Consider the following 72,089-nt stretch of genomic DNA (forward strand, 5'->3'; position numbering starts at 1 on the left):
ATATCTTGGGGTATCAACCAAATATCGAAAGATTCTTTTGAGAGCCATCATGTGGCTCTCCTTAGGAGAAGCTTGATACCTTGCACACACACCAACACTCAACACTATGTCCGGTCTAGATGCACAAAGGTAAAGCAAGGATCCAATCATGGAGCGATATACCTTTTGATCCACCTCTTTACCATTGGGATCAAGTGCAAGATGACATTTGGTAACCATAGGAGTGGCCACACCCTTCATCTCGGTCATCTTGAACCTCTTGAGCATGTCTTGGAGATATTTTGCTTGGTTGATGAAGGTTTCTTCCCTCAATTGGTTGATCTCAAAACCAAGGAAGAACTTCATCTCTCCCATCATAGACATCTCAAACCTATCGGTCATAAGCTTTGAGAATTCATCATTGAAAGCTTTGTTAGTAGAGCCAAATATAATATCATCAACATATAATTGGCAAACGAAAAGCTCCCCATTGACCCTCTTAGTAAAAAGAGTGGGATAGATTAGCCCAACATCAAACCCACGGTCTACCAACAATTCCTTAAGGTGCTCGTACCAAGCTCTAGGAGCTTGTTTGAGACCATAAAGTGCTTTATCAAGCTTGTAGACATGGTTAGGAAAGTTGAGATCCTCGAACCCCGGGGGTTGCTTAACATAAACCTCTTTATGCAAAGGACCATGAAGAAAAGCACATTTCACATCCATTTGTTGTAACTTAAAGTTATGATGTCTGATGGCGTGTAACTCACACGTTCGTTGGGAACCCCAAGAGGAAGGTATGATGCGCACAGCAGCAAGTTTTCCCTCAGAAAGAAACCAAGGTTTATCGAACCAGGAGGAGCCAAGAAGCACGTTGAAGGTTGATGGCGGCGGGATGTAGTGCGGCGCAACACCGGAGATTCCGGCGCCAACGTGGAACCCGCACAACACAACCAAAGTACTTTGCCCCAACGAAACGAGTGAGGTTGTCAATCTCACCGGCTTGCTCGTAACAAAGGATTAACCGTATTGTGTGGAAGATGATTGTTTGCGAGAGAAAACAGTAAAAACAAGTATTGCAGCAGATTTGTATTTAAGTATTAAAGAATGGACCGGGGTCCACAGTTCACTAGAGGTGTCTCTCCCATAAGATAAAATCATGTTGGGTGAACAAATTACAGTCGGGCAATTGACAAATAGAGAGGGCATAACAATGCACATACATGTCATGATAAGTACAGTGAGATTTAATTGGGCATTACGACAAAGTACATAGACCGCCATCCAACTGCATCTATGCCTAAAAAGTCCACCTTCAGGTTATCGTCCGAACCCCCTCCAGTATTAAGTTGCTAACAACAGACAATTGCATTAAGTATGGTGCGTAATGTAATCAACAACTACATCCTCGGACATAGCATCAATGTTTAATCCCTAGTGGCAACAGCACAACACAACCTTAGGGGTTTCTGTCACTCCCCCAGGTGTCAATGCAGGCATAAACCCACTATCGAGCATAAATACTCGGAGTTACTAGCATCAACTTGGCCAGAGCCTCTACTAATAACGGAGAGCATGCAAGATCATAAACAACACATATGTAATAACTTGATAATTAACATAACATGGTATTCTCTATCCATCGGATCCCGACAAACACAACATATAGAATTACAGATAGATGATCTTGATCATGTTAGGCAGCTCACAAGATCCAACAATGAAGCACAATGAGGAGAAGACAACCATCTAGCTACCGCTATGGACCCATAGTCCAGGGGTGAACTACTCACTCATCACTCCGGAGGCGACCATGGCGGTGAAGAGTCCTCCGGGAGATGAATCCCCTCTCCGGCAGGGTGCCGGAGGAGATCTCCAGAATCCCCCGAGATGGGATTGGCGGCGGCGGCGTCTCTGGAAGGTTTTCCGTATCGTGGCTTTTCGCATCAGGGGTTTCGCGACGGAGGCTATAAGTAGGCGGAAGGGCAACGTGGGGGGCCACACGAGGGCCCCACACCACAGGTCGGCGCGGCCAAGGCCTGGGCCGCGCCGCCCTATGGTGGCGGCCCCTCGTGGCCCCACTCCGACTCCACTTCGGTCTTCTGGAAGCTTCGTGGCAAAATAGGACCCTGGGTCTTGATTTCGTCCAATTCCGAGAATATTTCGTTACTAGGATTTCTGAAACCAAAAACAGCAAAAAATAGCAACTGGCTCTTCGGCATCTTGTTAATAGGTTAGTTCCAGAAAATGCACGAATATGACATAAAGTGTGCATAAAACATGTAGGTATCATCAATAATATGGCATGGAACATAAGAAATTATCGATACGTCGGAGACGTATCAGCATCCCCAAGCTTAGTTCTCGCTCGTCCCGAGCGGGTAAAACGATAACAAAGATAATTTCTGAAGTGACATGCCATCATAACCTTGATCATACTATTTGTAAACATATGTAATGAATGCAGCGATCAAAACAATGGTAATGACATGAGTAAACAAGTGAATCATAAAGCAAAGACTTTTCATGAATAGTACTTCAAGACAAGCATCAATAAGTCTTGCATAAGAGTTAACTCATAAAGCAATAAATCAAAGTAAAGGTATTGAAGCAACACAAAGGAAGATTAAGTTTCAGCAGATTGCTTTCAACTTGTAACATGTATATCTCATAGATAATTGTCAACATAGAGTAATATAACAAGTGCAATATGCAAGTATGTAGGAATCAATGCACAGTTCGGACAAGTGTTTGCTTCTTGAGGTGGAGAGAGATAGGTGAACCGACTCAACATAAAAGTAAAAAGAATGGTCCTTCAAAGAGGAAAGCATCGATTGCTATATTTGTGCTAGAGCTTTTATTTTGAAAACATGAAACAATTTTGTCAACGGTAGTAATAAAGCATATGAGTTATGTAAATTATATCTTACAAGTTGCAAGCCTCATGCATAGTATACTAATAGTGCCCGCACCTTGTCCTAATTAGCTTGGACTACCGGATATTTGCAATACACATGTTTTAACCAAGTGTCACAATGGGGTACCTCCATGCCGCTCGTACAAAGGTCTAAGGAGAAAGCTCGCATTTTGGATTTCTCGCTTTTGATTATTCTCAACTTAGACATCCATACCGGGACAACATGGACAACAGATAATGGACTCCTCTTTAATGCATAAGCATGTGGCAACAATTATTACTCTCATATGAGATTGAGGATATATGTCCAAAACTCGAAACTTCCACCATGAATCATGGCTTTAGTTAGCGGCCCAATGTTCTTCTCTAACAATATGCATGCTCCAACCATTAAGGTGGTAGATCTCTCTTACTTCAGACAAGACGGACATGCATAGCAACTCACATGATATTCAACAAAGGGTAGTTGATGGCATCCCCAGAAGCATGGTTATCGCACAACAAGCAACTTAATAAGAGATAAAGTGCATAAGTACATATTCAATACCACAATAGTTTTTAAGCTATTTGTCCCATGAGCTATATATTGTAAAGGTGAATGATGGAATTTTAAAGGTAGCACTCAAGCAATTTACTTTGGAATGGCGGATAAATACCATGTAGTAGGTAGGTATGGTGGACACAAATGGCATAGTGGTTGGCTCAAGTATTTTGGATGCATGAGAAGTATTCCCTCTCGATACAAGGTTTGGGCTAGCAAGGTTATTTGAAACAAACACAAGGATGAACGGTACAGCAAAACTCACATAAAAGGCATATTGTAAACATTATAAGACTCTACACCGTCTTTCTTGTTGTTCAAAACTCAATACTAGATGTTATCTAGACTCTAGAGAAACCAAATATGCAAACCAAATTAGCAAGCTCTAAGTGTTTCTTCATTAATGGGTGCAAAGTATATGATGCAAGAGCTTAAACATGAGCACAACAATTGCCAAGTATCAAATTATCCAAGACATTTTAGAGTTACTACATGTAGTATTTTCCAATTCCAACCATATAACAATTTAACGAAGAAGAAACTTCGCCATGAATACTATGAGTAGAGCCTAAGGACATACTTGTCCATATGCTACAGCGGAGCGTGTCTCTCTCCCACAAAGTGAATGCTAGGATCCATTTTATTCAAACAAAACAAAAACAAAAACAAACCGACGCTCCAAGCAAAGTGCATAAGATGTGACGGAATAAAAATATAGTTTCGGGGGAGGAACCTGATAATGTTGTCGATGAAGAAGGGGATGCCTTGGGCATCCCCAAGCTTAGACGCTTGAGTCTTCTTAGAATATGCAGGGGTGAACCACCGGGGCATCCCCAAGCTTAGAGCTTTCACTCTCCTTGATCATATTGTATCATACTCCTCTCTTGATCCTTGAAAACTTCCTCCACACCAAACTCGAAACAACTCATTAGAGGGTTAGTGCACAATAAAAATTAACATGTTCAGAGGTGACACAATCATTCTTAACACTTCTGGACATTGCATAAAGCTACTCGACATTAATGGATCAAAGAAATTCATCCAACATAGCAAAAGAGGCAATGCGAAATAAAAGGCAGACTCTGTCAAAACAGAACAGTCCGTAAAGATGGATTTTATTAGGGCACCAGACTTGCTCAAATGAAAATGCCCAAATTGAATGAAAGTTGCGTACATATCCGAGGATCACTCACGTAAATTGGCTTAATTTTCTTAGTTACCTACAGAGAACTAGACCCAGATTCGTGACAGCAAAGAAATCTGTTTCTGCGCAGTAATCCAAATCTAGTATTTACTTTACTATCAAAGACTTTACTTGGCACAACAAAACTCAAAACTAAGATAAGGAGAGGTTGCTACAGTAGTAAACAACTTCCAAGACTCAAATATAAAACAAAAATACTGTAGTAAAAACATGGGTTGTCTCCCATAAGCGCTTTTCTTTAACGCCTTTCAGCTAGGCGCAGAAAGTGTAACTCAAGTATTATCAAAGGGTGGTGCATCTACAGCGGGGTTTGGAGTTTTCTCAACCATGCATAGTATATTGGATACATAAGTTTCAGCGTCTCCCTTTTCATTAGTCTTGGGCTTGCTACTCTCATCGAACAAATTTTCAGGAATAAGCCAAGCATAGTTGTTTTCTAGTGCATCATTCATAGCTAGGAGTTTACATGGTATTGGTTCTTTGATCTCCCCACCATCATTAGCATTATCAGTATATTTCATTCTATACATATCCATTTTTTCAAGTGTTCTTTTAAAGTCGGTATAAAAGCCAAGCCTCTTATGCTTAATAAAAACTTTTCTAGCTTCTATAGCTATATCTTCAAATTCTCGCACTAAGACTTTTAGAACAAAATCTCTCTTTTCTCCCCGCTCCATATCAGAAAGTGTAAGAAACATGTGTTGTATCATGGGGTTGAGACTAATAAATCTAGCTTCCATCATGCGCACCAAACAAACAGAGGCATCTTCATAAGTAGGGACAGCTTTTGCAAGTGGTATATCTTTAAGATCTTCATGCATACTAACATGGGTGAAAAATTCTTCTATATTATCTCTTCCAATTATAGACCCTTGTCCCACAGGTATATCTTTTACAGTAAAATTAAGAGGAAACATATTGAAATAATTAAAGTAAATGCAAGTAACTAAATTTTTTTTGTGTTTTTGATATAGAGTGCAAGACAATAAATAGAGTAAAGCTAGCAACTAATTTTTTTTGTGTTTTGATATAATGCAGCAAACAAAGTAGTAAACAAAATAAAGCAAGACAAAAACAAAGTAAAGAGATTGAGAAGTGGAGACTCCCCTTGCAGCGTGTCTTGATCTCCCCGGCAACGGCGCCAGAAAAAGAGCTTGATGGCGTGTAACTCACACGTTCGTTGGGAACCCCAAGAGGAAGGTATGATGCGCACAGCAGAAAGTTTTCCCTCAGAAAGAAACCAAGGTTTATCGAACCAGGAGGAGCCAAGAAGCACGTTGAAGGTTGATGGCGGCGGGATGTAGTGCGGCGCAACACCAGAGATTCCGGCGCCAACGTGGAACCTGCACAACACAACCAAAGTACTTTGCCCCAACGAAACAGTGAGGTTGTCAATCTCACCGGCTTGCTGTAACAAAGGATTAACCGTATTATGTGGAAGATGATTGTTTGCAGAGAAAACAAGTATTGCAGCAGATTTGTATTTCAGTATTAAAGAATGGACCGGGGTCCACAGTTCACTAGAGGTGTCTCTCCCATAAGATAAAAGCATGTTGGGTGAACAAATTACAGTCGGGCAATTGACAAATAGAGAGGGCATAACAATGCACATACATGTCATGATAAGTACAGTGAGATTTAATTGGGCATTACGACAAAGTACATAGACCGCCATCCAACCGCATCTATGCCTAAAAAGTCCACCTTCATGTTATCGTCCGAACCCCTCCGAGTATTAAGTTGCTAACAACGAGACAATTGCATTAAGTATGGTGCGTAATGTAATCAACAACTACATCCTCGGACATAGCATCAATGTTTTATCCCTAGTGGCAACAGCACAACACAACCTTAGGGGTTTCTGTCACTCCCCCGGGTGTCAATGCAGACATGAACCCACTATCGAGCATAAATACTCCCTCTTGGAGTTACTAGCATCAACTTGGCCAGAGCCTCTACTAATAACGGAGAGCATGCAAGATCATAAACAACACATATGTAATAACTTGATAATTAACATAACATGGTATTCTCTATCCATCGGATCCCGACAAACACAACATATAGAATTACAGATAGATGATCTTGATCATGTTAGGCAGCTCACAAGATCCAACAATGAAGCACAATGAGGAGAAGACAACCATCTAGCTACTGCTATGGACCCATAGTCCAGGGGTGAACTACTCACTCATCACTCTGGAGGCGACCATGGCGGTGAAGAGTCCTCCGGGAGATGAATCCCCTCTCCGGCATGGTGCCGGAGGAGATCTCCAGAATCCCCCGAGATGGGATTGGCGGCGGCGGCGTCTCAGTAAGGTTTTACGTATCGTGGTTTTTTGCATCAGGGGTTTCGCGACGGAGGCTATAAGTAGGCGGAAGGGCAACGTGGGGGGCCACACGAGGGCCCCACACCACAGGTCGGCGCGGCCAAGGCCTGGGCCGCGCCGCCCTATGGTGGCGGCCCCTCGTGGCCCCACTTCGACTCCACTTCGGTCTTCTGGAAGCTTCGTGGCGAAATAGGACCCTGGGTCTTGATTTCGTCCAATTCCGAGAATATTTCGTTACTAGGATTTCTGAAACCAAAAACAGCAGAAAACAAGAATCGGCTCTTCGGCATCTTGTTAATAGGTTAGTTCCAGAAAATGCACGAATATGACATAAAGTGTGCATAAAACATGTAGGTATCATCAATAATATGGCATGGAACATAAGAAATTATCGATACGTCGGAGACGTATCAGATGCGAAGCATAAGCAAGAAGGATACGGATGGACTCAAGGCGAGCCACGGGAGCATATGTTTCTCCAAAGTCAATTCCCTCAACTTGAGAGAACCCTTGAGCCACCAATCTTGCCTTGTTCCTCACAACATTTCCAAACTCATCTTGCTTGTTCTTAAAAATCCATTTAGTGTCTATAACATTGCGGCACTCCTTTGGCTTCTTTACTAAGGTCCATACTTTGTTGCGCTTGAAGTTGTTGAGTTCTTCATGCATAGCTTCCAACCAATCCGAATCTTCAAGGGCTTCATATACTTTCTTGGGTTCCACTAAGGAGATATAAGCATGATGATGGCTAAAGTTAGCCAATTGCCTTCTTGTGGAAACCTTTGCCCTTACATCACCAAGAACCTTGTCATGAGTGTGTCCACGAAGTTCGAGGTTCCTTTCTCTTCTTGCTAGACGACGGGCCTCGATCTCCTCCTTGGTATTTCTTGGCCTTGGAGGTGTCACTTGATCAACTTGATCATTTGGGTCCCCGTCTTGACCTTCAACTTGAGCTTCCTCAATTGCTTGGGGTTGCTCATTCTCATGTGCTTGATCTTGGACAATATTTGGTGAGGCGCAAATATCAAATGGATACTCATTGGAGCCATCATGAATTCTTGGTTGATCTTGTCCTTGATCTTGTTCATGAGAGGGAGGGTTTTCTTCTTGTTCTTGGGTTGGTGTATCATTAGCTTCAAGAGATGGGGTTTGTTGATGTTGAGAGGATGAGGGCTCCACCGTGGTAGAGCATAGTTCTTCCCGAGACGTCACACCGTGTCCCTCAATGGGGCGGAAAAATCCCACACCCATTCTTACTATGGCATCTTGAGGTATTTCATCACCTGCACAAACATCAACTTGCCCCACTTGGGAGCCATCATTTTCTTCGAACTTCACACTACAAGATTCAATGATAATCCCGGAGGATACATCAAAGATTCTATAAGTGTGAGATTCGGCACCGTAACCAACAAATATACCCTCCAATGCTTTAGGAGCAAATTTAGACAAACGAACTCCTTTGATTTTGTAGAAACACTTACACCCGAACACCTTGAAGTATGAGATATTAGGCTTGTTCCCGGTGAGTATTTCATATGGAGTCTTGTTCAAGCCCTTGCGGAGATAGAGACGGTTAGAAGAGTGGCAAGCGGTGGAGATGGCTTCCGCCCAAAAGTTATAGCGGGATTTATACTCCGCCATCATAGATCTTGCCATATCCATAAGAGTCCGGTTCTTCCGCTCCGCAACACCATTTTGTTGAGGGGTGTAAGCAGCGGAATATTGATGTCGAATCCCCTCATCACTAAGAAATCATTGAGTGTATAGTTCTTGAACTCGGAGCCATTGTCACTTCTTATTGCCATAATGAGGAGGTTGTGTTGTCGTTGCACCTCGGTAGCAAAGTCAATGAATATTTGTTGAGTCTCATCCTTCGTCTTGAGGAAGTAGACCCAAGTGTATCTTGAGTAGTCATCAACAATCACCAAGCAATGTTTCTTCGCACCAAGACTTGCATGAGTGACGGGACCAAAGAGATCCACATGAAGGAGCTCCAAGATCCTCTTGGAAGAGATGATAGTCTTGCTTGGATGCGGAGAGTCATGCATTTTGCCTTCAACACAAGCCCTACAAACACGATCTTTGGCAAAAGACACATTTTCCATTAGTCCCATGATACGTCCCCGACGTATCCATAATTTCTGTCGTTCCATGCTTGTTTTATGACAATACTTACATGTTTTGCTTGCACTTTATGATGATTTCATGCATTTTCCGGAACTAACCTATTAACAAGATGCCACAGTGCCGGTCTCTGTTTTCTCGCTGTTTTTGGTTCCGGAAAGGCTGTTCGGGCAATATTCTCGGAATTCGACGAAACGAAGACCAAACCTCCTATTTTTCCCGAAGCGTCCGAACACCGAAGAAGAGTCGGAGAGGGGCCGAGAGGGCCACCACACCATAGGGCGGCGCGGCCTGGCCTGGGCCCGCGCCGGCCTGTGGTGTGGCGCCCCCAGGTGCCCCCCTGCGCCGCCTCTTCGTCTATAAAACCCCTTTCGACCTAAAAACACCGTAACTTTTTACGAAAGTCCAGAAAGACTCCAGGGGCGCCGCCGCCATCGCGAAACTCCAATTCAGGGGACAGAAGTCTCTGTCCCGGCACCCTGCCGGGACGGGGAAGTGCCCCCGGAAGCCATCTCCATCAACGCCATCGCCTCCATCATGCTCCGTGAGTAGTTCACCCATGGACTACGGGTTCTAGCTGTAGCTAGTTGGTATCATCTCTCCCATGTACTTCAATACAATGATCTCATGAGCTGCCTTACATGATTGAGATTCATCTGATGTAATCGGTGTTGTGTTTGTCGGGATCCGATAGATTGTTACATTACGATTGTCTATCTACAAAGTTTATGAAGTTATTGTTGCTGCAATCTTGTTGTGTTTAATGCTTGTCACTACGGCCCGAGTGGCATGATCTTAGATTTGAGCTCTATACTTATTGCTTAGATTGTATCTACAAGTTGTATGCACATGTCAATGTCCGGAACCAAAGGCCCCGAAGTGACAGAAATCGGGACAACCGGAGGGGATGGCGGTGATGTGAGGGACACATGTTTTCACGGAGTGTTAATGCTTTGCTCCGGTACTCTATTAAAAGGAGTACCTTAATATCCGATAGTTTCCCTTGAGGCCCGGCTGCCACCGACTGGTAGGACAAAATATGTTGTGCAAGTTTCTCATTGCGAGCACGTACGACTATTATTGGAAAACATGCCTACATGATTAATGATCTTGATATTCTGTCTTAATGCTATTTCAATCCTATCAATTGCCCGACTGTAATTTGTTCACCCAACACTTGTTATTGGAGAGTTACCACTAGTGTAGATAGCTGGGAACCCCGGTCCATCTTTCATCATCATATACTTGTTCTACATGTCAACTGTTTTCTGGTGCTATTGCTCTCATATCACTATTACTGCTGCTGTGTTACTATTACTATTGCTCTCATACCACTGCTACTTTCACATCACCCCCGTTGCTAGTGCTTTTCAGTGCAGCTGAATTGACAACTCAGTTGTTAAGGCTTATAAGTATTCTTTACCTCCCCTTGTGTCGAATCAATAAATTTGGGTTTTACTTCCCTCGAAGACTGTTGCGATCCCCTATACTTGTGGGTCATCATCCCACAATATGGTTCCCCTTGTGAAGACTTTGCAAAGTTCTCATGTTGACATGGGCTAGGCGGCGATGCCACAACCAACCCACGTCCGCCTTTCCGAATAGGCACATCGCACTTGTCGTGGTGGTCCCCGAAAAGTCCACCACATACAAGTTGTGTTCGCGATACCCAACGAAAGCGACTTTTAGAGTCTTGCTCCACAAGAGGACCACAATATCATTATCAATAAAGACGGCGAAACTCATCTTGCCAAGGGCGGAAACGGAAAGCAAATTGTAACCAAGGGTTTTGACAAGCATGACATCCACAAGAGTAATGTTGTGTGCAACCACAACCTTGCCCAAACCCAATACCTCGGATGTAGAATTATCGCCAAAGGAGACGGTGATATCATTTATGTTAGGCCTCAACTCCTTGACGAGGTTCTTGCCGCCGGTCATATGACTTGTACATCCACTATCAAGTACCCATTTTGAACCTCCGGCGGCATAGTCCTACATGAGATCAATTCTTGGATTTAGGTACCCATTTCGCAATGGGTCCTCTTTTGTTAGCAACAAGGGTCTTTGGGACCCAAATAGACCAAGCAACATAACCATCATATGGGCCAACATATTTAGCATAAACATCACCATAATAATCTTTAAATAAAACATAGTGAGGGTTAGCAATTCCCGCATCATCATCATTCATGGTTTTGCCCTTGTAGGCTTCACCATTAGTGACGACTTTCTTCTTCTCTTGTGCGGGATTGGCCTTTTGCTTGTTTGCCTTCTTTGCCTTGGCATTATAACCAAGACCCTCCTTCCCATTGTTTGATCTTTGCTTACTCAAAAGATCATCCAAAGAAAGTTTACTTTGGGGAGAGGAGGCCTTAGCAAGTTCATCCTTCAACCTAGCATTTTCCTCAACAATATTTGCATGATCACATAGAGGAGTAGAGGAACTAGGCACATCATATGTAGCAAGCCTAATTTGAAGTTGCTCATAAGACTTGGATAGGAGAGTGAATTCACTCTTCAAAGCTTTGTGAGCTTTGTCTAGTTCATCTAGATCCTTCACAAGTTTCTCATGATCAACCTCAAATTGGGCCTTTTCCTTTTTAAGCACTTTAGTCTTAGCCCTAGCAAGATCTCTAGCTTTTGTGAGCTTGTTAATTTTATCTTGAGGCTCTTCAAGAGTTTCTAGCCTCTCCTCAAGAGAAGCTATAGTTTCTTGACTTTCCTCAAGAGCATTTTTAAGAGCATGGATTTCAAGAGAGTCTTCTCTCTCTATTTGACCCTTTTTCTCAATAATATCACTTTGTTGAGCTATACGAACCATGAGATTTGAAACATGCTTTTTAGTGTTACCTTGTAGGTTGAGAATGAAATCATCAAAATCTAGCATTTCTTGTTTCACTTTTAGACTAGCATCATCAACCCCTAGATCACTAGATATGTTAGGCATAGAGGGGCTAGGGGATGATACCTCGGAGGATTTAGCCATGAGGCAACTTTCTTCCTCCACATGAATGACCTCATTGGGGGATTCACTTGGTGATGAAGAGTTAGTGGAGAGGGAGGCAAGAGCGACCAACCGATTAGAGGTTGCATCTTCTTCATCATCAACATCATCATCTCCGGAGGTATACTCTGTTGATAGCACAATAGATGTGTCCAAGGAGGACCTTGCCATGAAGCAATGTGCATTCTTGATATGAGAATTCTCATTGGGGGAGTCAAAGAGAGATGAAGAGGGAATGTTGGTGGTGACGATGGCGGCCAATTCCTTTGAGCTTTCTTCATCTTCCTCACTACTAGAGCTTCCCACTTCATCGGTAGAATATTCTTCCCTTGTTACTAGCACAACCCTTGAGGGTCTCTTGCCCTTCTTGGTCTTGTTGTTGTAGAATTTCTTGTTGGGGGCTTTTGAATACTTGCCCTTTGTGTCTTTGCTCTTGTCCTTGGGAATGAGCCTCCCATTATGAAGCTCTCTATTCTCATAGGGGCATTCGGCAATGAAGTGGCGCTTGTCATCACAATTGTAGCATGATCTAGTCTTTGGACCAAAGCTAGTGAACCCACTTTTGTTGTTTCTATTGATGTTGTCTTCCTTGGCCTTGGCGGGATCAACCCAAAAGGACTTTGCATGGAAGGCCATGTGATCATGGTAGTGGCATTGCAAATCTTCCGGATAGGACATACTCCAAGATGCCCTATAAGATTCTTGAGGAATCACTTCTTCAACGGAGTTGACCGCCAAGGCAAGGTTGGACCCTTTTGTCATCCCAAGAGCTCGGTTGCGAGAGTCATGAGAGTTTTCTTCAAGCACCTTGAGAGCTTGCATCTCGTGCACCACTTGTTGAGAAGTGAGAGAGGAATAGCATTCCCTCCCTACAAGAGTCTTGACATCAATGGGTACAAATGGCATCATGCATTCAATGTACTTCTCCTTGATCCAAGAGTCATTGATGTGAGTGGCACCAATCAACCGGAAGGCATCGGCAACGGTGAGAAGTCTTCCATACATGAGTTCATGATCTTCATCCGGTAGCCTCAAGAAACCTTCGGCTTTATTCTTAAGAGCATTGTACTTGTTCCTCCTTGTGCTCTCACTTCCAATGCAACTAGCGGAAAAACCGTCCCAAGCTTCCTTGGCGGTGGTGTAGTTCCGAACACGATGCAATTCCTTTGTCCCCACACTAGTTTGAATCATGTGCAAGGCGGTGTTGTTGAGTTGACTATCAACCGCTTCTCTTCTAGTCAACTTGTCGGGGTTGTATGGCTTGAAGCCTTCCAAGATGATTCTCCAAAGTTCATTGGAGGCACTGCAAACATGAGAGCGAAACTCAAATTGCCAAGTATCGAAATTCTCAATGGAAAACTTAGGTGGGTCGCCCCGAATGTTCATATGGGGATGGGGAACCGGTATATCGGGAGATATGAAAGGTGGAGCTACTCGATTGTAGCTATCACCTCCACTAGTTGTCCTAGGAGATGCAATGAGATTTTTTAAGGTGTTTAAGTTATCACCTTCCACGGGTTTGGTAGAGGAGGGTAATTCCGAAGCCTCACCCTCTTCTAACGCACCCGTGTCCTTTACCTCTACACTAGGAGCCTTGGGAAGGGCCGGAGCCAAAAGCTCGGCAATCATCTTTTTCATGCTTTCCATTTGGGCTTCCATGGAGGACTTCAACGAATTGAAGTCTTCCATGGAGACCGTCTTGGTGGCCTCTTCCGTGGGATCCTCGTTCGGCATACTCTTAGGCGGTTAAGCTCGAAATAAGAGCCGAGGCTCTGATACCAATTGAAAGGATCGTATGCCGCACCTAGAGGGGGGGTGAATAGGTGCTACCCAATTTTTAGTTCTTTTTCGGTTTAGGCTTGACACAAAGGTAAATTCTCTAGATATGCAACTAAGTGAATTTACCTATATGACAAGGTTATCAACTAAGCAAGATATAGCTACGCAATATATAGGAGATAGAATGAGATAGAAGTAACCGAGAGTGGAGCACGCGTTGACACGGAGATGATTCCCGTAGTTCCCTTCCTTTGCAAGAAGGTACGTCTACGTTTGGAGGAGTGTGGTTGCTACGCAAGCCAAACCAACAGCCACGAAGGCTTCACTCGGATCTCCTGTGAGCAACGCCACGAAGGCCTAGCCCACTTCCACTAAGGGATTTCCTCGAGGCGGAAACCGGGCCTTTACAAGGTTCTTGGGGCACACATCCACAACCGAATTGGAGGCTCCCAAATCTGTAACAATACAACAATCAACAACAACACATCAACAACAAATCAACTAGAGAACCAAATAGGAACACTAGCATGAGATCCCTCAAACAAATGAGGGGGAAATGAAAAACGCTTCGGTGAGGATGTAGATCGGTGGCTTCTCCTTCGAATCTCCAAAGATCAAGAGATTTGGTTGGGGGAGGAAGGAGATCTTGCAAATCTTGTGTTTCTTGAGGTGGCTCTAATGGAGGTGAAGCTTGGAAAATTTCTTGTGCAATGATTGAGCAAAGGGGTAAGGAAGAAGAAGAGGGGTATAAATACCCCTCCCCAAAATCCAGCCGTTGAGCATTTCGGGGGGCCGGATAATCCGGCCTAAGTAAGGGCCGGATAATCCGGCCTCCAGGTACAAAACCATGACAATGTCCGGGCAAATGTCCGGCCCTTATCCAGAGAAGCAAATCTTCAGGTCCTTAGCCATTTTCGAGGGGGCCGGATATTCTTGAAATATCCGGCCCGGATAATCCGGCCCTGGTACAAAACCGGGACAATATCTGGGCAAATGTCCGGCCCCTATACTGAGCTGCATTTCCTCAAGTCCTTAGCCGAAATTCAGGGGGCCGAATATTTTGGAAATATCCGGCCCGGATTATCCGGCCTGGTGAGTTTTCTGCTGATGCTTTTTGACAGCACTGACCACATCCAACACACATACAAATGTATATATGTAATCCCTATACCACTTAAACAAACATTAGTGTATCACATACATTGACATCAAACACATAAAACATAATATGAGAGATGTTCTTTCACTCGGCCCCTAGGACCCGCCATGGAGCGCGTGGGGAGAAGGTGGATGGTGGCGCTGGGTTGGTGATTGGGGAGGTAGCTAGGGTTGTGTGAGGGGTGGGCCAACGACCCATTTGTATGCTAGAGCCAGCTAAGGGGCGGTGGCGTGCATTTTATACTTGGCAAGATGCGGAAGCGACATCGCCCCGCCTGTACTGCCGCGTAACGAGAAAACGAAGCAGACGAGGTCGTTGCCAGTCGGGCCAGGGGGTGATCACGCCCTTTGTCGGTGCAGTGTCCATGCAGACGCATTCGCAACCTAAATTGCGCCGTGTTTGTGTCTTGATGGACCACCCAGTCACTATGCGGCCACTGGGTTAGGAGCAGACCCAAATTACGGCTACTTTAGTTTCGTTTGCGTTGGAGATACCGTTATGTCTCAATATATTGACTTGTTTAGAGCATGTCTAACAGACCCCTTAAAAGGGCCAAACCCGTATAATAACCGCCAAAATAAGGGGTTGGGCGCTACCCGGCCGTCTAGCAGACCCCGTAAAACAGGCCCCCGCATCGATTTTTTACAGTTTTGGCTACGGGGCGGCTCTTCGCCCCTTACTTGTACGGGGCGGGAGGCTGAATACAGGGCCAACCCCTCATGCCATTTCACTAGGGCGCGCGGATATTTCAGAATTCCCAACCGTTTTCCCCGCGCCGCCGCCGTAGCCACCCGCGCGCCGCCGCTGAAAACAGAATATTCCGTAGGATTCTGTTTTACAGGGTGGGGATGCGGGGTCTGCTAGCTCGGACGAGTTTTCGGCCAGCAAAAGGTGAATACAGGGCCCTCTACTCGTGTTTTAAGGGGTAGAAAAATAAGGGATCTGTTAGACATGCTCTTAGTAGTACGCACCAGTTGTTCGTAGGATTACCTCAGGAATTTTGTAGGTCCTGATGATGTTTGATTCACAGGCTGTGGTTTTCTTTCAAGGCAATCAAACATCAATTTGTGATCGAAAATGCTAGACTTACGGGATGCAGGTTACGGACTGGTCTTACAGACTGACGTGTAAGTAGTGGACTGGTGCAAATTTGCTTATAAGGCTCCCCACGTCAACCTGTAGGAGGAGGATTCCGTAATACCAGCCCGTAGACGTAGCATTATTGATTTGTGATACTTCCAATGCCTATAGGATTCCACCGGAGAGGGCAAGCCAATCCTACCTTTTTTTTTGCGAAAACAAGCCAATCCTACCTATTTGGCTATTTGGCATTCCTTTATTTTTCCTAACCTATGAATTAAAGGAGGCATCAGATTATAAGAAAATGTTGGCTGATCCTTTTTTATGTTTTTGTTCTACACAGGACAATTCTTTTTTTTTTTTAATGTACACAGGACAATTCTGGAAGAAGAAGCCGAGTAAACTCGGAGCCTCGGAGGCAGTCACATCGTGGGCCGAAAATCTGTGGCTGTTCATAGATCGGGACCGTCACGGAAAGAATGCAACGGCCCGCGTAAACCCGGAGGCAGTCACACCCGCACCGCCGCCGCCGCCGCCGCCGGAAATTCGCGAGCATTCCAAGCCATGCTGGACACGCCGGCGATGCCCGCCGGAGATTGCGAAAAGGAAACCGCTCACAAGCGCATCTTCAAGGAATTCATGGCCGGGTAACGCCTCGCTCCCCCCTCCCGCATCGCCTCTACCGGTCTACCCGCATGCCTCTGTCCTCCTGTCCCCTTTTCTTGTGCCCGACCGACATTCTCTCCTGGAGGCCGGAGTTTAGTTCGCTCCACGCTTGATGCTAGCCTCTGTGACCGCAGGGTGGCACGGTCCGAGGAGCTCGTGGATGGAGGGAGGCAATTCCTCGCAAGATTCCAGCAGGAGCTAGGTCAGCTTATTTGATTATTGTATTTCCCTTCCGTTTTTTTTTCAGGAGATAAACTGGGTTAGCATTGTTCTGTATGGTTTACAGTTCCGATACCTTTCTTCTGTCGGGACGCCCCTCCTATATGAACTGAATTTCTAGAGTGTTTGTTATGAAGTTATTTGTGTTTTGTTTTCAGACTATTTTTGGAGGCCGCGGGTTCCGGTTGAATCGGATGTTATAGGTGAGATAGTTAGATCTGACTGCACCGATAGGATGAAGTCGTATCTGGAATCAGGCTGCAGCCTTCACTGCCAGAGCATCTCCAACTTGAGCCAGTGTGAGTTATATTCAAGTGCTACAGGTTTATCCCATATGCTTTATATTCAGCCAATCAGAAACAAATTTCCAATGTGTTTTTTAAAACAATGCACATTTTTCCCCCGTAGCTTCTTTGAGGAGTAATTATCATACTATGTTGGAATAATTAAAACTAATTTAATAAATATGTTTCTCAAGTCCTCTTTAATTGGATATAAATGTAAAACCTGCTTATTGCAGGGAATCATATGTTCTAATTTTTTAAAACTTGGCCAAATAGCCTTCCACAAGCTTACTGATATATAGAATGTGGCTTTCGCTGTACCCGTGCAAAGCTGCCTGTAGCTTTCCCTGGCCCCTCGGATCAACGGCCACACATGTGATGCCCCACCGATATGATTTTGTGCATGGCCGCTCCGTGTTCGTGTGCTGCATGTCCTTGCTGGGCGTTTCCTCTGACATGAACAATGGCATTTTGCTCTCTCGCAAATGAGCCAGTTGATGTACACGAATTTTTAGTACATAGATGCTATGCACCCTATAAAGCCCAAGATTCATGGTAATTTTAAATATCGAGAAAAAATACGAATCCTCCTGGAAACAAAAGATGATTAAGTATTGTACTCGTATAAAAATGTTTGCATTCCAAATGATTCCCATGATATCCTAGGCAAAAAAGACAAGTTTATGACGAATACAGCGTGAATAGTACATGGACATGGGGCTTGTTCTATTTTGTCTTTTTTACCCAGGATACAATAATAGTAATTTCCTCGCGAAATATTTTTTATACAAGTACAATATTTGATCATCTTTGGTTCCCAAAAGGATTCAAAAAAATTTAACCTTTTTTTTGAATTACCACAAATTGTTTTAGATGTACAGGGTGCTTGGCCCCGATGATCATTTATGTATTTTCCGCCAGTTGCTGCCTTACAGACCCATCAAGTCCTTTATTTGGAGATAGCAAGCCAACCAAGGCTCACCACCTGTGCAACACTGTCCTGCAAGATGTGTGAGAATGGTGACAGGATGGCTGCAATAATGCAGGTGGCTGAGGCACGTAACACGGTCCTTTGCGTGATTTAAATATGAATAATACTTTGAATAATTGCTTCAATGCAACAACTTAATCTCCACTAAATAGAGCAATTGGCCAAATACCCTATATGTTTGTCAAAACTACCAAAAAAAAAAGGTGGGACTTGAAAACTCTGGTATTGCATGCCCACTACTTGCAATACTGCTGGATATTGTGGTCTCAGAAATACTTTCATGTGAGGAAGAGCTTATATAAGTGAAAGTATAGAGATGGTAAACCTAGAGGGGGGTGAATAGGTTTCTACAAGTTTTAATTCTTTCTTTGCAATATTAGGCTTTGCGGAATATAAAGGTGAGCCTAATGCAAACTAGGTGAAGCAACCTATATGAGGATACAACTAACTCGAGCACGAAGGCTCTCACGAGCGATTAAATCACACGTAAGGAGTTCGGTTAGAGATAACCAGATAGCACGCGGAGACGAGGATGTATTCCCGTGTTCCCTTCCTTTGCAAAAAGGTACGTCACGTTTGGAGGGTGGAGGTCCCACGAAGGATTCCCCACGCCACGAAGGCTCACCCTATTCTCCGGAGCCTATCCCACGAAGGAATAGCTCACTCACTTGTGGTAGACTTTGAGGTAGCCTCCAAACCTTCACAATCTTACCCGGAGCAAATCCACAGCCCGGATGCTTTCGGACTCCTCTTGCCCACCTAGGGTTTCCAAGGAACCCTAGGAAGCAAGCTTCTCGATGAATACAAGGGGGAATGAGATTTGGCTTGGTAGAACAAGTAGATCGGGTCCTCCTCTAACGATTCCCGGAGGGATTTGAGTTTGGGTGGAGGAGGAGGGAGATCTGAGGCTTTTGGTGTTTCTAGCAATGGAGTAAGAGAGAGAGAGCTCAAGAACAACTTGTAGTGTAGTGCCTGACTGTTCAGAGGTAGGAGAAGGCCTATTTATAGTGTTCTTCGAAATATGGCCGTTGGTCACTTGCCACCTCATCTTTTCTCCCGACAAACCCGGTCAACCGGACTACTGACCGGATTGTCCGGTGCAGAGGCCGGTCGGACCGGGCCGGGGACCGGACTCGCCGGTCCAGACCGGACGGTAGACCGGACCCCGACCAGGAGACACTTTGCGTCGTCCAGGAGCTCCTCCGGTTGGCGCCCGGTTGGCGACCGGTCGACCGGACCGTACGCCGGCCCGGCCGGTCTGCAGGCTGGCTGACCGGGCAGCAGACCGGACCACTTAGGCGCTCTTTTGACGCCCGGTTGGCGCCCGGTTGGCGACCGGTTGACCGGACCGCACGCCGGACTGGCCGGTCGGGGGGGCCGGCCGACCGGGCGGCAAACCGGATTTCTGCTGTGGACCCCTTTTCGATTGTTGTTGAAGTGGAGGGTCTCCTTTAGCCTTCTTGTTCCTTTGATACACCATTTATGCCTCTTTGCCTAATACCTGAGATTATCCTTATAAACATATTAGGCCAAATACTCTAGCACGGTGTCATTGTTACCAAAATAATGGATAAGGGTAAAATACCATTACAATCTCCCCCTTTTTGGTATACGATGACAAACCGAGCTAGAGTCACATATAGATATTATGATAAGCTCTAAACCTTGATTCCATATAAGATATTACGACAACTCCCCCATAATGTGTGCACTTGGAGAATTTGCGTTTGAATGCAAAGTGCACCATTTGTGGAATATGAGAAGCTCCCCCAATATCTTTAGGAAACAAGCATGGTATGGACAAGTATATCAAGATATATAAGCATAAAGCATGATTATCCTAATAGAGTGATTAAGCATACAAATAGTCGTCCATACCATAGTTGCAGGGTTCGGGATCGATGCCGTGATCCGCGATCCTGGGTCGATCGATCCGGAACGGGGATCGGGAACGCGAGGGGATCGATTGATTTCGTTTTTGGGTCGTGATCCCGTTCGCATCCTTTCTCTTCCCATATTAGGGACCCTGGAATATGGTAGGCCCATTAAAAATAAAGCCTAAAATCGTTAATTCCTGGGCTTATTAATAACCTTGATTCTGCTCCTCTTTTTCCTTGATTTTGGGCCTTTTTTCCCTTAATTCTGCGCCTCTTCTCCCTTATCATCGACCCAAATCAAAGTGGATCGCGATCCACGATCCAACTTCCCGTACCGGAGATGTGTACTCTTGACCGATCCTTGTTCGTTGGTATGTCGAACCTCGTTCCCCGATCCCGTTCCCCGATCCGAGCGATCCGGTTCGCCGGCAACTATGGTCCATACACATCCATACACGAATTATTCGAAGTAGCAAATGGTTCTTGAGAAATCAAAGCAAATAAGCACAAGCCATATAAGATCCAAATAAAGCAACACCCATGGCTTGTGAGAATCAAAGAACCCCGTGGTCCTAGACTCTACTCTCTTCTCCCCTTTGGCATCGGAACACCAAAAAGGCGAAGAAAAGAGGAGAGATGCTATCGCACCCATCAATAGAACTCATGCCCGACGGAGTAGGAGCTCTCGCCATTATCGCGTGCAGCCGCATCACCTTCATCCTCATCACCATCATCATCAGTAGGAGTAGGAGCGCGAGCAGTCCGAGGAGGAGGGCCACCATGAGCATACATGGAGAAGTCGAAGTTCTGGATCATCTCATCGGTAAGGAGAGGCATCTCCCATTGAGGTGCAACCACGGGCTCCATCTCGGGTCCGGAAGGAGGGACGAGGGCATGCCGGAAACCATGAACTCATTCTGTCGCCTCCTTGTCTCCTGGTTCAAAGCAAGACTCTGATGTGCAACATCATTGGTGTTCTTGCACATTTGCCACATGCTGGAGAAGAAGCGAGCGGCACCATGCTTGGAGCGCCGAGAGTAGCTGGAGTTTGCTGCAGGATCATGGTGTTCCTTGGAACGACGCTCATGGGAGGGCATCATGGAAGAGACTTCTAGGTGACCGTCCTGAGTAGGGAACCTGAATGGTTCCATGATGACTCTTTCATCAAGAGTGTTGAGAGGAGCAGGAACAATGTAGTTGATGAGCCGCTGAACATACTGAGCATAGTTGGGAGTCATACGGTCCATAACTGCACGCTTCAGTTCACAGTGAATAAGATCACAACCATCAATTTTCCTTATCCTGGCAGGGTGGCAATAGTACATCAGATTCAGGTGGTAGTTCCTGACTTCACTAGTATCGCCTGACTTGCTGATGAGACTCTCACGAAATATCTTGGCAAGCACAAGATATGAGTAGTACATCCCAGAGATAGTGGGAGGCCCAGCTGTGGGGTTAGTGGGATAGCAAAAGGAGATGTCACCTCTAGTGAGCTTAGGCCGAGTATGAATTCTGTACCCTCGAGCACGGCCACCACCAAAACCCATGGCCGCACAGAACTGAGTGTAGGTGCAGGAGTACTTCTCCCCGCCGATCATCCAAGTCATGGTGCGGTCCGCATCATCATGGAAGAAGACGGTGCAATGGAACTGACGGACTAGAAGAGGACAATAGGTGGGATCTTCTTGTTCATCATCGGGCTTTAGGCACACAAGGTCATATAGTCCCATACCCTTCAAGGTTTCAACCACAAAGCGGTACTTTGTGGCTTCATGCAAGGCAAGCTCTTCAGGATTGATGGCCTTGGGCATCACAACAGCACCATTCTTCGTACAGTCTCGAGTATTATAGAAACCATCCCATAGGGCTGCTTGTGTCTTGGTTCAGAAGAACTTGTCCCCACCAGTGTAAGTCCGTTGCTCATAGCGATATGGATTCACCGTCCTCATTTCCTGCCAATCAACACGGTTTGCATCCGCAATATTGAAATCTGGCACTATTTCATCATCCTCTTGGGCGGCATGCTTATCCTTTTTCTTACCACCAACTGACTTGCTTCTTCTCCCAGCCGGCGCCAGGTCCAGTCGACCGGGCGCCCGACCGGCCTGATATGTGTTGGGTGAAGATACCCCTTGGGGTCTTCTTCCTCATTACCCCCATCTCCCAAGCCTCCATGGCCGCCGCCTCCACCACCTCCACCACGTTCTAGGACCTTCCCACCACAAGAATCCTCCCAAACTCCACCAAACCATAGATCGGGCCCTTGGAACAACTCCACCAAAGGATTTTGTCCCTCTCAAGCTATTTTGGGAAATTTTGGAGTTCTTGGGTTTCAAGTACATCTGGGCATGGGCAGCCTGGCCCGGACGACCCGGCCCGGCCCGAAAATCCCGGGCCGGGCCGGGTCGGGCTTGCACTTCGGGCTGGGCTCGGGCTTGAAAACTGAGCCCGAACGTCGGGCCGGGCCGGGCTCGGGCCTGCATTTTCGTGCATTTTAGCCTGGTCGGGCCGGGCTTCTCGGGCCGGGCCGGGCTTTTTGATCATTCGGGCCGGGTTCGGGCTTAAATTACAGGCCCGACGGTCGGGCCGGGCCGGGCTCGGGCCTGACATTTTACCCGCGGGCTTTTTAAAGCCCGGCCCGAAGCCCGGCCCGGCCCGAACTTTGCCCAGATGTAGTTTCAAGCCCTACCTAGTGTTCTTCTTGCTCTCTTGATCAAGGAGGACCATGTCTTCGGGTAATATGCTCTCCCTTTCTCCCTATTTTCTAGTCCTCATCACACATTGCAAGTTCTTGACAAGATTTAAGGAAATTTTAGGGTTAGGGTTAGGGTTTGTAAGTCCTCATGCCTTTTAGCGTGTCTCACAACACAATGCACATACTACACTCTATTGCTATAGTCTATATTCAAGTTTATGAGTTTTTGCATGATTTTGTGGTAGAAAATCTGGGCAACTCCTCACAAGTCGACAGATCCGGTCACCAGCCCGGTCAACCGGCCCCTCAACCGGCCGGCCCGGTCAACCGGATTGGCAACCGGCTCGTCCGGTCTGCCGCCCGGTTGGACCGGCCTGTGCGCCGGATCGCCCAGTTTTCGCACACTCTCATCAATACACTTGGATATATCCTATGCTTTTTGGCTTCCCTCTTATTGATGACATGTACACTTACCCCACTGCTATCCTCGCTCTATTCTCTCATTCACAGGAAGTTGGAGTGGTGAACCACGTGGCACTGTTGCCAAGAGAGGACGGACTCGGCGAGAATCCACCCCGCCGTACTAGTGGTCGAGTACCCGCATGCGACACCGCGGCCTCGGTCGGGAGAAGAAGCAAGTCAGTTGGTGGTAAGAAAAAGGATAAGCATGCCACCCAAGAGGATGATGAAATAGTGCCAGATTTCAATATTGCGGATGCAAACCGTGTTGATTGGCAGGAAATGAGGACGATGAATCCATATCGCTATGAGCACGGACTTACACTGGTGGGGACAAGTTCTTCTGGATCAAGACACAAGCAGCCCTATGGGATGGTTTCTATAATACTCGAGACTGTATGAAGAATGATGCTGTTGTGATGCCCAAGGCCATCAATCCTGAAGAGCTTGCCTTGCATGAAGCCACAAAGTACCACTTTGTGGTTGAAACCTTGAAGGGTATGGGACTATATGACCTTGTGTGCCTAAAGCCCGATGATGATCAAGAAGATCCCACCTATTGTCCTCTTCTAGTCCGTCAGTTCCATTGCACCGTCTTCTTCCATGATGATGTGGACCGCACCATTACTTGGATGACTGGCAGGGAGAAGTACTCCTACACCTACACTCAGTTCTGTGCGGCCATGGGTTTTGGTGGTGGCCGTGCTCGAGGGTACAAAATTCATACTCGGCCTAAGCTCACTAGAGGTGACATCTCCTTTTGCTATCCCACTAACCCCACGAACTGGGCCTCCCACTATCTCTCGGGATGTACTACTCATATCTTGTGCTTGCCAAGATATTTCGTGAGAGTCTCATCTCGCAAGTCGGCGATACTAGTGAAGTCGGGAACTACCACTCGAATCGATGTACTATTGCCACCCCGCCAGGATAAGGAAAATTGATGGTTGTGATCTTATTCACCGTGAGCCGAAGCGTGCGATTATGGACCGCATGACTCCCAACTATGCTCGGTATGTTCGGCGGCTCATCAACTACATTGTTCCTGCTCCTCTCAACACTCTTGATGAAAGAGTCATCATGGAACCATTCAGGTTCCCTACTCAGGACGGTCGCCCAGAAGTCCCTTCCATGATGCCCTCCCATGAGCGCCGTTCCAAGGAACACCATGATCCTGCAGCAAGCTCCAGCTACTCTTGGCGCTCCAAGCACGGTGCCGCTCGCTTCTTCTCCAGCATGTGGCAAATGTGCAAGAACACCAATGATGTTGCACATCAGAGTCTTGCTTTGAACCAGGAGACAAGGAGGCGACAGAATGAGTTCATGGCTTCCCGACATGCCCTCGTCCCTCCTTACGGACTCGAGATGGAGCCCGTGGTTGCACCTCAGTGGGAGATGCCTCTCCTTACCGATGAGATGATCCAGAACTTCGACTTCTCCATGTATGCTCATGGTGGCCCTCCTCCTCGGATTGCTCGCGCTCCTACTCCTACTGATGATGATGGTGATTAGGATGAAGGTGATGCGGCTGCACGCGATGATGGCGAGAGCTCCTACTCCGTCGGGCATGAGTTCTATTGATGGGTGCGATAGCATCTCTCCTCTTTTCTTCGCCTTTTTGGTGTTCCGATGCCAAAGGGGGAGAAGAGAGTAGAGTCTAGGACCACGGGGTTCTTTGATTGTCACAAGCTATGGGTGTTGCTTTATTTGGATCTTATATGGCTTGTGCTTATTTGCTTTGATTTCTCAAGAACCATTTGCTACTTCGAATAATTCGTGTATGAATGTGTATGGATGACTATTTGTATGCTTAATCACTCTATTAGGATAATCATGCTTTATGCTTATATATCTTGATATACTTGTCCATACCATGCTTGTTTCCTAAAGATATTTGGGGAGCTTCTCATATTCCACAAATGGTGCACTTTGCATTCAAACGCAAATTCTCCAAGTGCACACATTATGGGGGAGCTGTCGTAATATCTTATATGGAATCAAGGTTTAGAGCTTATCATAATATCTATATGTGACTCTAGCTCGGTTTGTCATCGTATACCAAAAGGGGAGATTGTAATGGTATTTTACCCTTATCCATTATTTTGGTAACAATGACACCGTGCTAGAGTATTTGGCCTAATATGTTTATAAGGATAATCTCAGGTATTAGGCAAAGAGGCATAAATGGTGTATCAAAGGAACAAGAAGGCTAAAGGAGACCCCCCCAATTCAACAACAATCGAAAATGGGTCTACGAGCGAGAATCCGGTTTGCCGCCGGTCGGCCGGCCCCCGACCGGCCGGTCCGGCGTGCGGTCCGGTCAACCGGTCGCCAACCGGCGCCAAGCCGAGGCGTCAAAAGAGCGCCTAAGTGGTCCGGTCTGCTGCCCGGTCAGCCAGCCTACAGACCGGACCTGGCGCCGGCTGGGAGAAGAAGCAAGTCAGTTGGTGGTAAGAAAAAGGATAAGCATGCCGCCCAACAGGATGATGAAATAGTGCCAGATTTCAATATTGCGGATGCAAACCGTGTTGATTGGCAGGAAATGAGGACGGTGAATCCATATCGCTATGAGCAACAGATTTATACTGGTGGGGACAAGTTCTTCTGGACCAAGACACAAGCAGCCCTATGGGATGGTTTCTATAATACTCGAGACTGTATGAAGAATGGTGCTGTTGTGATGCCCAAGGCCATCAATCCTGAAGAGCTTGCCTTGCATGAAGCCACAAAGTACCGCTTTGTGGTTGAAACCTTGAAGGGTATGGGACTATATGACCTTGTGTGCCTAAAGCCCGATGATGATCAAGAAGATCCCACCTATTGTCCTCTTCTAGTCCGTCAGTTCCATTGCACCGTCTTCTTCCATGATGATGTGGACCGCACCATTACTTGGATGATCGGCGGGGAGAAGTACTCCCGCACCTACACTCGGTTCGTGCGGCCATGGGTTTTGGTGGTGGCGCGTGCTCGAGGTACAAAATTCATACTCGGCCTAAGCTCACTAGAGGTGACATCTCCTTTTGCTATCCCACTAACCCCACGAATTCGGGCCTCCCGCTATCTGCGGGATGTACTACTCATATCTTGTGCTTGCCAAGATATTTCGTGAGAGTCTCATCCGCAAGTCGGGCGATACTAGTGAAGTCGGGAACTACCACACGAATCGATGTACTATTGCCACCACCGCGGATAAGGAAAATTGATGGTTGTGATCTTATTCACTGTGAGCCGAAGCGTGCGATTATGGACCGCATGACTCCCAACTATGCTCGGTATGTTCGGCGGCTCATCAACTACATTGTTCCTCGCTCCTCTCAACACTCTTGATGAAAGAGTCATCATGGAACCATTCAGGTTCCCTACTCAGGACGGTCGCTCAGAAGTCCCTTCCATGATGCCCTCCCATGAGCGCCGTTCCAAGGAACACCATGATCCTGCAGCAAGCTCCAGCTACTCTTGGCGCTCCAAGCACGGTGCCGCTCGCTTCTTCTCCAGCATGTGGCAAATGTGCAAGAACACCAATGATGTTGCACATCAGAGTCTTGCTTTGAACCAGGAGACAAGGAGGCGACAGAATGAGTTCATGGCTTCCCGGCATGCCCCTGTCCCTCCTTCTGGACCTGAGATGGAGCCTGTGGTTGCACCTCAGTGGGAGATGCCTCTCCTTACCGATGAGATGATCCAGAACTTCGACTTCTCCATGTATGCTCATGGTGGCCCTCCTCCTCGGATTGCTCGCGCTCCTACTCCTACTGATGATGATGGTGATTAGGATGAAGGTGATGCGGCTGCACGCGATGATGGCGAGAGCTCCTACTCCGTCGGGCATGAGTTCTATTGATGGGTGCGATAGCATCTCTCCTTTTTTCTTCGCCTTTTTGGTGTTCCGATGCCAAAGGGGAGAAGAGAGTAGAGTCTAGGACCACGGGGTTCTTTGATTGTCACAAGCTATGGGTGTTGCTTTATTTGGATCTTATATGGCTTGTGCTTATTTGCTTTGATTTCTCAAGAACCATTTGCTACTTCGAATAATTCGTGTATGAATGTGTATGGATGACTATTTGTATGCTTAATCACTCTATTAGGATAATCATGCTTTATGCTTATATATCTTGATATACTTGTCCATACCATGCTTGTTTCCTAAAGATATTGGGGGAGCTTCTCATATTCCACAAATGGTGCACTTTGCATTCAAACGCAAATTCTCCAAGTGCACACATTATGGGGGAGTCGTCGTAATATCTTATATGGAATCAAGGTTTAGAGCTTATCATAATATCTATATGTGACTCTAGCTCGGTTTGTCATCGTATACCAAAAAGGGGGAGATTGTAATGGTATTTTACCCTTATCCATTATTTTGGTAACAATGACACCGTGCTAGAGTATTTGGCCTAATATGTTTATAAGGATAATCTCGGGTATTAGGCAAAGAGGCATAAATGGTGTATCAAAGGAACAAGAAGGCTAAAGGAGACCCCACAATTCAACAACAATCGAAAATGGGTCTACGGCGAAATCCGGTTTGCCGCCGGTCGGCCGGCCCCCCCGACCGGCCAGTCCGGCGTGCGGTCCGGTCAACCAGTCGCCAACCGGGCGCCAACTGGGCGTCAAAAGAGCGCCTAAGTGGTCCGGTCTGCTGCCCGGTCAGCCAGCCTACAGACCGGACCTGGCGCCGGCTGGGAGAAGAAGCAAGTCAGTTGGTGGTAAGAAAAAGGATAAGCATGCCGCCCAACAGGATGATGAAATAGTGCCAGATTTCAATATTGCGGATGCAAACCGTGTTGATTGGCAGGAAATGAGGACGGTGAATCCATATCGCTATGAGCAACAGACTTATACTGGTGGGGACAAGTTCTTCTGGACCAAGACACAAGCAGCCCTATGGGATGGTTTCTATAATACTCGAGACTGTATGAAGAATGGTGCTGTTGTGATGCCCAAGGCCATCAATCCTGAAGAGCTTGCCTTGCATGAAGCCACAAAGTACCGCTTTGTGGTTGAAACCTTGAAGGGTATGGGACTATATGACCTTGTGTGCCTAAAGCCCGATGATGAACAAGAAGATCCCACCTATTGTCCTCTTCTAGTCCGTCAGTTCCATTGCACCGTCTTCTTCCATGATGATGCGGACGGCACCATGACTTGGATGACTGGTAGGGAGAAGTACTCCTGCACCTACACTCAGTTCTGTGCGGCCATGGGTTTTGGTGGTGGCCGTGCTCGAGGGTACAGAATTCATACTCGGCCTAAGCTCACTAGAGGTGACATCTCCTTTTGCTATCCCACTAACCCCACAGCTGGGCCTCCCACTATCTCTGGGATGTAGTACTCATATATTGTGCTTGCCAAGATATTTCGTGAGAGCCTCATCAGCAAGTCAGGCGATACTAGTGAAGTCAGGAACTACCACCTGAATCTGATGTACTATTGCCACCACGCGGGATAAGGAAAATTGATGGTTGTGATCTTATTCACTCGTGAGCCGAAGCGTGCAGTTATGGACCGCATGACTCCCAACTATGCTCAGTATGTTCAGCGGCTCATCAACTACATTGTTCCTGCTTCTCTCAACACTCTTGATGAAAGTCATCATGGAACCATTCAGGTTCCCTACTCAGGACGGTCGCCCAGAAGTCCCTTCCATGATGCCCTCCCATGAGCGCCGTTTCAAGGAACACCATGATCCTGCAGCAAGCTCCAGCTACTCTCGGCGCTCCAAGCATGGTGCCGCTCGCTTCTTCTCCAGCATGTGGCAAATGTGCAAGAACACCAATGATGTTGCACATCAGAGTCTTGCTTTGAACCAGGAGACAAGGAGGCGACAAAATGAGTTCATGGCTTCCCGGCATGCCCCTGTCCCTCCTTCTGGACCTGAGATGGAGCCTGTGGTTGCACCTCTATGGGAGATGCCTCTCCTTACCGATGAGATGATCCAGAACTTCGACTTCTCCATGTATGCTCATGGTGGCCCTCCTCCTCGGACTGCTCGCGCTCCTACTCCTACTGATGATGATGGTGATGAGGATGAAGGTGATGCGGCTGCACGCGATGATGGCGAGAGCTCCTACTCCGTCGGGCATGAGTTCTATTGATGGGTGCGATAGCATCTCTCCTCTTTTCTTCGCCTTTTTGATGTTCCGATGCCAAAGGGGGAGAAGAGAGTAGAGTCTAGGACCACGGGGTTCTTTGATTGTCACAAGCCATGGGTGTTGCTTTATTTGGCTTGCATTGGTCATGTTGAATTTCTTGAGCATGTCCTTCACATACTTTTCTTGAGAGATGAAGGTGCCTTTTGCAAGTTGCCTCACATGGAAGCCTAGGAAGAACTTCCACTCTCCCATCATGGACATCTCAAATTTTCTAGTCATCAATAGCTCAAAAGCTTTGTTATGATTGGGGTTAGTTTCACCAAAGATAATATCATCAACATATATTTGACTTATAAATAGGCCACCCCCTTTAACCCGCTTGGTGAAAAGGGTGGAATCGACCGTACCCATGCAAAACCCATCATGTAGTAAGAAATCCCTAAAGAACTCATACCAAGCACGTGGAGCTTGCTTGAGATCGTAGAGTGCCTTATGGAGTAAATACACGTGGTTGGGTCGGCATGGATCTTTGAAACCCGGGGGTTGAGCCACACATGCGGTTTCTTTTAGGGGACCATTCAAAAATGCACTTTTCACATCCATTTGATATAGTTTGAAATTGTGGAAAGATGCAAATGCAAGCAAAAGACGAATAGCTTCAAGACGGGCTACCGGCGCAAAGGTATCCTCAAAATCCATACCTTCTATTTGGGCAAACCCTTGCGCCACTAACCTTACTTTGTTTCGTATGACAATGCCATTCTCATCTTGCTTGTTCTTGAATACCCATTTGGTCCCAATAACATTGATGCGATGATCCTTGGGTCTCTCAACTAGAGACCACACTTCATTACGAGTGAAACACTCCAATTCTTCTTGCATGGCAATTACCCAATCCGGATCAACCAAGGCTTCATGTACCTTAAGTGGTTCAAAACTAGACACAAAAGCATGGTGTTGACAATAAGTGATAAGTAATGCATGGTGTCTACGAGTTACCACTCCTTTTGAAATGCTACCAAGGACTTGATCTACTTTCATGTCACTTGCCCTTGTAGCGGCCTTGATCTTCCGAATGGTTCCTTCATGATCAATGAATTCATCCCTTGCTAGTGCTTGATCACGAGGGATCACTTGAGCTTGATCATGAGTTGTGGATGTCTCTTGATCATCATCATGGTCTTGCTCAGTGGAATGTGACTCATCTTGAGTGGAGGATGGTTCTTGAGTTGCACTTGATGGTTCGGCTTGAGTTGAGCTAGGCTCCACTTGAGCCGTGCTTGATACTTCTACTCCATCATCATTATGAACTTCTATGGGCCGGATGTGTCCAATGCCCATATGCTTGATGGCACTAGATGGATCATCATTATTACCTGCAAAACATGGAACAACTTGCTCCACTTGGGAGCCATTATCCTCCAAGAACTCCACGTCACAAGATACTTCAATAGTCCCGGTGGACCGGTTGTAGTATCTATAGGCGTGAGAGTTCTCCGCATAACCAACAAATATGCCCTCTATGGTTCTAGTTTCAAATTTACCGAGCTTTCCTTTGTTGTTTTTAACAAGACATTTGCATCCAAAGACATGAATGTACATGACATTAGGCTTGTTACCGGTAAGAAGCTCGTATGGAGTTTTGTTGTGGAGGGGACGGAGGAAGAGCCGGTTGGAGTAGTGGATGGCCGTAGAGATGGCTTCTCCCCAAAAGTTGTGGGGTGAGTTGAATTCACTCAACATGGTTCTTGCCATCTCAATGATAGTCCGGTTCTTCCTTTCAACAACACCATTTTGTTGAGGGGTATATGGCGCCGAAAACTCATGCTTGATGCCCTCATCATCGACAAACTCTCGCATGGTGTAGTTCTTGAACTCGGTGCCATTGTCGGTTCTAATCGCCTTGATCTCGGATTCATACATACGTTGAGCTTTCTTGGCGAAGATGATGAACTCCCTATGGGTCTCGTCCTTAGACTTAAGGAGAAAGACCCAAGAGTATCTTGAGTAATCATCAACAATGACAAGTCCATACTTGCTCCCACCAAGAATATCATAATGTAATGGCCCAAAGAGATCCAAATGAAGGAGCTCCAAAGGCCTAGATGTGGTGACGATACTCTTGATAGGATGTTTCTTCTTGAGTTGCTTTCCGGCTACACATGCACTGCAAACACGATCTTTCTCAAAAGAAATGCCGGTTAGTCCCACAATGTTCACCCTTTAGGAGTTGTTTGAGATTCCTCATGTTGACATGACCAAGGCGGCGATGCCACAACCAACCTTCGTCATGCTTGGTCGCCATTAGACATGTGGAGTGAGTGGAGCTCTCTTTCGAGAGGTCAACCACGTAAAGGTTGTTCTCCACATATCCAACGAGGACCAATTTGAGATTGTCACTCCTAAAGACTTTCACACAATAACTAGTAAAATATGAATTGTAACCGTCATCGGCAAGATGATATATAGAAAGTAAGTTATAGCCAAGGGATTCAACAATCATAACCGTCTCAAGGCACAAGTCCTTAGAGATTGCTACCTTGCCATACCCAAGTACCTTTCCCTTTGAGTTGTCACCAAAGGTAATGCTTGACTTCTTGTTGATATCTTCAATGAATTGATCAAGCACACCTCTTCCTCCCGGTCGTATGATTGGTGCATCCACTATCAAACACCCATTTTGGACCACTGAGGAATACCCCTACAAAATCAAGTAGAGGATTTAGGAACCCATCGATTAATGGGTTCCTTTGCAATGGCAACAATATCTTTTGGTACCCAAATTGAGTACTCTCTATAAGCATAGCCATTAGGAGGGCCAACATAGTTATCATAGACGTCACCATAATAATCAACAAATAATGCATAGTGATCGTTTGGCCCCGTGCGGTTACCACTAGTGGCTTTGCCCTTTGAGGCTTTGCCATTATTAGTGACCTTCTTGTTCTTATCTTGAGCGGGTTTCTCCTTCTTGTAGTTGTTCTTGTGAGACTTGGGAACATATCCAAGTCCAAACTTTTGATTGTTTGACCTTTGCTTACTCAAGAGGTCATCCAATCCCATCTTGTTCTTGGCGGTGGTGAACTTTGCAAGTTTCTTTGTTAACCTAACATTTTCCTTAAGAATAGATGCTTGCTCACAAGAAGATTCATTAGGATGATAGTCGAGACCATATTTGGTCACCAAGGATTCAAGATATGCATTGGTCTCAACATGCAAAGAGAGTTCCTCTTGTAAACGAACATGTTCCTCAACAAGTTTAGCATGCTCACTAGTAAAGGAAGTGGAGGAACAAGCAAGCTTTTCAACAACAATTGGATCCTTCATTGATCCAAGAGCCTTTTTGTAGGTTTCTTGGAGTAGGTCATGGTTCTCTCCAAGTTTCTTGAGCTCATCCTTAACAAGCTTGTTAGCCTTTTCAAGGTGGTCAAGATCCCTAGTGAGAGAAGCATGAGCAACTTCAAGCTCCTCCTTTGAGGCATTGAGCTCTTGAGTCAATGATTGAGCCCTATCAATAGTTTCTAGGTCCTTAACTTTATCAAGTTCATAAGTTTCAATTTGTTGCTTAAGGCCTTGAGATATGCACCTTTCGGTTTTTAGCTCTTGTCTTAGGAGATTGAATCTCCGTTCCTTCTCATTCAAATGATATTCTAATTCCTCAATGGACTCATCCTTTTTCTTGAGTGAGTCCATCAAGAAATCAAGCTTGACAAGAGCTTCACCACGAAGGGTGCATCTAACATCATAGAGTTCCTTAAGCACAATTAATTTTTCTTGATTTTCGTTTTCATCATCAAGAACACTAGATAGGGAAGGTGGAGGTTCCATTACCTTGGTTTCCCTTGCCATAAGACAAGAGCCAACGATTGTAGAGGAGGGAGAGTCATCGGAGTCATCATCTTGAGTTGTTCTTGCCATGAAGGAAGATCCAACATCATTCTCCGTGGAGTAGTCCTTGGAGTAGTCATATGTGAAGAGTGACCCGGGCTTAGAGAAATCCAAACCGACCACCCCGGCCTCCTTCTCCTCATCTTCCTCTTCATCATCGGACAAGTACTCGGCTCCAACAAAGGCTCTTCCCTTGTTCTTCTTGTATCGATCGTTGATTGGGTTTGGCTTCAATCTTGGCTTGACCCATTTGATGAATCTTGGCTTGTCTACCCTTTTCTCATAAGGGCACTCATTTGCAAAGTGGCTATCTTCATCACAATTGTAGCAAGTTCTCTTCTTCTTCTTGTTATTGAGGAGCATTGGGAACTTTGCCTTGTATTTCTTGGCAAAGAAAGCAAAGTCGGTAGCAATGTCACTAGTTGAAGTCATCTCTTCATCTTCTTCAATTTCATAGTCTTCTTTGCTTCCATGATCGGCTCTAGCTTTGAGAGCAAGGTTGTGTGACGCTTCATGGTTGTGTGAGGCTTCATCAACACGGTTCATTGCCATGAGCCTCTTTCCCGCTTTGGCCATGTTTTCATTGGCGGCCACATAGGAGACTAGATCATCGGAGTTGAGATCGGTACTTTTGGTCATGATTTGCAAGTTGAGTGCAAGGTTGGTGTCTTCTTGTTTGACGGCAATCATAGCAATGACCTTGGACTTTATGAATGCTTCATTCATCTCGAAGCCGTCATTGTACTTCTCAACTCCAAGTCCCTTGACTCTCACTCTAAGAGCACCTAGCCTTGCATAAGCATCGGCCACGGATTCTCCTTCTCAGATCATGAACTGATGGGCTTCTTGCTTTGCGGTCTCATAAAGAGCTGATTGGATCAAATCGGTTCCCTCTTGGAGTACTATGATTCGATCCCACAACTCTTTAGCGGAGTCTATGTCATTGACTTGATCAAGGAGCTTGCGGTTGATGCCACTCCTAATCTTGTCACGTGCGGAGGCATTGAGTTGACGGTTGTAGAATTCGGTGGAGGTCAACCGAATGGGATCTTGTGGCTCCCGGTATCCACGAACAATGATCTCCCATAATTCCACACTGCAGCTGCGAATATGAGATTCCATAGAAGATTTCCAAAAAGGAAAGTGAGTTCCATCTAAATGGGGAACATTCCCACTATGGTTTATATGAGGCATGGGTGAAGTGTTTTTGGGATAGTCATGGTTGACTTCACGATAGCTCCCTAGGGAGGCCGAAGCCGTACTAGGATGCCCACTAGTCAAGTTCTTAAGCATGGCGGACATCTCCGCCATTTGGCTTTGTAGTTCATCCTCCTTTTTCTTCTTCTCGGCATCATATGCCAAGAATCTAGATTTCATCTCTTTAACCGAAAGGTTAGAGTCTTCATCTAGACCCTCGAATAGTTTATCCATCTCACTCTTAAGGCGGTGAAGCCCTTAATAAGAGTCCAGGCTCTGATACCAATTGAAAGTATAGAGATGGTAAACCTAGAGGGGGGGGGGGTGAATAGGTTTCTACAAGTTTTAATTCTTTCTTTGCAATATTAGGCTTTGCGGAATATAAAGGTGAGCCTAATGCAAACTAGGTGAAGCAACCTATATGAGGATACAACTAACTCGAGCACGAAGGCTCTCACAGGCAGTTAAATCACAAGTAAGGAGTTCGGTTAGAGATAACCGATAGCACGCGGAGACGAGGATGTATTCCCGTGTTCCCTTCCTTTGCAAAAAGGTACGTCACGTTTGGAGGGATGGAGGTCCCACGAAGGATTCCCCACGCCACGAAGGCTCACCCTATTCTCCGGAGCCTATCCCACGAAGGAATAGCTCACTCACTTGTGGTAGACTTTGAGGTAGCCTCCAAACCTTCACAATCTTGCCCGGAGCAAATCCACAGCCCGGATGCTTCCGGACTCCTCTTGCCCACCTAGGGTTTCCAAGGAACCCTAGGAAGCTTCTCGATGAATACAAGGGGGAATGAGATTTGGCTTGGTAGAACAGTAGATCGGGTCCTCCTCTAACGATTCCCCGAAGGGATTTGAGTTTGGGTGGAGGAGGAGGGAGATCTGAGACTTTTGGTGTTTCTAGCAATGGAGTAAGAGAGAGAGAGCTCAAGAACAGCTTGTAGTGTAGTGCCTGACTGTTTAGAGGTAGGAGAAGGCCTATTTATAGTGTTCTTCGAAATATGGCTGTTGGTCACTTGCCAGCTCATCTTTTCTCCCGACAAACCCGGTCAACCGAACTACTGACCGGATTGTCCGGTGCAGAGGCCGGTCGGACCGGGCCAGGGACCGGACCTGCCGGTCCAGACCGGACGGTAGACCGGACCCCGACCAGGAGACACTTTGCGTCGTCCAGGAGCTCCTCCGGTTGGCGCCCGGTTGGCGACCGGTCGACCGGATCGTACGCCGGCCCGGCCGGTCTGTAGGCTGGCTGACCGGGCAGGGGACCGGACCACTTAGGCGCTCTTTTGACGCCCGGTTGGCGACCGGTTGACCGGACCGCACGCCGGACTGGCCGGTCGGGGGGGCCGGCCGACCGGGCAGCAAACCGGATTTCTGCTGTAGACCCCTTTTCGATTGCTGTTGAAGTGAGGGGTCTCCTTTAGCCTTCTTGTTCCTTTGATACACCATTTATGCCTCTTTGTCTAATACCTGAGATTATCCTTATAAACATATTAGGCCAAATACTCTAGCACGGTGTCATTGTTACCAAAATAATAGATAAGGATACCCTTACAATAAGTATAAGTATTTGCCAAATCCTTAGACTGGTTCCACAAAAGATATTTTTTCTGGAGATTCGTATTTCTTGCATTTCTTGCATTTCCTACATTTTGCTTATTGTTCCATGAGCATATGTAAATATTCTAATGCTTGAAAAGGGAAAAAAAAAACTGCAGATTAGTGTAGAATAGGCAGCATTCGTCCTAATGCTCAGAAATGACACAACCATGCCAAACAGGAAGGGCGATGTTTATTATGGCAGAGTAACCATGACTAATTTTCGCAAGAGGTCAGTAATGGTGAATATGTCAACGCCCACAGTAGTGCTCTGGAGGTGGAGTTTCGGACTCTGCCATGGGGCATTTTTTGTAGGCATAGCATTTGTTTGGTTTACTCCAATGTCTCGTGTAAAACATTGCAGTGAAGGATTCAAATTGGAAATAGATCTGTCAGTGGTAGCAGATAGCATTGCTTATTTAACACTATGGACTTGTGGCAAGATAGGTTTGGGGTCACACTATTTATGGTGGATGCGGATACAACATCCCAAACCAAATTTAAGCTCATTCAGTTTATGCCTCACTGTCAACTTGGCATAAATATGTTAACATATTTTTTCTTATTTTACTCATGACCCAGCACTTTTAATGAAAGCATGTCCATGCAATTCTGATATGTTCACAAAAATTCTCTATTTTTCAACCGCCCCGCCAGTACAGACTACAAAAGTACAGAGTACTAACGAGCAGCGGCTAGAGGCTCTTTGCATTTTCATAGGTTGTCTGCAGTTTTGTCCTTGCTTCGTATTAGAAATATTCCTTGTTTGTTTGTTTGTTTGAATGAATTAAGTTTTGAGTTCTCCAGGGTAAAGGATTTAGTATACACAAGCTTCTCAGCGGATCATAAATTCACTCCCACTTTCATATAACTATGACTGCACATGTGGCAATTGTAGACACCTGGCCCATTTCTTGACTTCACAATCAAACTTTTGAGCAGAGATTTATCTATATTCTCCTGCAACTTTTGACTTCAATTATAGACGGTTAACATCCTTCACTTTTAATCTACTGTATGCAGTTTTTGTCTGCTTGATACTAAATCTGTCATTCTGTTTTAGAAGTACATTCATGTGAGGCAGAGCTCCAAGGTTATATAAATAAAGGTATTTGCATTCTCTGCTATTCAGTAACTACTAATATTTATCCTTGCTAGCTTGTTAATATTTGTTCCACCATCAAGAGATTCTTGTACTAGTATTAAAGCATAACTTAGCTGTAAACTGCACGCTAAATCACCAAGTGGCTCGAATTGCCAAATCCTTAGACTGGATCCTGAAAAGATCTTTTCTCTAGAATTCGTATTTCTTGCATTTCCTACATTTTTGGTTTCTGCTTGCTTATTTTTCAAGGAGCATATGTAAAATATTCTCATGCTTGGGAAGGAAGAAAAAAAAACTGCAGATTAGGGTAGAAGAATAGGCAGCATTAGTCCTAATGCTCAGAAATGACAACCATGTCAAACAGGAAAGGTGAACTTATTTATTATGATAGAGTAACCATAACTAATTTACCCAAGAAGTCTCTGTCAAATATCATCTTAATGCTTACTATCCAGTGGACAGTACGTCCTCTATTTGTCCAGTAACTGGCTGTTCGGCTCCAAATTATACCAAGGACTAGCAGAATGGTGCACAATTTCACTGTAATTTCCTGTTTTTTTCTTCTTTCTCGCTATTATAGTGTCGGATGCATTAGATTGGCTTTTGAAGCAATTAGCACCAAGTTACACTACTAAATTCTTATGTCTCGGAAATCCAGTTAACCGCTATGCTCTCCTTTTCTTTCCTGCTAAGTGAATGCACTGGTCGAAGAACTTCAATGCCTAGTGGAAGATGCCTATGCCGCTACACTAACAGCCAATCTAAGTGCTACAAAAGTTTTGGACTATACTGTTGCTGATAATAGTATGAATGATGCATCTCACTTCACGGAGGTAGGCCTGTGCTCTGGGCCATGTCTAGCTTTCGCCACTGTCAACTACAGTGTTTTTCATCAAACGAGAACCTGCTGTTTGCACTGATGACTGCGCCAAATAACATTCTTCCATGTCACAGGAAAAGGAGGAGCAGCCTGCAGATCAACTAGACCGCGATTCATCACTCGTTATGGTGATGATCCTTGTCCATAATATGCTGAAGCTCGACTACACAATGCAGGTAAATCCGCATCCGTCCATCCATCTGTAAATACATGTTTGTTTGCTCCCGTGCTTTTGAGCTAATATCCGTGTCGCCAATACGAAAGGTAAATACGGTCTGATCGTCCTTTTTCTTTTGTCGATTCTCTCTACAGGAAAAGATTGTCATGTCACTGTCCCTTAAGTCATCATCCGCAGAGCTCCAGAGCTACTGCCTTATGTGGGATCTGCGGCCCTACGTTGACGGCAAAGTGATGGATCTCGCGTGGAAATCTTGCCCATGAAACCCTTGCGCCCATGGTTGTTGGTTCGCAACTTCACATACGGCAGACTTGCCCCCCATGTACTGTAATTGGATCTCAACGTGTTTATTTTAGGATTATGGTGTGTAGGGAACTTGCAGCAGGGGTCTGTATGGGGTTATGCCAGACTGACGCGGTCTGTGGGGTTGCCTGAACTGAATACATCCTTTTTGCACGGTAGAAATAGATATTTATACAAGAGCAATTTGGCATTTTCTATCATGTCTATGGCTCCAGCTATCGCCATCCAACGTGATCACGCTGGCCGGGTCGACGTTGACTGAGGAGTTGAATCCGAACTCCTGATGTTTCTTTTGGTGACCAGAATAAGTGTATGCTTGGATAACTTGGAGAAACAATCTTCAACGCAATCATGCAAAACAGTGATAATATGTTGAAAGATTGTGAAGAAGCATTTGAATCACGTTACACAAGGAAAGTACACCACATTATAATAACAACAAAAATGTTAGTATAATGAGCAAATTATCTATTAGTTCTTGTTTTCATAGTACGCCATTAGCGATTGGCGACTTGGCGTTGCACATGCCCTAATTACAGCCATATATTTCTTTGATTGAATTGTGAGGCTGTGGTAAAACCTCTTCCAGATCTTCATTGCTTCTGCTTCCAACTTTTCTTGTCAGCCTGACTCTGTAGAAGGCAATATTTTTGGTGCTGTCAAATATTTTCTTGTTAGTGACAAGAAAAGCCATTCATCATGAACTTCCCTGGCATGACTCCATCCATTAGCTCATGGATTGAAGGCAAATATCGCTATTATTTGATGTCGACGAATACTGTGACAGAAAGAGGACCGCAATATCACCTGTGAGTGAAGACAGGAGGATCAGGGCTCTAGTGATCTTTGTTACAACAGTGGCAGGTGAAACAAAAACATGTATGTTAGGAAAGAGGAGCTAGTTTTGCAACATAGTTGCCACGGCCAGAATCAGATCAAATTGTAGGGCTCTGATCCTAGGGTTACATCGAAAAGGAGCGCTATCGATCAGGCCATGGCTGGCTGCTCGTCTTACAAGCTTTGCCGCCAAAACAAAACAAAATGCTGTTCTGGTGAACGGAGAGATGATTCTTCATGGGCTGGTCGCCTCCATCTCCGTCGACGGTGGACGTCATACCGCGCGGCGGCAGAGGGGGCACACGCAGCTGACCCGGAGCCACTGCGAGATGCAGCCCTGATGGAAGCAGTGTTTGCACGGTATCGTGCTGACCATGTCCTCCGCCTCGAAGTCCTTGAGGCAGATGGCGCACTCTGCCTGCAGGCTTGAGCCGGCCGCCGCCCAGGTTGTGTCCTCCAAATTGAATGGATCCACATCCTCGTCGAGATGGCTCTGCTGCAGTTCTTCTCTGCGGCGCTCTTCTTCTATGCGCTGCTCGTCTTCTCGGCGCTGCTCTTCTCTGCGCCGCTGCTCTTCTTCTCGGCGTTGCTCGGCTTCTTCACCCCAAGGCACCAGGCCAAGCGCCCAATCCCGTAAACTGCTATAGAAAAATTCCTGCTCCCGATCTACCACGACGTCCTCATAGATGATCGTCGTCATCCTCTGTTGTCGCCGTACCAAAACTTCCCGACGATCACCGCTTCCCGGCGAGACGCGCACGTACCAACACTTTCGGCCGAGATGCACGCGGCCAAACAAGGTTAGCAGCCAAGCTAGACTACAAGGACCAAATCTTACCATATTTATTGAAGATGGGACGGATGGATGTGGCGGGATTCCGAGTTCGACTTGGACGGATGGACCTGTCTCTACGGACGTACGCGTCACGGCATCAAATGGAGGACGTGCGCGTGAGCCTATTCCTGGGCTGTGCCCACGCGTCGTCCGGCCGGTGGCAGCCCGAAAATCATGTACCGTAATGCCTCCATTAAGCCATGAGCCCATGCCACGGTTCGGAACCCTCTAGCTCTAGGGGACAGACTGGGAAGATCCAACCGACTTCACTCTTTGGAGATCGTCACACGGATATACTGTACATGTTCATACACGTTCATCCAAACATCGTGTAAACACCAATAATAAAAGACTAGATTATCACGAGTAGGACTTAACCTCATCGCTAAGGCGTGATCATGGGCAGGGCCGGCCCTGACATATCAGGGGCCCGGTGCAAAACCAAAAATGGGCCCTATACAAAAGCAATAGAGATAATTCCTAATATTTAATTTAACTAAATTTTTATCATTTAACATAATCTTGGATGCTGCTCACGATTTAATTTGCTGGATCGTAAATATTCATGGTAAAATGTTGTTGTTCTGGTTCATGATCACTCACATTTTTATCATCCCCATCTGAATTTCCATCGCACGCGCGGCATTATCATCTTCGCCTAAATTTCATGACCACTAGCATTATTCGCATCCAAATTTTCATTAGGTTGTTCAACAATTGCTAGAGCTATTTCTTAAAAATTACTAAACTTGTATTTTTTCTAAGAAGTGTATAAAACAAACTAATCTTGAAGAATATTTAGAAGGGGATTGTACGGACCGTTGCAAATCTGAGAGAGGTTTCTTGGGAATCAATGACTCATGATCTCTTCTTCCATTAATTCCTACACAACAGCTAGAAATCTCGACGAGCGAGAGGGAGGAGGCCAGGGTAAGGAAGAAGGCGATGCGTCGGAAAGTTTCCACGCGACCCGGCCGGACTGAGTTAATGCGCGCTGTGCTTTCCTTTTATTTATCAATCTGTGCGTACACGGAAGCCAATGCCTTCAGACGTGAGCTGATTTTGACTGGAATTTTTTTTCCAAACGCGAACTGCACTTGCACTTGTACGTATTAACCTGGTGCTGCCTCAGCGCCGGGCCTGATCATGGGTACATCGTTGTGGTAATCTTGTAAGAGCATGTCTAGTAGAACCCTTAAAACGGGTCCTCCTCCCTGGCGCCCGCGCCACCTACCAGTCCTAGCGCACAACCAGACCATGTTGGGCCTCCTTTCCTCGGCCCAAGAATTTCCGCTAGTTCACAACATGCTTTTCTAGCTCGGCCCGCTAGTTTCAGATGGTTCGTTCGGCTTGCTCGTACGTAGACTGCCAGCGTGAGCTATTTAAAGCGGTCGAAATCTCTGTAAACTTTCGATGTGGGACTATTTCGCACAGCTGCGCGCGCGGAAGACTGCTGGTCATGCATGCGAACGATGTTACGGCCATCACATGCTGTGGGCCCTAGGCCCATGGTGCGGGTCGTGCTAAGTCCACGTTCGCTGCATGTTGCTGTGTGTTTGCTAGGCTAAGCTAGCTTAGTTTTTTTTTCTTTGGCACGTGATCTATGCATATACTGCCCATGTTGCTGTGTGTTTGCTAGGCTAAGCTAGCTTAGTTTTTTTTTATCTTCTTTGGCACGTGATCTATGCATGTACTGCCGCATGGAAATAAAATAGCGAGGATCGCTAGCTAAGCTAATCTGTACGAAATGAAAAAATAAAAAAAAGACCGGCATAAAACAGAAAAATAAAGCTAGAAGTCTAGATTAAAAATTGTTCAACACATGAATCTCATGGAACGAGAATTTGTCGTCCGGAAAAAAACAAATACTGTTCAACATCATAGACGGTGGGGAACAGGAGGCTGAACGGAGGGGAACAACTTCCTAGATGGAGGGGAACAACATTGTAGACGGTGGGATCAGGAGCCTAGATGAAGGGGAACAACTGCCTAGAAGGTGGGGAACAGGAGCCTGGACGGAGGGGAACAACTTCCTAGACAGAGGGGAACAACATCGTAGATGGTGGGGAACAGGAGCCTGGACGGAGGGGAACAACTGCCTAGACAGAGGGGAACAACATCGTAGACGGTGGGGAACAGGAGTCTGGACAGAGGGGAACAACATCGTAGACGGTGGGGAACAGGAGCCTAGACGGAGGGGAACAACATCATAGACGGTGCGAAACATGAGCGTGGACGGAGGGGAACAACTGCCTAGACGAAGGGGAACAACTTCCTAGAAGGTGGGGAACAGGAGCCTGGACGGAGGGGAACAACTGCCTAGACGGAGGGGAACAACATCGTAGACGGTAGGGAACAAGAGCCTGGACGGAGGGGAACAACTGCCTAGACGGAGGGGAACAACATCGTAGACGGTGGGGAACAGGAGTCTGGACGGAGGGGAACAACTGCCTAGACGGAGGGGAACAACATCGTAGACGGTGGGGAACAGGAGCCTAGACGGAGGGGAACAACATCGTAGACGGTGCGGAACATGAGCATGGACGGAGGGGAACAACTGCCTAGACGGAGGGGAACAACATCGTAGACGGTGGGGAACAACGACCGACACATAGGGGAACAATGGCCTAGACAAAGGGAAACAACGACCTACACGGAGTGGAACAACGACCTACACGGAGGGGAACAACGGACTAGACGGTGTGGAACAACAACCTACATGGAGGAGAACAAACAGCCTAAGCGGAGGGGAACAACATCCAAGCCGGACGGGAACATCAACCGGAATGGAGGAGCACAACAAGACGGTGGGGAACACCGCCCTAGACGGAGGAGAACAAAGACCCTAGACTCTATACGGATAAGAACAAGATCCTAAAAGGAGGGGAACAACTAGGCGTAGGGGAACAACAGCCTGTGGCGGAGGGGACCAACCGCCTAAACGGTGGGGAACAACACCCTAGACGGAGGAGAACAAATAATTAGACAATGGGGAACAAGAGTCTAGACGGAGAAGAACAACAAATCATTAGTCACTAGGGAACAACTAATTATAAACCGGGAAAAAAAACTAAAGAAACATATATAGGGAACACATCCCACTAGAAAGAATTTATACAAAAATGAAAAGAAAAATGTAGACTTATTTTCTAAAAATAAAAAATAATAAGAAAAAGCGGTGAGAAAACATACCAAAAAAATGAACGGAAGTAATGAAACGTTTTTAGGGACAAATCACAGCCAGAACGAAATTCTACGTAAGTGAAAAGCGGATCTCACGCCGTAAAGATACATGAATACAGAGAGTGCCCACTAAAAGTCAACGAAACAGCAGCTAGCGCAGCGGCATGCCTCCTCTTTTTCATCTTTGATACCAGGGATCGAATCTCAGCTCCGCATGATTTAATCTGCTTTTTACGTTCTGCTCTCCATAGATGGGCCGGCCCTTTAATCTGCTTTTTACGTTCTGCTCTCCATAGATGGGCCGGCCCATCAGTACGCGCCCTTCAGCACTACGGTGCTCGCTGGCGCGCGGGCGCGAGCGAGCATTTTCCCTTAAAACTGTAAAAGTTTTCTAGGATTTACAGGCCGAGATTTGCAAGTTTTGGATACATTTACAGGTTGAAAAACAGGGGCAAAGAATAGAACCCCTAAACCCAACCCGTGTAACAGAAATACAGAATATTCCGTTTTAGGGGTTCTATTCTTTGCCTCAACCCCAACCTCTAAACCTGTCACATATTCATCACAATATGACACAAAAACACAATGAATCATCAAACATACTACAAAAGTAATAATCATGGATGCATGGTTTAGTAGTTTTTACATCACATAATCATCATCTTGCCCATCTCATTGGCACCATCACCAAAAAATTACACGTCGGTGCCATATGCTAGGCCACTCCACCACCATCATGCGAGTTGTCGACACCGCCATCGCTCATGGTAGTGTCAACTACAAAGGTAGAGGAGGACCCTCGGAACATCCTCTTCCTCTCGGCGATGTCCTCCTTGTACTCCTTCCACCATTGCAATTGCTCTTCATCCATGTCTTTCTTGCACATCATCATGTGCTCCTTCTCTTCCACCATGAGTTCTTTCCATACCTTTGCTTCTTTCACCTTGAGCATCCTCTCCTCCAAGTCGGCCTTGCGGGCTGCCTCCTCACGCTTTGCTTCAATGTGTGCAAGCTTGACCACCTTCTTTTGCTCGGTGATGAGAAGCTTTGTCTCCAACACCTTGGTTGCCAAAGCCTCTCTTGCCTTCATCATATGATCCATCTTCTCCCTTAGGCTAGCCGCCTCTTCTTCCATCTTCACCCTAAGCTTGGCCTTCTTGGTTCCCTCGGGCTTGTTCAAGTTCCTCTCCTCAACATCCGGATCATCCATGTCAAGCATTGCGGACTTCTTCGGTGCGGTTTCATCATCTCTCAACTTCCACTTGTCATATGTTTGAAGAATTGACCAAACATGCTTGAATGGGAATTCTTTGCCCTTGGAGCCGGCCATCTCCTTGTACCTCAAGCCGGCAATCTTCTCCTACAAACCAAGCAACACACACAACACACATGAGAGAAACCATACAACACACATGAGAGAAACCATACAACACACATGAGAGAAACCATACGATGTGAGGTTTGCAAACTTACATAGTCACTCTCCACGGTGCCACTCGGCGGCGCATCCATCACTTGGTCCATGGCGGCACTCCAACGCGCACATGCCGGCTTCATCAAGTCCCACCGGCCTTGAAGCGACCGGAATGAGCGAGAGGCGAACCCACTCCTCTTCGGCTTCATCTTAAGGTAGGCGTCCTCGATGCGCCGCCAATACGGTTTACCGGTTTGGTCGGTACCGGTGCCCGCATCCAACCCCACCGACGCCCAAGCTCGAACCAAGAGTATATCTTCCGCGTCGGTGTAGTTCGACGAGCGGACGGGGGCGAGCAACGGCGGTGAACGCCTCCTCTTGTATCTCTCGTGATGTCTTCATCATCATCATCCTCCTCCTCCTCATCTCCTCCCTCCGCATCCTCTCCTCCCTCCAAATCATCATCCCTATAGGGATCAAGCGGTGGAGCGTTGATGTCCACCTCCACCTCATTGAGCATGTCCATGAAGGACACGGCGGCCGGGGCGGGCGGCACGGCGGCGGCCGGGGTGGCCATTTCGTCGAACACCTCCGGGCGGCCGGGGCGGGCGGCACGGCGGCGGCCACTGGCTGCTTCGCCGGGGCCCTCCTCTTGGCCACGGCCTTCCTCGGCGCCGGGGAGGAAGCCGCCTTGGCCTTGGCAGCACGAGGACCACCGGAGGGCACCTTCGCCCGTGCCCGGGGAGGTGCGGGTGGTGCGGCCGGTGCGGGGGCGGGGGCGGGAGCGACGGCCGGTGCGGGGGCGACGGCCGGCACGAGGTGATGCCCCGCACGCCGCCGCTTCGCGCCGACGTGGGTCGCAGCGACCACGGCGGCGACGTGCGGGTGGGCGGCCGGTGCGGGGGCGGGGGCGGGAGCGACGGGCGGCGGGGCGGGCGGCGGGCCGGGGGCCGTCGGCGGCGCGGCCACGGGCGGCACGGGCGGGGCGGGGAGGCGTCCATGGCGGCGGCGGCCGGTGCGCGGGGGCGGGGCGACGGGCGGCGGCGGCGGGTGGGTGGGATTGGGAAATTTCCCTCCCGCCCGAAACGAAATGGAAATGCAGTTTAGAGGGTCAACCCCTCTCCAACCCGGTTTTGTACAGGCCAAGAATAGATTCCCAGGTCGGATCTGGGATTTTTTTTTACAGTTTTACAGTTTTAGGGGCTCTAGTCTTTGCGATTTTTTCGTCAAAAACTGTAAAAAAGCGGCTATTTTTACAGATTTAGGGGTTTAGGGGCTCTACTAGACATGCTCTAACTACATACTTCACACAACCAGCCTCACATGTTCTCTCTCTTTGCCATCCCATATGGCTAATGCCGGGAAAAACCCCACGACATTTGGTGGCTACCATGAGGAGCCGGGAGTCATAATCCAGGTGGCATCACTTTCGTATCAGGTCGTTCCTAGCCAAGTCATCCGTTTTGGGACACTGGATTGCATCATTGACAACATCAGACGGAGGTCGCCGACACCGGTGCCTCCGTAACTGTAACATGCGGAAAACCGATGTGCGCATTGCAGTCCTACATAGAAAATCCGGAAAATTTTCACGCTTTAATTAAAAACTTGTCAAATGATTGGGGTTTTTCTTATGTTGATGGGAATTGAGTTAATCATCGACATGAGTGTGATAACTTTCGCCATGACTTTCATCAAATTCTTGTGTTTCGAGGGAAACAATTTAAATTCAAATCAAATATGAACAATTGAAATTCAAATTAGAATTTGAATTCAAAGAATTATATATAATACAATATGAGTAATCCAATTATAATATATAAAGCATTGAAATCTTTATTACAATTATAATTATCCACTCATTTACAATTCACATAAAGAGAACTAAAATGAAAAGCAAATATTACAAGTAAATTTTACTCACATAAGATTTTTTTACAATATTTATTGGAGTGTTACAAGTTGGAAAATAAAAAGAGAAAGATAACAAAAAGGGAATAAAAGAGTTCCTAATCTAATCTTTATCCTTCAATTATCTTTCTTTTCCTGCAATAAGAGAAACCAATATGATCCTAGGCAACTACTCCCTCTGTCTATAAATAGACGTCTGAGATTTGTCTTAATCTAGATGTATCTAACGTTATTTTGTCTCTAGATACATCTAAATTTAGATAAACTTCAGAGATCAATTTATAAATGGTGGGAGTACTAAAGGACACATGTTAATCAAGCGAAGCTCAATTACTATACTCCCTCCAATCTATATTACTTAATGCTAAAATGGATGTATCTATAACTAAAATTTATCTAGATACATCTATATAAGCGTTAGTTAATATAAATCGGAGAGAGTAGCATAATTGATATATTAACACAACCATCATTAGTTAAGCTCACATAAGAACATCCACGGATATTCAATAAAGCCACATCAAGACCAATCGGCCAAATCAATTTAGACAACCATATAAGCTAGTTCATTTGACACAGCCATATCCCTCATGCAATCAACCACTAAGAGAAGGCCAACATGGCAACTAAATAGGGGAAGGCACTTGGATAAGGAAGGAACCAGCCGTGAGTTTGCATAGGGAGAAACCGAAAAGGCATTGGCCCGCAGCGGCGGGACGACCCAAAGCCTGCCCAAATGTGGGCCTTGTTTGTGTGGCCGCGGACACCGGGGCTGGCCTCTCGCGTCCTCTCTTGTCCTTCCCTGCCCCGCATGTCTGCCTCCTAAAACACAGCCCCCTCGCACACATCTTCCCCCGCTCCGCCGCCACCCCAGGACCGGCAATTTGCGATCGCTATGGAAGCCGGCCACCGACGTCGAGACGCCGACAAGCGGTGCGGCAGCATAGGACGCGGCCCCACGCTTTCGTCCGTGCTTTCGCGGACGCGTTGCAGCGTCGGAGGACGCCGCCGACGACGTTGTTGTCCTCTCGCCGTCGCGAGACCTCCCGCCGTCATCAGCTTCACCATTGCTGCCAGAGGTGAGCTCTCGTGCACCGTTCTTCTAGGCTGCAATTCGGCCAGGATGGCCATTGCCTACAGGTCCCTACGGAGGCATTGGATTGCCCCCGGCCGCGAGGTGTTCGATGAAATGGGTGAACTAATTATTTGTCCCATTTCATCTGTAGATCATGGTGGACAGTGACGACGAGTTCTTCTTCAAGAACTTCATCGACACGTCCTCAGACGATGTGTCCAAGGACGACTTTCTCGCGGAGGCTGCATTGATCATCCACGAGCACAATGTCGCGCAGATCCCCGTGTACCGGGGGTCCTTGCCCGGGCGCGCGCCGGCCTTGGACCACAAAAGAGAACGCGGCCACGACATGCTCTTCCACGACTACTTTACCGCAAGGCATTGTTCACACCGGCCTTGTTTCGCTGTCATTTTCGGATGTCCAGACCGTTGTTCAACCGGATAATGGATGGCGTCAAGGTCTATGACGACTACTTCATCGCCAAAGAGGATGCAATTGGTAAGGTAGGCCTCTCTTCATATCAGAAATGCACGACAACGATTAGGATGCTCACATATGGTGTTGCCGGTGATTACGTAGATGAGTACATCCGAATAAGCGAGTCCAGCTGCTTGGAAGCCATGTAAAGGTTCTGCAGAGCGGTGATCGCTGTGTTCGGTTAACAATATCTGCGGCAACCTAATGCAGAGTACATATCATGTCTATTGTCAATCAACGCTTCTAGGGGTTTCCTGGGATGCTTGGCAACATAGATTGCATACACTGGGAGTGGAAGAACCGCCTCTTTGGTTGGCAGGGGGTGTACAAAGGCCATTCTGAGGGGTGCACAATGATTTTTGAAGTTGTTGCTTCCCATGCACATGACACGTGGATTTGGCACTCATTCTTCGGAATGACCGGCTCACACAATGACATCAATGTGCTACAGCGTTCTCTGGTGTTTGATAGGCTAGCACACGGTCAGTCTCTTGATGTGGATTTGAGATCAATGACCACCACTACAAGGGGTACTACCTTGCTGATGGTATCTATCCATCTTGGGCTACACTCGTGAAGACAATCCGTCGTCCCAACTTAGAGCAGGAGGCAAGGTTTGCCAAAGAGCAAGTGGCAGCCCAGAAAGATGTCGAGCGGGCGTTTGGTATCCTCCAAGCTCATTGGGCTATCGTCAGGCACCCTGCTACAACATGGAGTATGCAAACTCTATGGAAGGTGATGACCTCTTGTGTAATCATGCACAACATGATTGTTGAGGTAGAGCGGGATGATTCACTGTTTGACAATGATTGGGAAGGTCAGGGAGAGTTAATTGCTCCTCAAGGTGGTCCGGCATCATTCCAGGATATCCTCCATGTGCACCACGAAATTCAGGATCAAACGGTTCACAACCAGCTTCAGGCTGATTTGGTTGAGCACATGTGAGCGCATGTTGGCAACAATAGTGCAAACAACAACAATAAAGAAAATCCCAAAGAAAACAATGTCTAGGCCATTTGTACCATTTTACATTTTTATTTGAATAAGTATTTTGTCATTGAATAGGTGGAAAATAATCTTATGTAATAAATCTTGAGCATTTAAACTTATTTATATTTTTTATGATTTTATATACCTTTAATTTAAAGGCAAATGCCAACTTCTATGGCCGCGATCCATATCTGGCCACGTTGGACGCAGAGTGCGACCCAAACGGACACGCGGGGCGCTATCCGCGTGTCCGCGCAGCCACCCAAACAATCCAAAACGGATGATCCAACGCGTCCATTTGGGTCACAATGTTGGAGATGCCCTAACTTTGCCCATTACTTTGGTGCTTTTGCAACTCGTACTGAAACGTTTCAACCAAGTTTCGTCGCGTTTCACGAACCTGCACGAAAACTAATATTTCGCAAAAAAATGCCTAATTTTCCTAATTTTCGATAAAGGATGCTTTATTACTTTGAAAAGCAATTACACCCAGTCTCTGTATAACCAGGATGCACACAGCCGTTTATATGTTTCAAGTCAAAGTTCGGATAAAACAAAACTAGGCGAAATACATATCGAAGCGATGAAACATAAGACGCCTAAGGTGTGGGTGAGGCTTCAATCCATAGACTATGTTGCCACCCATGTAGGAAAAAAAGTATCCCTCGCCATAGCCTCCAACCGTGTACAGATCTCCGTAAATAGGTCTCGGTTCTCCACTCGCCGAAGAGGTAACCACAAACGGAGAATACCTATACATCTGTAGATAACTTGCAAAATGGAGCATTTTTTATCGTTAAAAATCTTGTTATTTCTACTTAGCCAAAGGGCCCAGATAACTGCTAGCGCCCCCACCCTAAGAAGCAACTTGAACCTTGAATCGATACCATGAAACCAATTGCCAAAGAGATTGGCCACACTAGTCGGAGGATACATGCTAGATGCTAATTGGATGACTGACCATATAGATCTCGCAAATTGACACTGGAAGAAAAGGTGTTCAATAGTTTCGTCATGTCAGTTTCGCTTAACAAGATTGTCTTTGGTGAGGATAAATCCTCGACGAAGATACCATCCAAAAAAAATTATTTTTAATGGTATCTTCATCCTCCAAATTTTCTTATTATTATCAACTGGTATGTCAGAATGAAGTATCGCATTGTACATTGATTTTACCGAGAAAGTTCCATCTACATGAAGATTCCACCTAAATTCGTCCGGTTCGGTCGATAGTTGTATATCTCCTAGCCGGTGGATTACGGAATTCCATGCCAACAACCTTTGCCCAAGCAAGACCCGTCTGAACGTCATATTCGGAGGCGAGGTAGCCATTACCGTGGAAATGGTATCACTTTTGCGACGAACGATACTATACAAGGCAGGATACTGTTCACTTAAGGGTGCATTGCCTAACCAAATGTCTTCCTAGAACCGTATCTGTGCTCCATTCTTGATCGAAAAAGTACCATGGAGGAAGAAGACATTCTTTGCCGCCATGAGACCAGCCCAGAAGTGCGAATACCCTGGTTTCCAAACCACTTGGGATAACATCTTCGAGCTGATATACTTTCTCTTAAGAATAGTTTGCCCAATCCCATCCTCGGTAAGAAGCTTAAACAGCCATTTATCTAGCATGACTGAATTCTTGACTTCCAGGTCATGAACTCCAAGCCCTCCTTGATCTTTGGGACTACAAACTATGCTCCATTTAACCAGTCAATATTTCTTTTTCTCCCTGTCCCCTTGCCAAAAGAATCTGGATCGATAGTAATCGAGTTTATGCAGAATTCCTTTTGGTACTAGGAAGAAGGATAACATGTACAATACCATATTTGTCAGTACGGAATTAATGAGTACCAATCTTCCTCCCAGGGATAACAATTTACCCTTCCAACTACTAAGGAGTTTTTGTAATCTTTCTTCCACTATTTTCCATTCAGCGATTGTGAGTCTCCGATAATGAATTGGAATACCCAAATAGCGAATAGGAAACTGGTCTTGCCCGCAACCAAACAACTCTGCATATAGAGTCGTATCGTTTTGGACATCACCGAAACAAAACAATTCACTTTTATGGAAATTGATTTTTAATCCCGATAACTGCTCGAATGCCACCAAAATTAATTTCAGATTGCGAGATTTTTCGAGATCGTGATCCATAAATAGAATTGTATCACCGGCATATTGGAGGATAGATAAACCACCATCGACCAGATGTGGAATCACACCTTCAATCTGACCTTCAGACTTGGCCCGCTCTATCAGGATAGCCAACATATCCGCTACAATGTTAAACAACATTGGTGACAACGGATCCCCTTTGCATAACCCTTTTCGTGTCTGGAAATAGTGTCTGGTATCATCCTTCACCCGGATTGCCACACTTCCTCCATATACAAAATCATTGATCAGAGCACGCCACTCAGGAGAAAAACCTTTCATCCTGAGAGTCTGCTGTAGGAAAGACCACTTGACCTTATCATACGCCTTTTCAAAATCTAATTTTAAAATAATCCCATGTAATTTATTAGTATGCATCTCATGTACCATCTGGTAACACCCAAAATTTTGAAACAAATAAGAACCATATTTTCAATTATCCAATTCTTAAGGTTAACAAAAACTTGCCTATTTCAAAATCTTTTCTATTATGTGAATGAATGAAATGTTTGCTTTTACCATGAATGTGTGTTTGAAGTATTTGAAATTGTTTCTAAACTACAATCATGCAATTAGGATCAAAGAGAAAGTGAATCAAAAAAAGAAAATAAAATAGAAATAGGCCTATGCCATGTTCTACCTTGTTTAGATGGTTTGAAAAACCTCAACAAACACAACCTAGTACTCCCCAAGCTAAATCAAAAGTTGAACAAAAAGAAAATGAAAATACACATAGAGGCATATGTGGGTATATGGCCAAATTGCAAATTTGAGCATATGCCCTACTCTCTTTGTTGGAATTGTTGAAACACAATCCTAAACTCAAAATAGTACATAAGAACACAACACAACACCTTTTGGATCAAAGAGAAATAAAGCAAAAGAAAAGAAAAGGAAAATGGAATCATATATGAGCTTATGGACACTTTTGCAAATCTTTAACCTAGGCCATTTTATCTCGCGTGGATAGTTTAGAAACATTACTAAACTCAAAATAATAACATTTGAATCAAATAAATGCAAAACAAATCAAAAGAAAAATCAAAATCAAGTCACATATGATAATGGTCATATGTGACAATTTTAACATATTACCCACTTTGAGCCCCTGTATTAAGAGATTTCTAAAACAAACTTGCTCAACTCTTTGCACCTCATCCAAGACCTCATCAAGGTGATCATTTTTGGTGTTGACCAACCTTGCCAATTCTCTTTCAATTGCTTATTATAATCATGCCAAGTGACAACATTGAATCAGATTCTAGATCAACCCCATTTTGAATTTCACCAAACCTTTTCCAAATTTCAAACCAAGGCCATCAAGAGGTGCCAAATATTAATTGAATCATACCCATAAAATGGTTTGGAAAAATTCAAAATTTAGTTTCATGCGGCCATTATGTCAAACACCTTGTGTGCACTAATCTACCAACTCCACACACTCTAATATCCAGAGGTTTTAAGCCCACACCCTCACCTCTCTGGTCAACCTCAACACCCTCTTGCACCCATTGAGCAATGCCAAGCACCAGATACCATGATCATGCATGATCATGGCCAGTACCAAACCATGCCAAGCCACCATGCCACTCACCATGCTCAACATGTCATCCTCCCTCTCTTGTCCCTCTCACCATGTCAACTAAGCTCACCTCACTCCCCTGGACACGCTCGTGCCAGCCGTTGACCAAGAAGAGCACAGCAAAGCCCTGGCCCGCACGTGCCCAGTGACGTCCAGGCGCGCCAGGATCGGCATGGACACGCCCCTGGACACGCTAGAGCGTCGCCTCGCCTCATCGCTGTCGTCCTCCCCTTGCCCCTCCTCTCGCCCATAGCCTCGCCACGACACCAGGAAGCTCCTAGAAACGCTCACCTGCCCGCGCTAGCCCTGTAGCCGCCGTCACCATCAACGATCTCCGCCACGGTACAGCACGGCCGCACGACGATGACGACCGCCACCGTCCACCATTTTCTATGCCATGACGCATGTTTTGCTCTCCATGACGCCGTGAGCATCTCCCTTCACTCGCCCATGCTCCTCCCCCTCTGTAGCATCGTCGACGCCACCGCCATGCCCGTGCGCCGCTGTGGTGACCCTGCATACCACTGCATGTTGTAGTATGCCAGTCGTTGATATAACATTCACGAAGTACCATTCCGCAAATATTACATCCCTCAGAGTAGTACAACAGAACATAGCAGGTCCATAACTCATTCATTTATTATTACAAACATAATACACATATCGTCTTGGAGCTCCTCTTGGGTCCTAAGAGAAATACTCCTGGGTTCGAGGCGAACCCAACTTAGCTTACAATATAGAAGTCTCATTAAGTTATACATTTATTCTCTCGAGCAGCTAAGTATTTAGAGTTCGTGCTGCTCGGCTACTACTACTACTCGATGCTTCTAGGCTTGATCTCCTCCGGTAGCCTCCCCGGTTCCGTAGACTATGAGGTAGTCTACGCCTTCAATACCTCCAGAGAGGTCTGGTTCTTCATAGCCGATGATCTCGGCTCCTTCATGGTTGTCGTAGTCCTCCTCCAGACGATTCAGACAATCTAAGCAAGGGATTTAAGAGTGGGATGAGTACGAGCGTACTCAACAAGTTCATTATAGATAAGAGGTGTTTAATGCACTAACTACGATATTAGACCAGAAAGTCTAATACCAATGCAGGTTTTGACAAACATTTCTTCAAGAGATTGCTTTTATTTCAAAGAGCTATGTCCGTCAGCCTTCACCGGTTTACTAGAACTTCATGGAGCTCCTTTCCGGCCGCGTTCGCAGTTCCATAACCCGGAACGGCGAGTGACAGGTCACGATTCATTACATTCTGCAGAGGTGTGTTGCTTTACCCATAAGAGATCTTAACCTTGGTGCCAACCGGGCAGCTTTCCCGTCCACACTTCCTATGGTGTGAGGCCCGGTATAAGGTCTGGACAATCATGTTCCTCCGCTACCTCGAACACCCACCCTTTGTTGCAGACTCCGACCCTGGGTCCACGCCGGTCCCATTATTCCCATAGATTTTAGGGTGGACCCCGACCACGACGTCAATGCAGGGCTCTACCATACATTCCTACGCCGGCAGCTGCAACCCATCATAGACCTCATTACCGTTGGGACTTCTACGGGTTCCCACCCCTGCATCATGTCTCGCAAGATCATGTGCACCCGAGTAATGAGCATCCGTTGATGAACGAGAGGTGGAAACACTTTTGACTACTCCGTCCCACTCCGGATCTTATGGTTAACACGGGTATTACGGCACAAGAATCACTGGACGACATTTGTTGTTAATCCTAGATGGATATAACCCTTGCAATGGAACCTCCACCATATCAACACAATCCATGGTTCCATTGCCAACCACATAGTCATATTCATAGTTATGAAAATAGTGGTTTTGGTTTTTATGCAATAGTGGTAATCATAGTACTTTGCAAGTAATTTGATAAAGATACTCAAATGACATGAGCAAGCGATGAACTTGCTCGAACACCGCAAAGTTTTGCGGTTGGATGGTGTGGACTGACCCTTATCCTCCGGTTCTGAAAAATAGCATCATTGTCCGATAAGGGCAATGGTTAAAGAAGCAAGTATGCATGATTCCGAGTTTTAGGGTTTGTTCCCCCTTCCGATGTCGTTATTATTTCATGTAAGAGGTTAATACTAAGAATAATTTGGGGATACTTTATTTAAAGTAAAATACAACCTTGAAATGTTGTCAAGGTGTTTTTAAAGTCCGAAGGCATTAATGGACTTATTTTCATTATTGAAAATAATATGTGTGATTTAAATCATTTATTTTAATCATCAAATTAAGACTTATTTTTAATTGTCTTCAAAAATTCCCTTTTGTATTTTATTCAGGTAGAGAATTTTATGCTGATCAGTTTTCATATTTTTAATTATTTTTTAGAGCTATTAAACATTTCTTATACAATTTCAAAGTTTCTTTATTTAAATGGAATTATGAAATGACTGAATTGCCCCTGGGCCCACCTGTCAGTGCGGCCCAGCGGGTTAACCCTAACCCGAGCCACCCTTGGGCTCGGTCGGTCGCACCGACCCCTTTTTCTTCTTCCTCACGAAACCCTACCTCTCCTCTCTCTCTCGCGATGCCGTGGTCGCCTGCGCCGTCGCCGAATTACTCCGGCTTACTCCGGCCGTCGCCGCCGGCGAGATCAGGTGGATCTGCACCGCCTCTCGACGGCGGACACGGTGGTCCGCGTCGATCTGACGCTCGCGTCCCCGTTCGCTCGTCCTCGACCCTCTAGTGCGCCAGGCTCTCGGCGTTCATCGCCGCCGTGCGCTGGAGAAGCCGTGGACCTTCTTCCTGGCACTCCCCTGGGCGCGTGGTGCTGTGCTGGGGTTTGCGGTGGTCGCCATGGCTTGGCTTGGCCAGGCCTGGTGCCGCCGTGCTCCCTGGCGTGCGCCGCCATGGCCGCCATGGTCGTGTCGACCATCTCCTCCCTGGTACGTGTCTCTCCTTCCCCTTACGCCACCTACTCTACCTCTTCTCCTTCCTCTGTATGTCCTGGCATCTATCAAATGGCGCTGCTGCTACACCCTATGTGCTCTGCTGTTGTGCTTGCTGTAGATGTGCGTGTACTGTTGTGTGGTGGTGCTGCTGCTATGCTGCTATGCTATGGTGCTATTGCTCTCTCTGCCTATGCATGTGCTGCTGCTTCCCTGTGCCTCAGTTCATGATGCTATATTTGCCAGTTATTCAAATGTATTCATATATATATTGCCCTGGCTTGATTGCAGTGTGCAATTTCTTGCAAGTTTGCAAGTGCCATAGCCATTGTGGCTTATTCTGGTGCTCAGATTTATGATTATGCTCAATTGATTATCACTGTGGCTTATCTGTGTTATACAGTGATGAATTTATATGTTTAGCTGGTGTATTATGATCCAATGATTCATTAAGCATTTGATGTGCTTCTGGATACAATCATAAATTATTTATGTGATTAGCTGTGAAGCAACTGTTGATGAATTGGTGTTGTGTTAGTCAAATGATCCATGATTTGTTGCTAGGTTGGCTCTAGCATGTACTGGCATGCTTTAGCAAGCTGCTGATGATCACATGATCATCATTTGCTTGTAAATGTTGCTGTTTCATAACTGTGCCTCACTATTGCTCTCACTGTATTGTGTGTGCATCACACAGGCTTGGCCTGGTGTGTGCTGGTGCTTGCTCAAGCATCTGTTGATGCTTGCAGTGATCCTCTGGATCATTTGCAAAGCTCTGGTGTATTGACTTCTTGTATATTCATTTATCTGTGTTGTCTTGCTTGGCTAAGTGGATAAATGATGTGAACTGCTTGCAGTTGTGACCATCTGACAATTAATTTGATTGAGCTAGAGGGATGCCAACATCTGTTGGGAACCCTAGCTCCATTTCAACCCTTCTGGGTAATGATATACTGCTTTGGTGACTTTCTTGTGTGGCTAGGTAGTTGTTGTGACCCTAGCAGTCGTGTCTCGCTAGCAATGGTTGCTCCTACCCCCGTTGGATGCTACCGTGCACTAATCCTGGTAGTCTTTCATAGGCTGCTAGGTTATTTGATGTTGAAATGAAAATAGACATATAAATGTCTATATTCGATGGTCTTAAAAGGGCTAGTGTAGTCTCGGTTAAACTTGGATAAGTCTCTGGGATGGTTTTCTTTCCTGTTTCCATTTGGAAGATGCTACCACTATTCTGGTTGGCATAACCATGGGTATAGGCTTGATTGATCCCTGGTCCTTGCCATTTCTACCAGGTTACACTTGTTCTCTGACCAAATGATGATCAAAACAGGGTTACCCCACCCTTTGTGTGCTTGTGATCATGCCTGTGCAATTTATGAACAAAACCATCTGGTTTGTTCATGATGATGTGTATACGTCACTCCAGCTCCTAGAAATGGGTGTTGGTGTAGAGGATTTCTTCTGGTGGATTTGATTTGCTTGCCCTGCTCCTCCTTGCAAGCTTGTAATCTTGGTTAGTTTCTGGTGGTGACTGGAATAGGTGGAGCAGCTCTAGCTGTTCACCTGTTCTTGCTGTTCTTGCTGTGTTCTTACCCCGGTACTCCTTGTCGATGGAATGGCTAGGGTTTCGTCGGTGAAAAGCTTATATTTGGTTCTCTACTTGCTCTCCTGGTCGACAACACTGCCTGGCTGTTTTGGTGACTCTCCCTGGCCTTGTGTGTTGTTACACATGCAGCAGTCCTTGTGTGCTGCCTGTGTGTGTGGCTTGGGACTTGGGTTGGAATGGATCAGCTCGGCTGATCCCTGGTCATATCCTCTTCATTTCAATTGTTTGCTAACCTTCCAAGTGGCTTTGCCACTTGGCATAACTAGTTCTTTGTTGTGTTTGTGTGCAGGTTTCAAGATGATGATCAAATGATGACGAAGATCATCAAGCTGAAGCTTGAATGAGGATTAACTTGTAGTGTTAGGATAAATCATTGAATTGTAATTTTCTTTATTTTGCTTATTTCTATTTATTCCAATTCTTGTAATATGTTGTAATATTCCTTTATTTCATTTTTGAATAATGTAAAGACATTGTATAATGTGTGTTAATCAATAAAGCTCAAGTTTTTCTCCAATGAGCTTATCTTCTTATTTGTATTGTTCATAATGTATATTATTTACATTTGACTAGATAAATTTCCTCATAATTGATTTATAGTTATTTATTTAATGTTTGAATTTGAAATTCAAATTCAAATATGGTTTGAATTCAATCATGCAACTTAATTTTGAATTCAATCATGCAACTTAAGATTGTGATGCAATATTTCTTCTCTCTTCTCCAAAACCCTAATTAGTTGAGTAGGAACAAGTTCATCGCACTCTCGAAACCCTAACCCTGTAAGGTGTCGAGAGAGAAACCTGTCCCCCTTCGATGCAGTTTTGTTTTAAAAGCGCGAAATTTCCCCGTTATTTACAATGCAATGCACATCCCTTTCTAAAATCTACCCCTCGATCGTCTCTAAACCTGAGACATTACAGCCGCAGCACCTCGCGACCCTATACAAGGAGCACGCCCCGACCGCCAATCCTCACACCACTCCACTCCCCTCCTTCCTCTCGTTCTCCTCGACCACTTCCCCCTCCACATTATCGCCGGAGCCGCCCCAATTTCTCTCCGGAGCCCCTCCAGCACCCTGCAAGCTCGCCGTCGATTGGATCCGTCCCAGGAGAAACCGCCGGTACCAGGAGCCTCGCCATCGTCTTCCACGTCGAACGCCGCCAACGCCAACCCTTGCCGGAGCTCCGGTGAGTCTCCGATCCCCTAGGCTCGCCGCGGCCAGGGTGTGATCTCATCGGAGACGACGATGCCCGTGCGCCGTCTGATCCTGTTCTAATCCGACGGTCCACGCTTCGCGTACCGTTTTGGTGTTTTAATAGGCGCTGACATGTGGAGCCCACTGTCAGGCGGCCCGTGCGTGCGAGACGCGTAGCTGGGCCGGCTGCTCTTCCTTTTCTCTTTGGCCCATTAACGTTTCCCGCTGAAGCCCACCGTTTGAATTTAGTTTAATTCGATTTAATTCAAATTCAATACTGATGCCAAGTTCAAAATTTAAAATAGAAATATCTACTAAACCAAAATTGATGAATTTTATATTTATGGAAAGATTATGAAATTATCTATCAAGCCCCACTGGCCTCAACCCTTGTTTCATTGTAGATCACTTGCACTAAAAATAACAAGGCAGTAGGTGTTCAGATTTCAAACAATTATTAAAAATCAACCATAATGAATTTTGAGTTGATTCCAACTCTCAAAAATCACATTTCAAAAACTCTAATTGTTTATGCAAAAATATGACATGGTTGTTTCATATGATCATGGGCTAGATTCAAATAATGGCTATGTAGTCATTTCTAGCCCGTTTAAATTATTTCAAATTTAGTATTTCAAATCTATGAGGTGTAGCATCTCATTTAAATCACTTTCTCAAGTAATTCAAGGTGAGGTGACGACATTAGTCTTCATGACCCCATATGTTATTACTTGAGAAAATTAAATCTTTTCCAAAGTGGTAAATATGAAGTGTTGACTTTGGTCAACATGATCCCATACTTATTATTTGAGGAAATTAATCTTAGTAATTTTTAATGAGAGGAAATTATTTTCCTAACACTAAAGAAGAAAACCCTAGTGTTATGTTGAGTGATGATTGTGATGATGCTAGATCATCTTGAGTGGGCCATTAAGACTAAATAGCCTCCTTAAGTATTGATTGGTGATTGTTACCTCGTATCCGTTTATAGACGCTAGTACCGAAGGCTACGAGGAGGAGGAGGTCTTCTACGACGAAGAAGAAGAAAACTTTGATCACTGTACCACTCAAGGCAAGCTATTACCAATACAAGCTCCCATACTACAAGCAATACCTTTGCAAGATACTCTTGCAATATTCTTTTGTTTAAAGATTTATCCAAGCCCAAGTTTTTATCTTGCAATCATCTACTTTGTTTACCAAGGCTTTTGTCTTATAGTTGATTTGGTCTAGATATGGAATACTACAAGAGCATCACACTTAGCCTAGCTGAAAATTAGTTAGCACCCCTCACGACTAGTTGCTAGTGCTAAGGATAAAATCTTGATCACTCTAGATGGGAACACTTGAGTCAAATGAGTTTTGAAAACCTTGGAATGATGAGTCATTCTATTGAAAGTTTTGAAGGTGAATATGACTGTTGGTGAACAAGGTGACTATTTGACAAAAACTAATGGCTGGGTTCGGATGCGATACCATTCCAATTTTTAAGTACCCCCACAATACCTGAATCTGGGTAGGGCTTAACTGGAAACTTATGTATGTTAGTACGGGTTCCCTCTGAACAAGCGTCTTATGCCGAGGCTGCCTCCGTTGAAAGTGAAATAACGTTAAATGAGGTGAATGTCCGACCCAAGCCCTTTGCAGTTCCCAGGATGGCGGTTTGCCATGGCTGGGAGGCCAAACTGATAGGGAAAGGTGCGTGTACTAGGGTATGTAAATGAAAGGTTATGATTGGTAGTCCGCACAATGAGTGTGATAAATCAGGGCCAGTTACCCCTGACAGATTATTGCAATTATTGTGGCACAAGTGTACGACCTCTGCAGAGTGTAAAACTATTCGAATAGCCGCGTCCGCGGTCATGGACAGTTGGAAAGGCCATATTGTTCTGTCATCAGAACTTTTAAAAAAGGTGACATGTGACTGGTGAAATGTGACTTGAATGGTGACTTTGACTTGACTACCACCAAGTTGTGGGGATGACACTAATGTTCCCACTTGAGTAGTTTTTGACACATAAAGAGTCTTTGACTAATAAAGTGTTTATGAAATAAAATTGGCTTTGTGCAAATAAACCTAGAAGCTTAGAAACCATGATTAGAGCTATTAGTACTTCTATTAGTGATAGTTTGCGAGTACTTTAAAAGTACTCATGGCTTTGTCCCTGGCTATTCAAATGGCTAGACTGTGAAGAGGAGAACCAGTACCAGGAGGATGGACAGCAGGACGTCTATAATAACTAGGACTACTTCCTGGCGTCAAGCGTTGCCTGTGGAACAGATGGACCGCTACTACGTTTCTTCCGCTATGTGTTATGTATTTGATCCTTAGATCAATTGTTGTATTAAGACTGGATCATGTGATCCTTTGATGTAAGACAATTATGGTTTGTAATGAATGATGTTCTGTGATATCAATCTATTATGTCTCACAAAAATAATATTCCTGGGATTGCGATGTATGGCATAATAGGCATCTGGAATTAAAAATCCGGGTGTTGACACGTCTCATGCAAAACCGCCACTCCATCCAGGATATTCCTTCCTTGCATGAAAGCGGTGTGTGATGGACGAACAACATGATCTGGAACCGTATTAAGTCTAATGGTGACCACTTTCGTGAAAATTTTGAAACTTACGTCTAAAAGGAAAATAGGTCTATATTGTTGAATCCTCTCTGCCTCATTAACTTTCGGTAACAAAAATATTTCACCAAAATTTAGACGAAATAATTCTAGTTGTCCCATGTGCAGAGCACTGAACAAATCTAGAAGGTCCGATTTAATAGTATCCCAAAAGGTTTGATAAAACTCAGCTGGAAAACCATCTGGACTCGGTGCTTTGTTACATTCCATTTGGAAAATTTCCTTCTGAACCTCTTCCTCTGAATAAGGTGCAGCCAGAATGCCATTTTCTTCCATAGATACTTGGGGTATATCATCCGTTAAGTTCTCGTTTAAAGAAAATGCACTTTTCTCCGGAGGACCAAACAGAGCTTTATGATAATTTGTAATGTAGGATTTGAGTTGCTCATGGCCTTCAATCAGCCCTTCATCTTGTATCAGAGAGTGAATACGTTTTTTCCAATGTCTTCTATTGGCCAAGCCATGAAAATATCGCGTATTTGAGTCTCCTTCCAATATGAATTGAGCTTTGGAACGTTGATACCATTCAAGTTCCTCTTCGCGAAGAAGACTCTATCTGCGCATTGAATTGATTCTTGAGTTCAATCTCTTGCGGAGATAGCGATCATATCAGTATAATTATGCACATGAAGTCATTTATTGTCTCTTGTTTCGTATGGTACTCCGTACTTTGGTAAGACAATACCCAACAACAAGGACACCATGTTCGTGACGGTATCGCAAAGTCAAGCGTGCGTGAGACAAGTTCTAATCACTTCATTCATCTTCTCCTCGACTGACATAATTATGTGCAACTTCTCTACATCAAGTTCTAGATACCTACTGTGCTAACTCAGGACAATTGGTGAGTTTGGCAAAATCTAGTATTTTCTTTTCTCCTAATACCCATGCCATCTTAAGATCAGAGATTTGTGAGTTGTTACACATAGATACAGAAGCTTTATCTGACAAGTATCTGGGACTCCCTGCTTTGGTGGGAGCTGATAGAAGTGACTGTTTCAAACATTTTATTGAAATAATTATTCAGCGAATTAATGGATGGAAGGAAAAACAGTTGTCAATCAAAGGAAAGGAAATTTTGTTAAAGGACATAGCTCAAGCAATCCCAGTTTATGCAATGTCTGTATTCCTTATTCCCAAGGGTATTTGCAAGAGTATGATGGATGCAATTGCTAAGTTCTGGTGGGGGGATGATGAAAATAGCAACAAAATGCACTGGTTTGCTTGGTGGAAATTATGTTTCTCAAACAATGAAGGTGGAATGGGATTCAGAGATTTCTAGTCTTTCAACCTGGCTATGCTAGCTAAGCAGGTGTGGAGGCTAATTAATGAACCCAATTCTCTATGTGCTCAAGTCCTTCGGGCAAAATATTATCCCCAAGGAGATATTCTTAAGGCGGGACCGAAAGCGGGATCCTCGTTCACTTGGCAAAGCATTGTGGCTAGCCTAGCAACCTTTAAAAGAGGATATATTTGGCGAGTGGGAGATGGTGAGAATATCAACATTTGGACGGACCCCTGGATACAATGTAGCCCAAACAGAATGGTGACCTCAAGAAGAGGAGCTACCTTACTGACTAAAGTCTCTCAGTTGATTAACCCGCTTTCTGGACAGTGGGATGAGAATCTCTTATACTCGATTTTTAATCCAGTGGATGTTGGTCGCATATTGCAAATTCCTCTCAGTCCACAAGGGTTCTCGGATTTCATTGGCTGGGCACTAACGATGCAAGGCGTTACACTGTCAGATCGGCATATCATGCACAATGGAAATTCCAATTCCGTGGAGTTTCTTCTGGTTTGTCTCTGCGGAACATCGGCCATGAACCCTGTCTGGCGTATTTTGTGGAAACTAAAGATTCCCGGGAAGGTTAAAAAAAATTATTTGGAGAGCTTTACATGGTATCCTTCCTCTTAAGAGAATTTTGTCAAACAGACATGTTGGTACCAGTGGTGAATGCCCAGTATGCCATTCGGGGCCAGAGGATGTCCTACATCTGGTCTTCACATGTCAAGCTGCTAGGGAGATTTGGCAAAGTCTTGGACTGGAACGCATAATTGATGAGGCCATTTCCGTGGACAGGTCGGGTTCTGCTGTACTAGAGCATCTAATTCGTGCATCCGATAACAATGTTCCAGGAGTAACTACGGTTAAACTCAAAGAGACCATCATGGTCAGAGCCTGGTACTTGTGGTGGATTAGAAGGAGAAGGACGCACAACGAAGCGGTTCCACCGACGTATAAGTGTAAATTGTCAATACTTTCCATTACTGCCCATGCAGGTATTCGGCAGTCAAGTCTAGGCCACGGCGGTGAAGCCACTTGGTCAAGACCGCAAGCTCGTACGATGAAGCTTAATGTTGATGCATCATTTCATGTGGAAGAAGGAGCGGGAGTGATAGGGGCGGTGATTCGTGACTATGAAGGAAGATTTGTAGCAGCAAAAACTATGTTGTTATCACATGTGGCGTCAGCTGCAATGGGGGAGGCGGTGGCTATGCGTGATGGCTTATGTCTTGCAGAATCTTTAGGATGCTCTCGGCTAATTGCAGAATCGGATTCCCTGAAAACAATCCAAGCCAGTTCGGGAGAACAACGCTGGTGGAATGAATGTTCAGCTATACTCGCTGATTGTGTTGACAAAGTGGTTTCCATCGGTGAAGTTTCTTTCAAGTTCTGCCCAAGAGAAGCAAATTAAGTGTCTCATGAGCTAGCTCGTCATAGTTTTGATAGTAAAAGCTCTTGTACTTGGGACGATGATCCCCCTAGTTTCCTCTTAGACAAGCTGTTAAATGATGTAACCAAACTTTGATTTTGTGGCGGCAAGTTTCAGAAGCACTCTTTTCCTTACCAGGGTACCTAAGGGGACTGGAAGATTTTTAATGAGGCGGCTTGCTAGCTTAATATATGATGAGTTTCAAAAAAAAAGTGCAGCCAGTTAAGTGCTTGCACTTGTTTGCGTCAATGGCACTCAAGTTTCTACTTGTACGATATCGACTTCGACATGTTTTGTGGTGTCTTTCATGCAAATCTTCGGAGGCTCTTCCCTGCCGACTCACTTGCCCAAACCTGCCGCCTTTGGGGCTTTCCATTGCGAGCCATCGATTTGTCCCTGTTCGATGACTCCCGCAACATGACCAATGATCGATAATCCGTTGGTCAGCCACAATTGTACATCGCCTCCAAGGATTCATGCCTCGGGGAAATTAAGAAGGACCTAACCGCCTGCCGAACAAGGAACAAGTTTAGGTCTTGCCTCATGGTTCGACATTCAATATTTTGATAGTATAGGTGTTCTTATATTTTCTGTATAGTCGGTTGTACTTTACAAAACTTGAGTTTGACTACATCTATATATAGTTAATTTAAGATGGAGCGGCAGTGGACATGGGTTCGATTTCATACTAATTATCAAAGCGCAAATGGCGAAAAAAGTTCTAATCCTCCTAGTTGGCCCGCAATTGTCCCAAGAAACATACTCTCGAATTCTCAATATGCATAATATTCTCTTGGTCTTGGGTCTAATTGTTGCATCGGGCAGATCCTTTACCATGTTTATGCACTTGGAACAAGTTTGGTTGGAATTGGTGTTTTTGTCGAACGTTTCGGCAAGTAATATGGTGATGGGCTTGGTGATCGTGGTGATTTTATTGCGGGATTCGGAAGCAAGTCCATGGAGAACTCATGACGGCGAGGGCCTCAATACAAGCAAGATAATTTGTCAAACGCGCTGCTGTCAAAATGCTGCCACAGTTCATGGGCTCCCCTACTGTGGTCTCTTGTCGCCTTGGCGGTACAAACCTCTCCATCTGTCCTAGGCACACTTCTGCAAATGTAGGGAAAATTCCTTATTTGACACCGGCCAAAAATGTTCTTCCTTGTTTGATAAGGGAAAATAAAATCTTCTATTTGAAACTGGAAAATAAAATCTATCCTAGGCACACTTCTGCAATGTATCTACCAGACTAGACGACTGACCAAATAACAGAACCTTGCAATCCTCCATTCTATTCTTCCTGCTAAGGTCCTTCTTGTTAGCACATGATTTTGGTGAACTCTTGGAACGTGCTGCATAAGTACTTCTACCAGGGAAATAAAACCACTTCTTCCTATGAAAAAAGAGATTAACCATTTCTGTTCTAGCTTTTGACCAAACGTAGTTCAGATGCTATGCTGTATCCAACAAGTACTCCATGTCGCCATTTTCCGGACTGTGTTGCTTGCAAAAGGTTTTTGGTTTTGCCTCATCTTCCTGACTGTGATGCCTGTAAAGTGGCCTGATTTGCGAGCGCTGAAATTCCAATAAAATTCCTTTCTCTGATCAATTGTTTGTTGAAAATAGCATCTGATAGCACCACTGCAGATGCCCCTGCCTCCATGTATGATTTGATCGAACCTATCGAGAGGGGCCATAGCATCAGAGTGAATAATGTCATGCAGCAAACCAGACGTTGCACTTTGAGTAAGTTGGATAATCAATTTCTTTGTGGCTAATATAACAAGTCTTGTTATTTCTATAACAAACACTGTGATTCTGTACTAAGGCGGCAATGGGCATAGGGTTAGATATTTGACAAGGCCACTTACCTATGGTAATTCCCTGAGAAGCAACCATGGGTAGAAGAGGGAATGGTTTCTTCAGAGCAGACATATACATCTCTCCACCCATCACTGAAACTGGATACACCTAATCAAAGTAGCCCACGCAAACCAAGAAGTGTCAGATAGCCTATAAACATAATCATGAACTAACACATTTATTCAACACAAATCTAAGTACCACATTTTGTTGATTAGTACAGTCATAATGATTGTAGAAAACTGCACTGTTTAAAAAGTTATCATCTGAATATATTATTAATGGTCTGACCTGTTTATATCATAACTACAAGAAGAGAGGTATAAGTCATGAAACCTTAACAACTTCAGCACCAGCATCACGAGCAGATATAACCTGCAAAAAAGCAAATACAATGAACCTAATCAGAACTGCACCAATTAATTTCGATGGAACCTGGTATGTGGCATGTGGTACATACTTCAGTTGGTGTCAGCACTCCTGGAATATATAGAACTTCACTTTGTTCGAGATCACGGAGTATTTCCTTAAACAATATAATGTGAAAGAATCAATAAGCACAGGTATATGTTTACATTGACATACTGTATGAGTATATAGGATACAAACAGTATTGTCACTGAATAATTGAATATACAAACAGTATAGTCTTTTAACTCAAATTAAGGGATCAAATTTTCAGAATCAAATTACAGGCACCCTAAACTACAAGCCTACGATGATCTCTGATAGCAAAATATGTAAAACAGCTACTGCGGAGACTTGTGCCGGAACATCCACTTTACATTGACGAACTGTACAGAGAATGTCCATGGTGATGTATATAAGTAAAATACTACGGGAAAAAACATGCGCATTTCTACAGTATTAGAAATGAAATAGTACTGACTTACCATGACTGTGCCAGGACTCATGAGAAACTGAGCACCAGCTGTAATGGCTTTCTTTGCATCATCAGCATTTAGGACCGTGCCAACCTAAGTACAAGGTGCATAAAGATGAGAAGGTATCATGAGAAACTTAACATTTGTTGTTGATGGTTGGCATAACTGGGATTGTGCAGGCCAGTTTTGGTGGAGTAGTAGGTTGAGAGTATCACTTTGAAGAAACACGTTGGGGGCATTGCCACACTCACAAGTCAGGTTTGAAAGTTGAGACATGAAGACTGTAACAACTACGGACCTGTTACTTGGTATCATATATGTAAGGTTATATAAAAAATGATAATTATTCCAATACAAATAAAATAGTACTTCTGGATGACTGTTAACGGATTACAGATGACAAGACATACGTTCAAACAACAACGATGCCAAAACGTATGAAGAGTAATGCCAGAGACTCACCCCAAATGTCAAAGAAGGGTAACTCCTCCGAAGATCCTCAACAATCTGCAAGAAGACAATTTATCAATCAATCGACCAGCTAAAGGCTAGCCAGCACCACTGATCATGGTAAAAGAGAAAAATTGCAGAAGAATGGTGAGAAAACAACAACCTCTAGCACCCCTGGAGTGGACATCACAATTTCTAGCTGAACAACATTGCACGTGTCTGTTAGCACTAGGGACGGGGAATGGAACAACAATATTACTCCCTCCGTCACAAAATAGGTGTCAAAAGTTTATACAAATTTGCATGTATCTAGACACTAAATACTATATAGATACATTCAAATTTGTCAAAACTTTCGACACCTATTTTGTGACGGAGCTAGTACAACAGTAGCATGTAAAGAAAAAAGTTTAGCATGGATGGTGTTCCTCCAAGGACCAAGGATAACATAGAGAGACAAGCTCAACAGTCAACAGGCAGTAATCCTCCTTTACGAGCAAACAGCATATTCAGGGCATCCTACAAATCTAGGCACCCAGCAAACCAAAGAAGGCATTTGAGCAAGTGACTCACCACGGAGACGCCACCGCGAACGGCCGCGTGGGCCGCCTGCCTCGCAGTTTCTGCGCTGCAAGGGAGCCACACAAATAAGAGCGAAGAACAGCTGAGTCAGGCAATCCTTGGTCTTTGCTCCGGTGAGGCCGGCAGAAATTGGGTGAGGCTGGGCATTTTGCTTACTCTTTCGCGCGGAGGCAGGCGATGAAGCGCGAGCGCAGTATGGCGGCGAGCGCCTTTTGTGGGTGCGGCGGATCTCGCCGGCGAGGCTGAGAGGCGGGAAGAGGCAGCTGGGCTGCGGCGACGAGCATCCTGGTTCCTGGAGCGAGTGGCACCAGCCGACCAGTGTATAGTTGTAGACTTAGTAGACTTTTCGTCAGATAAGCTTGCCCGACCCAAAATTTTCCTTTTTTTTCGGCCCGTTTGGTTGTTCATGGAAAAAAAAACATTGAGCATTGGGCGTACGAATAGATTGTTGAATCACCTCTCTAAATTCGTTTCGCAAACGGTAAACAAAATTGGACGCGCACCGGCGCTTCCTTAATCATGCATGTATGTTCGGTCTCGACTTTCGGTACGCTGTGAAAACAAACATACTCTGTTCTTGGTGGCCTAACAAGAGATGATTCATCGCGGGCTGATCGCCGGTAGACGTCAGGCAGTGCGCAGCGCGCAGCGGCAGAGGGGGCAGACGCAGCTGAGGGCATGATTTATGGGCTAGTATGTTGTGGTATCCCATGTTCAAGAGCTAGGAGCATCTTCAGTCCGGGCGTCTTTTAAAGGACCCCAAATTACCGTCAGATCGAGCGTTTTTATGACGATTATTGCTTGGTACCGTATTTGGGGCGCCGCTGTCCAGTTGCGTTTCCCAAACGATGCTCTAATTTGTTTTGTTAGAGTATTCGAAAACACAACCATTTTATTAAACATAGCATACAAATAAATATATTTGCTAAAATTATTTTCAAATTAAAATACAACAAACAATAAGAAACTAAATAAATATAATAAGTTGGGCTAGATCAAGGCGTCGTCGCATTTGTTGATAATCCTTTGACCCTCCACATATGCTCAACGAGATCATGTTGAAGTTGCTCGTGAACATTGACGTCACGGCTCTATGTGCATGACGAGGAAATCAGCAAAATCTGCAGGCACAATATTAACGTCACGGATCTTTGTGTGCATGGCGAGGAAATCAGCAAAATCTACAAGCACCTCATTTCGGATCTCTAGGATATTCAAAATTATGTACTAAATTGTTTACACAAAGGCGGTCTGGCGATATGACCGTTAGGCGGTCTCGCGATAGCCCAGGCGACGTTGGTGGAGATCTGCCGCCGGCCACCGCCGGCGTTTCATCGCTGTCGTTCTCGACGTCAAGGAGTCCGCTTGGTTGTTCTGGGCGTTGTCTGGCGACGATCTCGGCTCTAGTTCGGATGAAGGAGAGGATGAGGGATGCCCAGCCAAGGCGTTGGCTTATCTCTGCCGATCACCTTCTCCAGATGAGGGTAGAGATCTTAGTGAGACCTGTTCAGGTATTGCCCGGCGGGCGGAGCGTCGTCTGGAACGTCAGCGACAACAACGGCTGGCCGCCCGACAACTCTTCTCTCCAATTAAGGTACGTTCGCCGTTCGCCGTCGCTTCTGCCTACGACTTTGGCAGTTAATCTTTCATCTTCTCGTCTTCCCGTTCTCGAACCTTCTACGTTCACGATTGATGCCGATGATGCTGTGGGATGGTGTCAACACCCGGATTTTTAAGTCCAGATGCCTATTATGCCATACATCGCAATTCCAGGAAGATTGTTGTTGCGAGACATAACAGTCGATATCATAAGTCATCATTCATTACAAACCATAGTCGTCTTACAAATAGAGATCACATGATTCAATATTACACAAATAGTTGATCTAATGACCAACGAACACATTACATAGCGGAAGCGTAATAGAAGTGGACTATCTAATCCACAGGCCAACTCTTGACTTTAGAAGAACTCCTAGTTGGTGTAGACGTCCTGCTGGCCGTCATCTTCAAACTGCTACTCCTCTTCATAGTCTGGCCATTAGAATAGTCAGGGACACAGCCGTGAGTACTTTAAAGTACTAGCAAACTAATACTAGTGTAAGCATTATCAAATCTAGTAATGGGGTGCTAAGCTCTAGTTTTATTTGCATAAAGCCAATTTTAGTTCACAAGCAGTTGATAAAAGACTCTTCATTTGCTAACTAACTCAAGTGGGAACATTAGTGTCATTCCCACAACTCAGTTGTGATTCAAGTCAAGTCACCCTTCAAATCATCAACTCTTTTCAAAGAAATATCTGACAACGGTACAGTATGGCCTTTCCAATTGTCCGTAAACATGGACACGGCTATTCGAATAGGTTTACACTCTGCAAAGGTTGCACACTTGTGCCACAACATTTGATTACATCCGTCAGGGATAACCCTGAATCGTCGTAACTCAGTACGCGGATCATCAACCATAAACTTTCACTTATATACCCTAGTATAGGTACCTCTCCCCATGAGCTTGGCCTCCCAGTGAAGACAAACCGTCGGCCTCGGGAGCCGCACAGAGGCTTGGGCCGTACATTCACCTCATTTCACATCATATCACTTGTAACGGAGGCAGCCTCGGCATAACGCCTATGAATCTTGTTCAGAGGGAACCCATACTAAGATGCATTAACTTCCAGTTAAGCCCTACCCATAATCAGGTATTGTGGGGGTACTCAATATTGGAAAGGTATCGCATTCAAACCAATCATCAGTTTTTATCAAATTCACCAAGTCATTCACCAGGCATATTCACCTTCAAAATCTTTCAATAGAATGACTCATCATTCCAAGGTTTTCAAAGTCATTTCATTTCACAAGTTCTCATCTAGAGTAGTCAATTTTTATTTGTTAGCACTAGCAACTAGTCATGAGGGGTGCTACTTAACTCATAAGCTTTTTAGGCTAAGTTTGATACTCTTGCTCTACTCCATACTTAGACCATAGTTAACTATAAAAGTAAGCTTTAAATAAACAAAGTAAAAACTTGCAAGGTATAAACTTGGGATAGGATCATTGAACATAAGGTAAAGTGGAATGGTGCCTTGCTCAAGAGAGCTTTGCACTTGCAAGAATATTAGCTTGCTTGGTTGGTGTACTGATCAAAGTGGTCTTCTTCCTCCTGGTAGTAGACCTCCTCCTCCTGGTACTCCTCGGTACTAGCGTCTAAAAACGGATACGAGGTAACAATCACCAAAAGGGCTTAAGAGCTAGACTAAGCACACCAAGGGGTTCACACAACTATCTAGCATCATCACAAACATAACATGTGGGTTGAATGTGTTTTCTTACTTGAAGAAAAATAATTTCCTCTCATTACAATTATTAACTAGTGCTTATCTTTAGTTCTTTGAGGAAATAATTTCCTCTCATTGAATCTTGTTAAGATTTAATTTCCTCCAACAAATCATGCATGAATCCATGTTGACCAAAGTCAACCATTCATCATCACCATTTGAGAAAATGATTTAAATGAGGTAGAGTACCTCATGCAATTTAACACTACCACACCTATGATTTAACATCACCAAATAATTCAATATGAGATGATGTAGACCATGGTCACTACCTCATATTAAGTTACTTGGGACAAGATTTAAATGAGGGAAAACATCTCATATGATTTATTAAATAGTTTTGGACAATATCAATTGACTAAAAATAGCCATAGAGCCCTTTATTTAAACTAGGCCATGATCATACAAAGTAACCATGTCATATTTTTGCAGAAACATGTAGTGTAAGTGAAATGTGATTCATGGGAGTTGGAATCAACTCAAAAATATTTTTGGTTGATTTTTAATAATTGTTTGAAGTTGTAAAAGTCCTTGCCTTGTTATTTTTGTAACACTAATTCTACAAAGAATCTCATAATGAGACATGTGGGGTTGGATAGATCTTTTCTCTAGCTTTCCAACCATATGCAATTCATCAAATTTGGTTAAGCCAATTTGATTCTATCCGATTTTGAAAATGGAACCAGTAAGCAAATTTGATTTAAAACAGAAATACGAATTTGAATTTGTGGGCCGCGCGGGAAAACTAAACGGGCCGAAATGAATTAAACGGGGGAAGCCAGCCCACCACGCGTCCAGCACGCGTGGGCTGCCTGACAGGGTGAGCTCCACCCGTCAGCCTCTGTTTAAACGCGAAAGGGTACGAGCTGCTCTGGGACGTT

The 72,089-nt window shown here is 45.2% G+C and overlaps 2 protein-coding genes across 4 annotated transcripts; one reads left to right on the plus strand and one right to left on the minus strand.

The window, feature by feature from the left end:
• The first annotated feature begins 16,664 nt into the window (after nt 1-16,664).
• On the plus strand, nt 16,665-38,761 carry LOC124654039. The gene is made up of 7 exons (XM_047193072.1): nt 16,665-16,767; nt 16,921-16,988; nt 17,164-17,304; nt 37,162-37,203; nt 37,894-38,033; nt 38,155-38,256; nt 38,393-38,761. The coding sequence occupies exons 1-7, from the start codon at nt 16,685-16,687 to the stop codon at nt 38,519-38,521; spliced, it is 705 nt and encodes a 234-aa protein (XP_047049028.1). The 5' UTR covers nt 16,665-16,684; the 3' UTR covers nt 38,522-38,761.
• Nucleotides 38,762-65,008: 26,247 nt separating this feature from the next.
• LOC124654445 (KHG/KDPG aldolase-like) lies at nt 65,009-67,988 on the minus strand. Of its 3 annotated transcripts, XR_006988359.1 has the most exons (9): nt 67,866-67,988; nt 67,456-67,491; nt 67,305-67,349; nt 66,852-66,935; nt 66,419-66,484; nt 66,295-66,333; nt 65,967-66,066; nt 65,358-65,775; nt 65,009-65,205 (listed from the first exon to the last, which is right to left on the minus strand). XR_006988359.1 is itself a non-coding variant. In XM_047193440.1 (8 exons), exons 2-8 carry the CDS (start codon nt 67,477-67,479, stop codon nt 65,624-65,626), a joined length of 510 nt encoding a protein of 169 aa, XP_047049396.1. In that variant the 5' UTR covers nt 67,480-67,491; nt 67,866-67,988; the 3' UTR covers nt 65,242-65,623. The 3 variants fall into 3 exon arrangements, 2 of the variants coding, with proteins under 2 accessions (XP_047049396.1, XP_047049397.1); XM_047193440.1 differs by lacking the exon at nt 65,009-65,205 and having other exon boundaries at nt 65,242-65,775; XM_047193441.1 differs by lacking the exons at nt 65,009-65,205; nt 67,866-67,988 and adding an exon at nt 67,678-67,806 and having other exon boundaries at nt 65,242-65,775; nt 67,456-67,551.
• Nucleotides 67,989-72,089: the final 4,101 nt, after the last annotated feature.

The sequence above is a fragment of the Lolium rigidum genome, chromosome 5 (genome assembly GCF_022539505.1).
Source record: "Lolium rigidum isolate FL_2022 chromosome 5, APGP_CSIRO_Lrig_0.1, whole genome shotgun sequence".
NCBI lineage: Eukaryota > Viridiplantae > Streptophyta > Magnoliopsida > Poales > Poaceae > Lolium > Lolium rigidum.

Bases quoted from the DNA above. Each gene is read 5' to 3' on its own strand.
- LOC124654039 (XM_047193072.1), top strand. From the start codon at position 16,685: ATGCTGGACACGCCGGCGATGCCCGCCGGAGATTGCGAAAAGGAAACC. The intron at 16,768-16,920 runs GTAACGCCTCGC...CTGTGACCGCAG, and splicing joins TTCAAGGAATTCATGGCCGG to GGTGGCACGGTCCGAGGAGC. The intron at 16,989-17,163 runs GTCAGCTTATTT...TTTTGTTTTCAG, and splicing joins AAGATTCCAGCAGGAGCTAG to ACTATTTTTGGAGGCCGCGG.
- LOC124654445 (XM_047193440.1), bottom strand. From the start codon at position 67,479: ATGTCCACTCCAGGGGTGCTAGAG. The intron at 67,350-67,455 runs GTTGTTGTTTTC...GTCTTCTTGCAG, and splicing joins CCACTCCAGGGGTGCTAGAG to ATTGTTGAGGATCTTCGGAG. The intron at 66,936-67,304 runs GTGAGTCTCTGG...CCTTGTACTTAG, and splicing joins ACCCTTCTTTGACATTTGGG to GTTGGCACGGTCCTAAATGC.